This window comes from Pleurodeles waltl, chromosome 10 (assembly GCF_031143425.1).
Source record: "Pleurodeles waltl isolate 20211129_DDA chromosome 10, aPleWal1.hap1.20221129, whole genome shotgun sequence".
In the NCBI taxonomy this organism is placed as follows: Eukaryota; Metazoa; Chordata; class Amphibia; order Caudata; family Salamandridae; genus Pleurodeles; species Pleurodeles waltl.
In genome coordinates, this window is record NC_090449.1 from 1,049,018,426 (window position 1) to 1,049,090,514 (window position 72,089).

Here is a 72,089-nt window from a genome sequence, read left to right on the forward strand (position 1 = left end):
GTGCCATTCTTTCTTGGAGACCAGAACACAGGGATATTGTAGTAGGAATGTGCAGAGTGACTGGGGGGCAATAGAAATCAATACCATATTCTGTCTTATTGGATCACAAAAAGTGTAAAGTGGGTTTGATAAACTTGGATAATCCAAAGCTTTAAAAGGAGCCTGTGTGGTCCTTACTGCCTGTATTGTAACTCTGTCTCAGTGCCCAGAACATGAGAGCCTCAGAGGTGATGTTTTAGTCACCTCCCTGGTAACAAGGATGCTCTTATGCTGCCCAGTGTTTCCCCGGGGGCCTGATTTCGAGCACATGTGCTCAGTGCTTAATTTGTGTTTATTATTTCCAGTGCTGAGCACTGGGACTTATTTTTTAGGGCGGGGGCTTATTTTTCTGCCTCAAACATTTACTGCGAGCAAAAGACACAAATGGGACATACAGAGGAAGAGAAAAACGAAAAAGCGTCACAAAGGGAGAAAGCAGAAAGCTGCAAGAGTGAGCGAAAGGGACAGGGAGTGGCTCTTAATGGATTGAAGAGGCCCAAGATGGCTTCAGGTTTACGCTCTCTCAGTATTCTGTGCTCGCGCATATAAATACAGCAGCCGCGTGTTTAAGAGGAAGGCTTTGGGCATCGGCACCTTTTAATTGACAAATTAAGCACTGCCTGTGCTGTATGGAAGTGCCAGGAATCCTAGGCACAGATTTATGAGTTTTGTGGTGCAGGACAGCAAAGCAAGCCACCTTGCTAGCGTTACACAGCGTCACAGGGAAAGGGCAGGACTGCGCGGTGTTTATCCAATTTGGCGCATTCCTGTCCTTTCCCCTGCACTGGCACCCTTTCGACAGCCTACTGCCAACGCAGGCACCGTCTCACCATGTTGCAAGGGTGCCCGAGCTGATGCAGGATTGCTTCTGTGGAGAAAGGGACACCTTCCTGCACAAAAACAATCCCCTGAGGCTTTTCCTCTATCTGCAGAATGCAGCACACAAAGAAAGAGGAAAAAAAGAGACGAAATAAAGGTATTTCTCCTCGTTATACCTCACCTGGGGAGGGGAAGAATTTTGACGCGTTCCCAGGTCCACCTGGGTTGGTAAATCTGGGAACGTGTCAAAAACCCTGGGAGTTACATAGAAACACCTACGTGACGCTCATGGAACGCCTCCTAGCGCAGAGTAAGGCAACATAGCAGTTTGCGCTGCATTGCTTAATTCCATATTTTTGAAACCATTTAAAGCCACGCAAAGTGGCTCTGCATGCTTCAAAAATATGACTTAGAGATTTGTGCCACGCACGAACCACATTGCGCGGTGCGAACATGCGCAAACCCCTCATAAAGATGCCCCCTAGCCTTTAGGTAGAGTTGGGTCTATCAGCTTGGACTCCAATACCGCCTTCGGTCCTGAAAAGCATGTTTTCTACTTAAAAGTGGATGCAGCACAGCATTGATGTACCACACACAGAAACTCAGATATTTCAGTTTTTACAGCTTTATTGACAAAACAAGGTATACAAGATATGGATGAACAGTGATTGCAACAGATCCGGACAATAAAAAAATATATAAACAAACACACACGATCAACATGGTACTACCCTGCATAAAACAGCATGTGCACATAAATTAAATATTTCAGAACAGTATCCTTGAAAGTGATTTACTAGAAAAACATTTCCATGAAAACAATAAATAGTGTAAATTGTTAGACAATAAATTATTTGTCCCATTACAGTGCCATTGTCCCGTTGGCAGGCACACATTACATCTTCGAGTTTCTTTTATCATCTCTGTGTGCTCTTCACATTTATAATTCACAGTGCTTTGTTCGGTGCTCCTTAAGGGGGGGCCCTCCACTAATGGAGGGGCAGGGACTCTATGCACCCATACCCAACAGATGCCCTCTGCTCTCCCCAACCAATCGTGTTGAGAGATGGGGTACAAACCGCAGCCTTTTCTGATTAAAAAAGTCCGATCCCCTTATGTGAAGTGTCCCTATGTGAGTGAAATGTATGTCTTAAGACTGTGACCCACAGAAACATCACAGCAGCAGTGGCCTAACACAACTGGAGAGGTCCCCCCTGGAAAGAACATGGAGGGGCCCCCTCCGGACTCACTCAGGCCAGATGCTGTGCTGAGGAGGCCCCTGAAGCTCAACCCCCCCACCCCCAGGGATGCGGGGGGCTTTGTTTGCACTATATATGTGATTGCACACTCAAATACATTTCTTATATTCCTTTCCATTAGCAAAATTTACTTCAAGAGGCAAACATTTTAATAAATATTCATGAACTTTAAGATAACATATATATATATATAAATTAAGGTCACGCTCCCAAATGGATCTCCTTGGTAACCACTCCAATCAGTGGTGTAAATGCATAAGAGAAGCAACACATTCTGTGTAGCTGACTCTACAAATATTGCATCCTGTGAGTCCATTAAAAGTGTGATAGAATCACAGTCCTTCATATATCAAAAATAAATAAAATTCATTATCGATGCCTGCATCAAATTTGAACTACAATACATGATTATAAATAACATTATTGGAAAAAAACACATTATAGGATAAGACTCTATGAAATATTTCACATTCTATACAAAATGTCGGAATCTGGCACATCGCGTGGCCTGGGGAAGCCTTCTCCAGATCTCATGTTCAACCACGCTTACTGTGATCACTCGGAGAACCAGGAAGGTTGGAAGACATGATCCATCTCTATGGATGTGAGATATCCCCTTTGTTGACATGTAACAAATGGACATAGGAACGGATATCTCATGCCAGCATGCGAGGAGGCGTGTGCGTGCACCAGGCTCCAGCAGGGTTTGAAAGTTGTAGGAAGTGTTTACCACCAATCGCCACCTCTGGCGCAAGAATGATTGATCAGTGTGAGTTAAACCCAAGGTTGAACCAGTGTGTGGGTTGGGAAATATGTAACTCCAACAAGGCCAACAGATGTTGTACTGTTGGATCACTCTTAGCCTCTTGGAGGAAAAGAGTCAACTGCCTGTAATCTGAACCCGAAAGATAAGGAGGCTCCTGGTGTAAGGGCACCAGGCAGAAATGAGCATTATGAAATTTGCATCTCTAGATATGCCGCTGCCAAGTGATTGCACTAGTGGACGTACAGCGCATTGATCCATGCAAAGAAATGTGTTGTACCTGCTGAATCAAAATTGTAAGAAGGGTCTGTGTTGTGGGGTTTGTCACTTTATACGTCCTCAGCGATGACTCGCATGGAGGCATATCCTGAAATTACAATATTGAATGGGAAACTGAGAGTTGGACAGCCAATCAAATTACTCTGAACACTCTGTAACTACTGGTCCAGGCTCTCAGGTGCCGCTCCCACAACAGCCGAATGACATTTAAGTGAGACAGGAGAGGTGGGTGGTGTCTGGACTGAGCACACTGATGTGCAAATAGCTTTGCAGACCCTGAGGACTGAGATTCAGGGTAATAAATCTGATGAGTTATAATAACTACTGTTATTAACTAGTTCTGCATTATTGTCCTGGTGAAAGCTAAGTACAAGTAAATGTATTTACCAAAAATAGACTTTTTTCCAAATGTCTTCAGAAATTTCAAAAGCTGTTGCCTTTGGTAACATTGATACTGGAAATCCTTTTCCATGAGGCCATATTATATGGAGTCATACATCCCTTTAAAAGACAGCTGGTCAACATGGTTCTAATATGGGTATTTTAAAACTGGAAACTGCAAATGGAAATTGACTCAGGTTGCAAATTGATATTGCTGGTGGTGGCTATATGGAAACCACTGGCTTATCGAGTTTCAGTGCGTGTCCACTCATCCTCATGCAAGCGTGTTCTTCACCCGCTCAAATATCTGCATGATGCGGGCAGTGGGCACACAGCCCTCCCGAATGATGCCCAGGATGCCTGTGAAGAAAGAAGCACAATGTCAGCAGATAAAGGCCACTGAGCATCAAGCAAGGGAGACAAGTGAGCTGGTTCAGAAAGGGTTAAGAATCACTCTCTCAGGATGTGAAACGTCACTCAGTCCACAGCCCTGTCCTATTCCTTCCTGTGAAGATACTTTTTATGGTGTGAGGTGGGGTCATGACTGGATCTGTGTAAATTTGAAATTACACTTGCAAAATGTGTGAAATTTTGCATTCCTAGAGAGAGACTGGTTCACACACAAAATATCTTGTCAAGAGACAGTTTCTGCTACAACCAAGCTCCTGCCAATATCTCAAATTCATTTTTTATATGAGGTAAACCCTCACATGAACATTTTAGGAAATACTGGTAACTCCCATTTCACACAAGTCACATAATTTCGCATATTTTCCATCACATTTTGCAAAACAAATGCCATGATTTTGCACACACCTCTTCATAAGAAGGGTGTGGTAAATTCTCATGCTGCACGCACGCTCCAAGAATGCTGAGAAGCTCCATATGGAGCTAAAAACCACACATTTTAATAACCCATTCGTCCTAAAACCTTGAATCTTATAGCCGAAGAGAACATATCTCACTTGAGTCCCTCATTCTGTCATTCTTGTGTTTGATGTCCTATATCTCTCACACGCCCAAAAAGTAATTTCATTAGAACTCTCTTTGCAGAGTTGTCACAGCAGAGGAACAGAGGCATGTCATCACCTTAGAACTCCCCAGTCTGGTGTCTGGGTATCCTGAGCCAAAGTAGAGTCCAGGAGAAAACAAATGGATTAGAATTAAGCACCAGCACTAGGACTCACCTTCGTCTATCTTCAGGCAGTTCACCACGGTGGAGCCCACCAGCTCGTTGGAGTCCCCATCGCACAGCACTCCCTCCAACTTGTGACTCAAACGCCTGTCGCAAAGATGGAGAGAAACACAGACCTCTGTATGAGCTCTCGTAGTAGGAACTGACACAGGGCCAAAGAAGAACATCTACCTGTTCTGATCATCAACATGGTTCGGACGGACTACAATGAGCTCAACAAATGTAACCGCACCCAAATACATTAAAAGTGGATCACAATTAGGGTCATTTCGAGAATGAAAACCATATGTGAATAAATATTATTTAGTGGTCCTGGGTAGACACCAACCCACTGGCCTGTTTGTGAAATAGAGAAGTATAATAAATGTCCAGAGGATCATTAGGTGATGAGTATTGAAGAACTTTTTACAATTTAATTACCCAGTTACCTAGGAATGCATGCATTCTAGAATGCTGATGTGGTCCAACACTGCAGTGTATTACAAAATAGATCACAAACCGGTTTACATCAGATAAAGCTTACACTCTGATATTCACATGTCGGTCAGTAGACTAATCACTTATCATCAGATCCATTCCCTACCCAACTCCTCCACGGCTCTAACCTCATCTCTCAGCTAGCAACCAAACCCACTGCCCAGCCTACTCTCCGCCTCCAGCACCTCTGTCTTGAACTGGTACTTACGAGATAACCATATCATGGTGGGTGCTGTCGCTTTCCCCGCTCGGGTTGGCTGAGGTGATAGCCAGTGGGCCAGTCATGTCCGTGAGGTGTGCACAGATGGTGTGGTCAGGCACTCTGATCATGATGGAGTCCTTGGTGCCCACAATGTCATACGCCAGTCCAACCCCTGAAAGAAGGGAAACACAGGCATCTTTCAGCAGCACTTCAGACTCAAGTGAATGAGTGGTGATTGGTTGATTTACAGTACTCAGACACAGCACTGCGTGAGTCAGCTTGCCTCTAGGCTCTGAGAGTGGATGGTAGCGCTGTATTGGTTACGATCAAGACTTTCAGCAGCTAGCTGAGGTGTGGGCCTGAGCCATGTGGGTGTATGAGACTTGGTGTATGTATACAAGCTACACAAGTGCCTGGGGAACCATGGAACACATATCTAGGGACACAAGAGCGGGATGAGACGAGGGGCTGTCCAATATTCTTCATGGATACATTGGTCATGGTACATGGAAGCAGGACCCAGGTGAAATGAGGGTCTCCTGCCAAACAGCAGAGGGTGTATGGGCCGTGGTTTAAGGATGCAGGAATTAAGCGAGGCAAGAGCTTATCAATAACCTGAGCGTTTATGGACCGTGGCATAGAAATGCAAGTGCTCGGTGAACAGAAGTGCTGTAGAAAACTTAGGGGTGCACTAGACTATGAACCTGCGATGCATGGGCTAGGTTGAAATGAGGACCCTTAAGCACCATGGAGACCGTGGATGGAAGCGGGACTAAGATTTTTGAAGGTAGATGATAAGAAGTTCCCGCAGTATATTACCGTGCATCAACAATGACATAGGGAGGCAGGAGCTAAGAGAGAAGAACTTCTGTGGGCAATATGAGGATTTACAGAATATGGACTAGTTATTGATGTGCTATGTGAGATGAGGGTCTGGAGAATTCATGTGTTTGTAGGCACCATGTTTTTTGGATTCAGGAGCCAGTTGACATGAGGGTCTGTGCACAAGAACGGGTTCATTGAACTATGGTGTAGTGAATCAGGCAATGGGTGAGGAGCACCTCCAGTGATTGATGGAATGCCTATTAGGTAAGGAGTTCCCAAGAGCACTGTGCTCCAGGAAGCATGCGCTAGGTATGCTGCAGTCATGAGATGAGGGTTTATGTGGGAGCTTGAACCATGGTTCACAAATGGCGTTAGGTGATATGAGGGTCTGTAGACACCATGACGGTGTATGACACTGGTGAGCACATGACATAAATACATGCTATCAATAGCTGGGATAGTACAGGATGCTGTGTATGGAAGTCAAGCAGTAACCGGCACTGAAATATGCACCACCTCATTCTATTCCACCACTCCACCCCTAAGCTGGAGAAGGAAACTGATGCAGAGCTTCCTCTAAGAAGATGGCAGAGATGATACTCACCCAACTTCTTGAGCCACTCTCCTTTCTGAACGATGCAGCTGATCCCCCCGGGGTAGACATTCTCCATGAATTCCCACAGAAGAGGGCTAAAGGGGGGCTTCACGCTCCACAGCTGGCTGAGGTGGGAGATGCAGATACAGATGGGCTTCTCCGAGGGTCGGTCCTAAGCAGACAGGAGGGAAGCAGAGGGGGTGTTCAGTCAGATCAGAATGGGGAGAAGGATCGCTTTGCTGCTGAAGAATCATGGTTAGCGCATGACCTAGAAAGGGATCATGAGGTAACTGTGACACATCATCAATAGTGAAAACTTTTTCTGGACTGCTACAGTTCCTGGTCTGTAAATAGGGCACAGGATATTGTCTAACCAAGAAATAGCTCGTTCATATATACTAAACCCTATAAAAGTCAAACATTAGTGTTAAAGTGTGTTCACGGTACCCTTAGCTGATCCACTGAGAATTGGTGTGTGCTTTACATTGATGTAAGTGTCTCTACATGCTAATGACCATAATACTTTAGGAGATCACTGGAGGGAACATCATCTAGAACATGACAAGGACCAGTAAAGTTTCGGACCTCGTATGGAAAGTTAAAGGGCCTCTTTGTTCTTCAGTTTGAATCCTGGTTTTCACAAACATTGATGAGGGTTGTTCTTTCCTGATCTTTGAGTAGACACTTGTTTACATGTTTCTAACATCATAATTGGGACACATCAAGAAATACTTTGCCCACTTTTCCACAGGCAACCACAAGAGTGATTTTTAAATCGACAGCATAGGCTGTTTTGGGACCCGAAATGAACAGGTTATTTGCAATCTGATTTTTTTAAAAGTTTTTAGATCCTCTTTTGCTGTTCTCAACTTACCTGTAGAGCATGTAACTACTAGACCTATCCATCTGTAATTCAGCAGAAACCTCGCTGCTGCTCCCCCCATGGCTAGGGATGGCAGCCTTATTTTTAATTGCATCCTCATAGACACCTGGGAGAAAATGTACTCAGTAGTCATGCAACACAGCATAGCAACCAAAATTGTTGTGCTGCTCTGCATGAAAGGGAGGGAGCAGGGCAGTGTTGTAGCTATTGAGATATGGTGCTGTTGCTCTCGCCCCAGTGATGGCGCACTTTGGGTCCCCGTAAACACCCTTCCATCATAGTGCATGAGTGTCTGTGTGACGCCTAGCTTTGGTTTTGTACATTGTAGGTACCCTTTCATTACAAACATATTGCTTCGACGTAGTCAAAAACGTTTTCAACTTTGTATTTGTGGTGTACAATACACCACACTTGCTAAGTGTGAAAAGTTTGAAGAAAAAAACTTTTCTCCAGCTTTACTCTTGCCTCAGGAGGCATAAATGTTAGGTGCAAAGTCCTGCCTACAAATGGTAGTAGATGGCGTGTGTCAAAATCCGTGGGTGATTGCATAGAAGCACCCGTGTACCACCCATGTACCACCCGTGTACCACCAATAGGACGCTACCTTGACGCAAAGTAGTGCAAATCTGCGCATCATTCTACTTTGTTTTACTTATGCCAACTTGTCAGTGTAAATCTTGTTTTGTGCTGGAAATTAAAGACCGAGTCAACACTTTGCATCACCTTTGGTTACACAACAATGACACAAAATGTGCATAAATCTGGCCTGTGGTTCTAAGTGTCAAAAGGGCTGAAGGCAGTGAGTTCTAGATTAAAGCTGGCAATGGCATCAGTGCAGTGGTGTAACAAAACTTGAGGGCCCCTCCCTCCACAGCCCACAACCTACCACGTTTGCTGAGGGGCCTCCGCTGGAGCTCCCCCCCCCACCGACCCCGCGGCGGCTGCGGGGGCTTATGTTACGCCCCTCAGCAGTGCTCTTCTGCCCATTTTAGGTTTGAAAAAACGAGTAACACTGAATAGATTTTGAGGGCACTGATTGAGGCTATGAGAATGACTAGATAACCAGCTGACCCAGGAGACTTGTAACCCACCCATGGGAAAAGAACATTGACAAAGACTATATTAACAGGGGATACAAACATTCTGACTACGTTTAGGACTATTTTAATTTACTATAAGGCAATCTAAATGTATTTAAATTAATTTATTTTAATCCGGGGATACAGTTAGTATATAGTTTGTTTCGTGTAATTTATTTTGATTTAGTAATCATTTCATTGCATGCAATTTAATTTGATAACAATTTATTTAATTAAATTCAACAGTAATATTAACATTATTATTGCAATACAGACTAATTAAATTACAGTTCATTAAGATGAATTAGGATTAGTAGTAAATGAATTTAAGATAGAGGTAGTGTGAATGTACTTTAAAATGATAACATTGAATAAAATTTCTGTTTATTTAATTGAATTAAAGATAACAGTTAGAATTATAGTTCGAATAAGATTAGTTATTTTTATCTATTTAGTTTGTTGTAATGTAGAATACTTTTGAATCAGAATTAAGGACAATATTCATTACATTTTGTACAACGTGTTTCCATTTAAGGATAGGGTTGGCGGTAGGGCTGGGTTGGGTTATGGATGAGGGGTAAAGTGATTGTTGGTCTGGTTGAAGTAAAGGCCATTGCAGTATTAGGGAGAGTGAATCAAAGTAAAGGCACTTGGAAGTGATGGTGATGGAGTAATGGAGTAATGGAGAAGGTTGACATATTGAGCACAGCTCCCTGGCAGTGAGCACAAGCTCGTCAAACAAGATCTGGCTGATACTGATGATCTGTGCAAGAGGTTCAGGTATGGAAGAACATTGAGGAGGTGGTTCTGATATAGAAAGGAGAGATGGGGAAGAGACATTCATCATATAATATAGCAAGCAAGCTGAATGCAGAGAACCCCATAGCTGCCTTGTATTAGAAGATCAGCCAAAGTCCCAAAAATTACCTGATGAAACAATGAGAAAGGACTAAGAAGTCATGGTTTCAAGGATTTCTGCACTTATGACCTTGGTGACCCATGAAGTACTCTAAGACACCTTTATCAATGCCCTCAGTCTGGAAAGGCTCAAATTCTGGAATTCAGGAAAGGACTCAAGACATGGCTGTTCGAATGAACAGAGCACTGCGAAGCAGCTAGCAACCCAAGCAGCTTGAGACCCTAACGGGTGATTTGCTTCTCTTTATAAATCCTGAATTGATTGATTGATTGAAATTCATCACCAATTGATAATGTCCTGATACTAATCAGAGATTGAAAACTATTGAAGGAGGTCTCAATCACATGGAGGACATCCACAAATCAATATTGGTCATGGTGAACTCTGAACCTCTCATCAAAATATGTACCAGAACTAGGATTCTATGGGAAGGAATCAATCAATGCAAAAAGGAAGCTCAGCTGTAATATCTGGAAACTCTTTGGAAACATCATTCAAAGAAAAAAAGGAGGAAGCCGGACAGAGAACATGCCCCACACCCCCCAAACTCATGATTTCATGAGAAGTTCCACTGGAAAGATTGGGGCTTGATACTATCCTGACAATGCATACTGCCAGATGTCTCAAAGGGAGAAAAAAACAAGGAGAACAAAGAGATCACAAGCAAATCACTTGGTCTAACAAAGCGCGTTCATGAACCTATCACTGACAAAGTCAATAGGCTTTGGGTTTGCATAGTGTATGGGAACTTTACACTGTGTGCTGTAGCACGTGCCTACCTTGATGGTGTAAATCTTCTGGATGGCTTCCGGGTGCTTGCAGGAGGCTGCCAGGGCATACACTGTGTCAGTGGGGACCCCACACACACCACCATCATCCAGCAGGGCAGCAATGGTCCTGAGGCTGCTAGTGCGGCGGGAATCAGGACATACGCAGGTGCTGGACACGTCAACTCTCTCCTTGGGCTTCATTTTCTAAAAGGATGCAGAGCAGAGACAGACTGAAGCAGCATCTTACACAGCTCCCAATGCAAGATACCCACACATCCCCTGGAGCTCCACTCCTCATATGTGGCAGAGACGCACAGATACAGCGCCCCTTGCACGTCTTACTCAGTGGCACACCTACACAACCCAGATTGTGTTCCTTCTAATAAAGCTAAATGTCCGATTTGTTCTTGAATGATTGTGATTTCCAAAGGCACTCCTGGCACCTCCCATTTGGACCTGTGTAGATTCCTTTGAAGGGTTCTTGTGCTATCTGAGTAGATGCAGCACAATGAGTGGTCTCTGTCAGGCGTAGAGATTAGAGTTTGGCACCATTCCTGGGTAGGATCTCTCAAGTATACACAGTGGGGTCTGGCAGCATCCTTGGGTGGGCCCTGTCAGGTATACACAGTAAGGTAGGGCATTGTCTCTGGGTGGGCTCCGTCACATATACACAGTGGAGTAGGGCATCATCCCAGGGTAGGCTCTCTCAGGTATAGACAGTGGGGTAGGGCACTGCCCCTGGGTGACCTCTGTCAGGTATAGACAGTGGAGTATGGCACTGTCCCTGGGTGGGTTCTGTCAAGTATAGACAGTGGGGTGGAGCAGCATCCCTGGGTGGGTTCTCTCAGGTATAGAGATTCGAGTTTGCACCATTCCTGGGATGCTCTCTCAGGTATAGACAGTAGGGTAGGGCACTGTCCCTGGGTGGGCTCTGTCAGGTATAGACAGTAGGGTAGGGCACTGTCCGTGGGTGGGCTCTCTCAGGTACAGACAGTGGAGTATGGCACTGTCCCTGGGTGGGCTCTGTCAGGTATAGACTGTGGGGGAGGGCACTGTCCCTGGGTGGGCTCTGTCAGGTATAGACAGTAGGGTAGGACACTGTCCCTGGGTGGGCTCTGTCAGGTATAGGCAGTAGGATAGGGCACTGTCCCTGGGTGGGCTCTGTCAGGTATAGACTGTGGGGAGGGCACTTTCCCTGGGTGGGCTCTGTCAGGTATAGACAGTGGAGTATGGCACTGTTTCTGGGTGGGCTCTGTCAGGTATAGAGACTGGAGTATGGCACTGTCCCTGGGTGGGCTCTGTCAGGTATAGACTGTGGGGGAGGGCAGCATCCCCTGGTGGGCTCTGTCAGGTATAGACTGTGGGGGAGGGCACTGTCCCTGGGTGGGCTCTGTCAGGTATAGACAGTGGAGTATGGCACTGTCCCTGGGTGGGCTCTGTCAGGTATAGACACTGGAGGATGGCACTGTCCCTGGGTGGGCTCTGTCAGGTATAGACACTGGAGTATGGCACTGTCCCTGGGTGGACTCTGTCAGGTATAGACAGTGGAGTATGTCACCATCCCTGGGTACGTTTGTCAGGTATAGATATTGGGGTAAGGCCGCATGCCTCTGATGGGCTATGTCAGGTAGAATGCGGGGTCACGCAGTGCCTCTCAGGTGGGCTCCGTTAGGTACGGAGAGTAGAGTGGGGCACTGCCCTTCGGGTGGGTGTTCTCAGGAATACAGAGGAGGTGTGGTGCATCCTTGGGCAGAGAGGGACTCTACCGTGGCAGCTATTATATTCTTTCTCACTTTACCTTGATTAGAGGGGGTCCCATGGGAATAAGTTCCTTGTTAAAGAGGCAGTTTCCGAGAGATGCCGCTGCCCCGTAGACGCAGATGGAGCTGAAGATGGCCAACACTGTAACTGGAAGAACAAAGAGAGCCAAAGTCAGGCAAACTCAACCGAGACTCGCTTCAAAGCAAACTCCAAAACTCAAACACATGTACCATGAGCACATACACCAACCCTAGAGCTGCCTCTAACGAAGGCCTAAAAGAGCCACCCAAAGCCCAGGGCATGCGCATTCCTTTATTGACCACTTACTCTCAAGCGGGAGGGGCAGTCGTTCCAAAGTGAAGAGCAGGAAGCAGATAACGACGGCTTCCATCAGCAGGGCCATCAGGAAGAAGACCACGTTGGCGTAGGCGACTGAGGAATGAGAAGAAATAGAGGGCTTTAGGGACCAGATGCAACAGGCATCAGTGGCTGGCTGGTACTGCAGTGACTTCCCCCAGTCATTAAAGGGGGAGTGCACCACAAGTGGTGTGCATGGACCGCAGAGTGTTATAGGTGGCCTGCGTACAGATCAGTTCAAACTCACTAAGGTTGGGGACCATCCATCTCCAAGGGCCGCTGGTCCTTCAGCATGCACCGAGGAGATGGCCGATCAACAACCGTCTGAACAGACTTACCCAAAACCATGAGGAAGGCGTTGACGATGAGGAAGGTGACAGCACCAAGGGCAAATTCACCATGGCTGGCAATGTCGATTTCCAACAAGGGACCTGGGAGGGGGAAACAGACCGAGAAGAGGGTGTTATCTCACAGTCAACAGGACATGAATTGGAGCATGTCATCTTCTTCATGCAAAACCAGACAAGCAAGTTCAGAAGGCAACGATAAGTATCTCACAGCTCACTACTCCTAACACCGATCCTAACGCTAGGACCTGATGCTTAGACCTAGCCCAGCCGTTCTCTCGTCCAAAATTACTATTGGAGGTAGGACTGAAGTGAGTGGAGATTAGAATATGTTTGCAGTAGGGGTGTTAGAAGCTATGTAATAACTATGGGCCTGATTTACAACTTGGCGTGACCGATATTTTGTCTGCCGTATTATGATATCATGTGAGGATCATAGTACGGAGGACGGGATATCCGTTACTATTGTGACGGGGTATTCAACTGCTGAGATCTAAATCAAGCCCTAGGTCTCCTTTGGAAATTTCAGAAACTTGGCAAAGTTTAAAAATTAAGTAGGTGAAAAATCCATGAAAAAGTATGTTTTGAATGACAAAAAACTGCAAATTCTTACTTTTGCAGGAGAATTATCGTAAAATAAGAATAAGCAGCAATAAAATTGTGCGGAAGACGTTGGTGAGCTTCTGCAAAGTTCACAATATTCACAGCTTCACGCGGTTAGGAAGAGGTAAGCCTCACCAGTCTCCCTGGCAGACCTTTGGTTCCAGGGGTTTCTCAAGTCACCAAGGTTTCAGTTTCCTATGGAGTGTCCTGGTGTCACCCATATTTCAGATCTGTATGTCATGTGGCTCGTGGGCCGATCTGGCTCAGGGTTCACCCAAAATACACCCAAGAAACAGCAACCATGTATATAAATGACATTTTTTCCATAAAAAATGCATGCTTCGTCTGCCCATCAGAACCAAAAAAAATTGGTCAAGGATACTACAATGTGATGTCCTCGTAAAATGCAGCCTATTGGTGTCTAATGGTCGCTCAACTAAGGTTTGTAATAATGTGTTTCCTTTTACCCAAATGCACCAGTTTTCCAACCACAGCGCCAAGAAATATTTACCATTCTAATTTACATTTCCTATTTAAATCCCCCCTTTGACAGTTCTGAAACGTATCTATCACTTCGACCAACATGAGGAAATTCATGGGACTTATGCATTTTAGCTTCTTATATTTCATATCACGGTTTTAGAACTTATAGCTATTTCTCTTCTTACAGTTGAGTACTTTCTGCCACATACATGCATTTACCTCTGCACTGGAGTAATACTTCTCAGTACCTTGGAGGGCCTTGAATTATTTGATGGTTTAATAAACATACTCCCATTAATATGTCTAGTTCCAACCACCTGTTAGTAAACATATATTGAGCATTATACGTTTGATGAAGTCTGAGGTACTGCTGGCTCTCTTGGTCTGCTCACAAGGTTTGTGACTCTGGGGCCTGCCTACATCTCCGAGTTTAATAAAATGACAGCAGTGTCCTCAAGGACCCTAAATCATGCAAGGTCAGCAGGTTTGTTGGTAAATACATTTTCATACGTGCATTAGAACAACAAAGAGATATTTACCCGCGAACCGTAGCCACGTCCAGGTGGACCACACTACGGCGTAACAGAAGGGCAGGACCGACCCAAATCTTCGACCTTTCTGGACCACAATCCTGGAGACGTACAACTGGAAGAGACCACCTGGGATCAGCACCCAGGGGATGGAGAGGTGGGCTCTGGTGGGGTCACTCAGACTCCCCTGGATGGCAGAGAACGAGGCCAGTCCGTTGCAGATGAAGAACAGAGCGTCAGGGAGTTGACTGCTGGTGATGCGATTCTCCTGGTCATCTTCTTTAGATCTGCTGGTCACATGCTTCAGACTCAGAAGAACTTTTTGAAATGTTGCTGATGAGATCACTTGGTTGCCAAGGGGGATCAGAGCTTTATCTGCTATGGAGTTAATGAGGCTGGCGAATGTGGCGTAGAGGGAGATAGCGGTGTAGAGGCTGCAGGCCACCGCGAAGAAGATACGGGATCCGAGGAGAGGGATCTGCTGGATGGTGGAAACAGTAAGTAGGATGAAGCCGGCATTCTGAAGAACCTCCAGAAGGTCCCTGTTGAAGGACATGACAAAGATGATGCAAGCGGTGACCAAAAAGAACCAGCTCCCTACCATGCCCGCTCGGCTCCCGTCCACATTGTCCGTCGAGAGGAAAACGGTCAGGGTGAACTCTTCCCAGGATGTCACCAGCCAGAACAGGCTGTGGAGGCCAAACTTGGTGGTGTTGTAGACGTCATCCCGCAGATAACTGTAGTAGCTCGCGCAGAGCTGGGAGATGGCATTGATGCTGACCCATATGGCACCAATGTAGAAGGTCTTCATGTATCCAGAGCCGTAAAAGGCAAAGATGAAAGCGGCCACTGTGTCCGCGATGTGTCCCAGGGCCATGGGTTCTGCGTACTTGGAGTTCTTCTTCTTCTCGTCCCCGATGCTGCTGGAAGTCTTGCTGTTGGCGGTGCCCAGAAGTAAGACGCTGAACAGCGAATTGCCGAAGCCAGGGAGGACATACCTCTGTGTTAGTCCCTTCAGGAGCAGAGCGGTTGCTCCGTAGAACCCTAGCAGCACAATGAGTAGCTCAAAGACCCCGGACACGACTAGCGCCCACTGTCCGAAGAGCCCAACGGCCTCAAAGACCAACGTGATGGTGATGGCACCGAAGACGAAGGGCATGATGTAGTTGACAGTGGCTGAGCAGAAGGAGAGAATGAAGGCGATGACCGTATACGCCACCAGCCCAGCCACTGCACTGTCGGTGACTGGGAGAGGAGAGGCGGCCATGATGGATTGGTCAATGGAGCTGTTTCCATTCTCTGAGCTGTTGGCGACAGTAGGGTAGGCTCCCAGAACGATGCGGGTGGCCCCGTAGCTGCTCCAGAGGGCGGCGAAGGACACAAAGGCGGTGCTTCCCAGGTGATCATACTTCCGGAAGCAGAGAAAGCCTGCAACGAGTTGTGTCAGTCCTCCAATCAGGATCAGATGAACTCCTGGAAAAGAAATCAAAAGTCAATAAGCACAGTTTATAATTACGGTACTAATGGGACCTACTGACATGCAAAGAAAGTGTGTCTCTGTGTGTGTGTGTGTGTGTTTCTCTGATTATGTGCTCATCTGTCTGTGTGTACTGTGTTTGTTTCTACCAGACGTTTTGCATTTCTGTCTGTCTCTGTATTATTTTTTCTAAGTGAGTGTGCACACACGTGTGTGTATGGATGTTTCTGTCCTCATGGGTGAAGATGTTTGTTTGCTCACAAATGCTTTAAACCTCATAACCATTAATAAGATACACAGTTCCCTTTTTTAATTATTTGACTACCTAGTTACAGTTTTTGTTAAGAGTGAACAAATCACACATGTGCGTAAGAAGGCTTTACAGAGTAAATACCCACACGAAACATTTAACAGAGAACTTACACTAGAGGACAGGATACAATATATCACGTCCTGATTTTAAAAGAATGCATCCAACATTAATCACACCTGTGCGAAACCCACTGAAAGAGAATCCGATCCAGGCTTTTAGTTGTGTCTTTGAAAGACAGAATTCTGCGCTGGCCCTCACGACTGGAGGAAGAGGGCTCCCACCTGAGACAACAGATCTTGAAAAACGTGCACCTGAAGGTTTAACGATGACAAACCTAGGGACCTCCAATCCAAGCTGCTCTCTGGCCCTCAGCCCTGTGCTACCACCAGAGATCCTGATCATTGCAGCCTAAGAGGGTGAAGTCCCAGCATGCACTGCTAAGGGGACCTGACAAATGCTCGTGACCGCTAGAGGAGCTTGAATATGTGCCAATGTAGGTCTTTCAAACTCTCCTCGGACTCCGACAGCCGCAAGAAGTAGAGTCGTGGAAGGAAGCTGTGGATTTAGACAACCAAGACTGAGCTTCCAGAATAAACCCAGGAAACAACCTTAACTTGAACCAAAGTAAGAAGATCAGAGGGGGCGCCCAGGGTCTTGGAGACATTCACCCGGTGCTGCTTCTTTCCACCCCGTACGCTCCTCTTCCTGGATGCTCCTTCCCCATAGGTGCTCACTCTGACCTCCATGATCTTGCAGTTATTACCCAGCCCTCCCTGTTACTACATCCATCCCGTGCTCACCTGCGAGGATGTTCTCCACCCCTTCAGCGTTCACCTTGGTGTGGAACGAGGAGAAGTTCTGCAGGGCAACCAGGAAAGCGCTGATGACGTTGGCGAGGAAGCCCATGACGGCGGGTTCACTGTAGTACACAGAGGCGAAGCCTTCCATGGTGAGGGCAAACCTAGGGAAAAAGAAGCCAAGGTACGATGAGATATGGTGAGACATGATGAGACGGTGGAGAATGAGACGCGGCAGGAAGTGAGACGATGGAAGATGAGGCTGGAGGTGGGATGGCCACAGAAAGAAGGTGAGGGTAGAAATGCGCAGGGATTGAGATCACTACCATGCAAGATGTGGGATGCGGAGGAAAGTTAGGGTAGGACCTGGAGGAGGGGGGTCAGGAGCTGAGATGGGGAGAGGGAAGAAGTTAGACCTGTAGAGGGGCCTGCTTTAGATTGGGAGCAGGGGTAGACGGCAGGATGTGATTAGAAAAGGATGTGAGAACATCTGGATAATGCTGAGTGGTGAGATGGGGTAAAGACAGGAGATGTGTGAAGGAAGAGGCAGGGTGAGATGGATGAAGGTCTTGATGTCAGATGAGGAAGAGGACCAGGGTCCAATGGGCCTGTGCTGAGCCTTGTGTTTGCTGTAGGACGAGATGCTCACCGTGGGGAAGGAATACAGTGATGCTGAGGACTTTGAAGCTCTGTGTCTGGTGCAATGTTTAGAGCCAAGTGACAGGAGCAGCACCCACATACTGGAAGCCCTTATAGGTAAGTATAGCACATATTTATTTTTGTAAAATCAATAGGTCTTGGCTAACACCAGACTTAAAATGCCAAGAGATAAGACAATACTGTTGTAAAATAGACAATGTAATTAGTAATCATAGCTTTTGTTCTTTTCCTGTTGCAGGTTTGGGAAGGAATCGATGGATTAATCGACTGCTTGTCACCTATAGTGCACATTTTTAAACCCACTCGGTCTTTCATCCTTCTGAAGTGGATAAAATGACAGCCATAGGGTATAATGGGGCATCAACTGTACATTATCAGAAAAGTATAAGTCCCCGAGCAGGTCTGTGCTATAAAAAAGACAAGAGCACAGAAAGAGGGCTTTTGATTAGTTGTAGTTAATTGGAGCATGTTATTCTAAAATGTACATGCATGACAAGAAGCAAGTTTTAGCACCGTCCTTTGCACCGCCTCTTTTGCAGGGTCAAATGTGTGTGTCTATTGGCATTTCTCTGCACATTTAATGTGCGAGCTAGCTAAAAGGACTCCTGAGCTGTTTATTTCAAGCACTGATGAGGTCTAGAGAAGGAACGAGAAGTCAATGTGAAGTCACAACTGTAACTGGCAGAAAGCCCTCTTACCCAGCAGGTTATGTTATGTTATGTTTCGTAAAGCGCTCGAGTGCCCGGAGGTGTCTTGGCGCTGAGCTTGGCTGGCACTGGACAGCAGAGCACCTCATGGCCAAAGGATCCTGCCATTTGGTACCCACAGGGATCAAGGCACTTCCAGACACGGAGGGACTGATGAGTGTTCACCTTTGATAAACTGAGAACCACACATTGTGTAACAGTCACTATGTAAAGCTATGTAAAGCGCTTAGAAATGCCAGACATAAGGCATGAAGAGCTATATAACAAACACGCTATTATGGAAGGATTTTTAAAGTTTGCCTCGTTGTGTGGTGTGCAGCAAAGCTCCAAAACGGAGTGCAACGGCTGTGACCCAGATTTAGGAGAATTACCTCCCTAAAGATGACGACATTTGTGAGCGGTATCAGCCTCACTCCTTGATTAAATGTATAACCTGGGTTTGCTAAATCTGTAATCTATATCTATGCACATCTGGTTTTGCAATTTTAATGCACTTATTGGTGATTTACACAGCCATGAAACTCTGCATATTGTGAAAAAATAAAGCTTAGCTTCCAGTACCTGCAGAGAGACACAGCAGAGGAACAAGTATGTAGCGCCTTGTGGAAGGTCCAGGGTCATGTAGCTTCCAACTTAATATAGTCATCCAACGTTCGGCCATAACAACAAGGAAAAATCCATCTAATTAGACCAGACCTACTAGTTTTGCCAATGCTTGTTTGCCTGTTTTTTGAGGAGACGATCTTGTACCGCACCACTAGCAAGCATTGGCAAAACCAAATGGTCAGCAGCCCCTTTCAATGGCGAAACTGTTGGCTTTGCCAATGCTTGTCTAAACCTGCGTGAACAAACTGAAGTTTCTGAATGTTGCATTACAGAGCAGGACATGTAAAATATCCCGATAGCCACATCTGCTGAAGGATGTGAGTCCTGTGTGCAGAAAAGAGACATCCTTCGCCTCCGTGCAGAGACAGACTTCAGCAGTCATTTCAAATGAGAATCAGACATCACTGTAGACCCACAGCTCCCCTCGCGAGGGATTTTAAACGTGAGTTTATGATTTCTTAATATTTTGTTTCTGAAAAACCCTGTGCACACATTAGATTTGGACTCTTAACTTGGAACCTTTTAAATAGCAGGTCGTAAAGTCACCCATCTTAATAGCGCCTAATTAACTGACCCCGAAAGGATTGAATGCTGAGTCGGCCACAGCGGGAAGCGAAGCTTTGGTGCCCACATCTGAGATACAACATTATTACTCATGAGACATCTTCCTTCATCGAGCATCATCGAACCGGCTAGTGCAGACACCTGGGCCCATATTTATACTTTTTTAGTGCCGTATTTGCGCCGCTTTTTGACCATGGCATTTTGTAAGTTTGCGCCGATTTTGCGTCAAAAAGCGGCGCAAATGCCGCGCTAAAAAAGTATAAATATGGGCCCTGGTATTTACAACACATAGAAACGGCAGAAGTGTGCCGCGTGGCGCTACATAAGTACAAGTTATTTAAGTTATTAAGTATGATTCACTCACGCCCCCTCCCAATCATTTCACCTGGGGTTTAGACATAATTAATACCACCCTAACGAGTGTAATTTACATAACCCCACACCGCTTCCTATCCATTTAATTCAAAAGTGCTAACAGCAGCCAATTTACCGGGGCTTAGTTTGCCGACTTCGGAAGGAGTAAGGCCCCGAGACAGTCCCGCTTGGGTCGATCTCCAGTCTAGATCACATGGACGCGGGCTTAGGTGAGCCGCCCCGTGGACATGATGATCCATAACCCCCTCCCCCCTCCCAGATAAAGTTTAGAAATTCGTAGATACAGAAATCGTGGTTTATCACCGATGCGCAATGAATATTGTAAAATCAAAGCAACTTCCCCAAGGTCAACTTTGTAACCGTAGAGAACATATACCAGGAAAATGTGCTAAGAGGCGTCCCTAGGAGAGCATCGGGGTGCACATACCTCCTGGGTGGGTGAAGCAGGGACTCTGGTGGGCACCCCAAAACTGGAGCACCAGCTGTCTGTGCTGTCTCTGATGAAGGCGGGCTCAGGGTGTCGAGTCCTGCGGCTCTCAGGCCTCCAGTGGCTGCTCGGATGTCGGGCCGGGTCTCCTCTGTCCCCCGTGTCTCTTCTGGGTTAAGGACTCTTATTTGGAGACTGAAGACGGTGCACTCTCTCTCTCTCTGCTGTGCCTCTGTCGTCTCTTGTGGATGCTCGGATGTCGGGTCGCGTCTCCTCTGTCTCCTCTGTCCCCGCTGTGTCTCTTCTGGGTTAAGGACTCTTATTTGGGGACTGAGGACGGTGCACTCTCTTTCTGCTGTGCCTCTGACGTCTCTTGTGGATGCTCGGATGTCGGGGCTCTGTCCCTGCTGTCTCTGACGGGAGCTTACCTGACGTCTGTACCAGCAGACAGCAGGAGTCCCTCTTCCTCAGCCTGTGATCTTGGGCAGCTTTTATACACAGTCTAAAGAAGGTGAGCTGGGAATTACCCGGTCTCCTCACTCCCCCTGCAGGCCTTCCTGCCCTCCTGCTCGCAAGCGACAGGCACCTGACCTTCAGCCTATTTTTAGCATTTCCTCATCACAGAATAAAGAGCTCTTCCTCCTCAGGTAGGAGAGCTTCAGAGAGTGGCACCTGCCGCCCATCACACCACTTCCGCCGTCTGCAGTGACGTCAGCACAGGCAGTGCAGACCTTTATTGGTTTCTAGTGTCACAAATGAGCACAAACACTTGGGAAACGGAGGTCAGAGGTCAGCTCAACAAAGAGGGGTTTCATGTACAAGTACACACACTGATGTCTCCTGGGATGTTTACTCCCTGGCTCAAGGCGAGGATAAAGCAAGGTTCACATTCTCTAGCAACTTCCCACCGAATAAACAAACATTGGCAATGGCAATACTGTCAACTTTTGTGTCGTGATTTGTTGTTCAACCTTTCAAACTGTCCATATCTATGAGGGGGTCAGTGGGTGAGATAGTGGGGAATGCATGGGTGGTACGTGTAGCTGAATGAGTGCGTGGAGGTGAGTGGGCATCTATGGATGAAGGGGTGGATGGATGTGGAAGAGGCAGATACATTCGCGAGTAGAAGGTGGAGAAGTAAAGCAAGGAAAGCTGGTTTGGTGGATGGATGTGGAAGAGGCAGATAAATGCACGAGTAAATGGTGGAGAAGTAAAGCAAGTAAAGCTGCTTTGGTGGATGGATAGGTAAAGCTGCACCTGGATGTGTAAAGTGGTAATTGCAAGTTAGTGCCAGGGCCCTTCTCTGGAGGCCGCTGCGGCCTGCACCACCCATTGCCCTTGCCAGTTCTGCCAGTGACAGTACCAACACAGCTATTAACCATCGCACTCCTGCCAGTGTGACAATTCAGGCTATTCCAGTACCCCCAAAGTTATACTAATGGTGCAAGCGGCAGGTATTATTAATTTTTAATGTATTATGACTTGCTTACTGTTGGTGTGCTCATCTCCAAATTAGACAGACAGCGCCACCATGTGGTGGAATGCCACTTAGCCAGTGCTCAAAATTAAGTGCTGGTGCCGAGTACCGGAAATCACTGGCTCAAATTAAGCACTGATTGCGTGGTGAGTGAACAGTGGATGAGGAATGGAGATGGAATGGTAGATGTTAAGTGTTTACTGAGGATGCCATAATGTATCACTGTTTGAGATCTGAGAATATTAGTGTGGCAATCATACTGTTGTTGCACGAGTGTCTCCTGCCTTGTCTGAACTCTGCAGTTTTCTTCTTCTCTGGCTGTCAGCTTCCTTCTGACAGCGGTGTGTTTTGGATACCGAGGCGGCGGTAACCTCATTACTCCATATACATTTTGAACTTGTTAAATCGCTGTTTTGTTTGCTGATTGATCTGTGACTATTTGGGGTATTTATTCCTGACCCGAAACTCGCTCCCGCTGCCTCGGCTCTGAACACACGCAAGAGCACTGAGTGATGCTTTCACCATCAAACAAACATCACAGATGTGCCACCATTTTGGTTTGGGGACGATAAGCTAAAAGAAAGTACTATAGCAGCACTGCAACGCATACCACAGTCTTCGTTGTCCGCAGTGTGGAAAATGTACCATTTTACTGAGTAATGGTATGAGTATACATTAATTTCACATGTGCGTAGTACATAAAATATTGGATTAAATTTCAACTTGGTGTTTTGTTGTTCTTTCCAAGCCAAAGGCATCCATGTTTAACAGTTCAGGATATTACCACAACTTATTGACAATAGACTACTTTATTTTTTCTTCTCCACAATAGTGTATCCATGAATTAATGGTGTCTACTTTTCTTATGTTAGATTCTTATTTTACATATACACATATTGTAATTTGTTTAGCCTGTGATAATTTAATGCCAACTACCCTCTCCCAGTGAACCACCAATCAACTGAGAACTATGCATGCATTGTTTCTGGCTTATGCAGAGGTATTAGAAGATGGTTCACGTTCAGCCGATGGAAAGTTGTCTCTTCTATTACATTGAGGGAGGAACTGGATTAAAAGAATATAAGAATCTGCCTCGTTGGAAAGACCAGGTGACATTGATGAATATTAATATTCATCAAAACAAATGTTCATACATTATGGGGAAAAAAAATGTGGTTATGGAAGGCTACAAAGTTCATTGAGGTAAGCAAGGAAATGATGAGTCGATTGAAGCATATGTCTCAACATTAAGATCTCTTGCATCCCCCTGTGATTTTGAACATATAAATTATGGACAAGGGATAGAAGATCCAATTTGGATGAAAACCAGCAGAAAAAAGTTCACAAAAGGTTATGGGCATCTGCTGACATAACACTAAATACTGCCATAGAAATTACAAAATGGGTAGAGCATTTTGAATCATTTCTTCAGGAAATTAGAAGTGATTAGAAATGGCAAGTCAATATCATACAGAAAAAACAGTGATGCCAAAACGAATAAATATCAGAGTATATGAGTACTTGAGTAGGAAGAAAAAAAAAATCGACCTGTTACAGATATTGGAGTCAATCACATTTAGATCATTTTAAAAATTGTCTTTTTTAAATAAGATTTGGTCCAATGGGTCACAAAATTAAGATAATTGATTATCTATGGTATGATATGGAATTTTGTTTCAGATAGATTTACTAGAGGGAAAGGATACTTCTTGGAGAAAGGGCAGTCATTAATAGATTTGCCTCATCAGGAATAAATGAGAATTAAGCATGAGCACATAGCTGGTCCCCCTGAATTCATAGTTAGTTCTGTAAAGACTGATAAACTCAACCAAAAATTAACATTTATCAAGCAATCTGATGAATTTAAGACCAGCTTAAAAGACAATTTTAGGTCTCTTTTTGTTGACAGGTTGGGTGAATACAAAGCATACAAACACAAAATAATTTTAAGGGAAAATGCTGTGCAGTCAGATATAGAGTTAGAAATGTTCTCATAACACCTAGAGGTAAACTGAGGGACATATTGACTGATCTCATGAGCAGAGAAATAATAGAGCCAGCCAGTTCGATCATCCCTATGTGTTTCATGAGTAGTAATCTTTGTCAGAAGTGCTTGTGAACTAAGGTTGCGCATAGACCTCCGCAGGTTAAATGAGGAAATATAGATAGATGCATTCCCTCCTTTCTTATTTGTACAAAATAGTATCCACTTTTTACGAGGCATCAGTTTTTTCCACAATAGATTTGTTGAGCGTGTATCATCAGATTGTATTATATGATGAATCTAATTACTTGAAGACATGTTACCCTACAGGGTATTTTCCTTTATTGCAAAATGAATTTTGATCTTGTCAGTAGAGCATCCTTTTTTCAAAGGCGAACCCTTGTATCAGTCCCATTCCAGAATTATGTCTTAGCCTTTGGGGGACATGTAAGGGAACATGACCAGTACTTATACAGGGTGTTGGCTGCAGTAGAGGAGAAAGCCCTGACCCTAAAATTGTCAAAATGCAAATTCAGAAAACAGGAGGTAGAGTACATTGGGCACACTAAGTATATAAATGTGTTATGTTGAAGCCATAGTGAAAGCTTCTTCGCCCACAACCAAAAATCAATTAGCAGCATTCCTTGAATTGACTAAATTCTATTACAAAAGTATAAAAGTTTGTGCAACCTAAGTAGAGTCATTGAGATGTCTTTAAAAAAAAAGAACTAAATTTGTCTGGGGAAAAAAACGAAAGGGTGGTTTTGAAATGTAAAAAAATGAAATCATCAATTCTCTGTGTTTAAAGCCTTTTGTTGAGGGGAAGCAAAACATCATTGATGTGGAAAGCAGCAATTGTGGTTTGGGGGTCAGTATTCTTACACAGTGATGGCAGCAATGAATTGCGACATATGGGTCTAGAGCCCTGTTTGACTCAGAGAGACTCTACTCTGTCATAGAGAAAGAACGTGTAACTTATGTATGGGGAGCAGAACATTATAGAATATTTGTCATAAGGACAGATCACAAACCTCTAGTCACTATGTTGTCACCAAGGGATGAGAGAGTATTGACAGCAATACTAGCTAGACGAGCTTCAAGCTTTCCTATATCACATTGAACATGTGCCTGGAAAAAAAACTTTCAACGTAGAAACCTTGTCTCGATTCCCAAGTTAAAGAGAAGAGTTTGATGATGATGAGGAATCAGAACGTGATGTTAGTGAAATGGAAAGCACCATTGATGGGTTGAAGAGAAGAAATGTGTTGAACTAAGGTAACAATGGATGGCCTGCTGAATGTTTTGTTTCAAATTAACCTACGAGATTCTATATACTATGGGATGGACTGAGTGTAGAGAATGCAGTAATCCTGAGAGGAAATAAAGAGGAAATATAGTGATTCCCCTCTTTAGCTTAAGAAATAGACTTATTGAATGTGTTCATGAAGCCCGTATTGGAATATCGGGCACAAGGAGACAGCTACAGGAACATTATCGGTGGCCTGGCGTGAATGACATGGTTGTACAGTGGATAAAGGCACGCAAGTTACGTCCCTAAATCAGCCAGGGCGCTAGTGACTGAGTGAGTTCATATTGAGCAGCTGGAGAACGATGGAGGAAACTAAAGATGGACATTCAGGGACATTTTTCAGTTCTTCAAGAAGCTTATGGCATAGAGGTTGTTTGTTAACTTTCAAACTGGCCAGAAGTAAGAATGATTGGTAAGGTCACTTCAAACCCCATTGTTATATTTTTGGATGAGAAGTTTTGTAGGGAAGGCCTTCCTGAGTTGGTGTCAGATAATTGTCCTCAATTTAGTCAAATGTGGAATATTACATAAGCGTATGCTAGTGTTACATCCTGCAGCTAATGGGCAGGTAGAAAGGTTTAACCTAGTGACAAAAAGTATCATTTCAGTTAGAGGTTAAAGAAGGAATAGATTGAAGGAAGGCCTAGCAAGCTACTTTACTTAGTTTCAGAATTATACCTAATCCTGTCAGATATTTATCTACTTTTGAGCTATTGAGAGGGTGCAAGGCTGGGTCAAAATTAGTTTTCTGGTGGTTGAAGAATAAATGTTGCTAAGATTTTGAAATTGTTTACCATGATATCAGAAGTGCTGTTGGCATATAAAAGTTGAATGTAAATTTTCAAGAACAACAAGAAAGTGAAGAATCCTGTACATCATTGCGTAAAACAGGTGATGGGTAAGACTGCAGTTATGACTGGTAAAGGTATTGTAATATGGTCCAACCCTGCCTAAGTTGTTGAGGTCTGTAAGACTCTGGTTAAGTAAGGGGTGGGTCTTTATGGAATTTCACTAGAGCCCTCTGTGCCATGATGGAGTGAGAGGACAGACTGAGTCATCTAACAGTAGCTTTGATGGTGGCAATGTATTTTTAGACTTATCAGGGACAAGGCAAGTGAGTAGGCAAGTGGAATCAGCGCAGGAACTCAATGGTACCCAATGGAACAAAGGTGGATACTGGTACATGAGATGCTGCACTAACTCAAAGTGAAGGAGTGTGTCTCTTCTATGGAGTATTGGAAACATGAAGGTGCATGAGATACCTCAAAACTCATTCTAAAATGCAAGACTATATTATGTGTCACTTGAATACACATCCTTCCATCACTTATTCAACTTATGGAAGGATATGTTATGTTTAACGCATTATTATTCATCTGTTATTTCTTCACATCCTTTTTACTTTTATTTTCGTTTTTTAAATGTTTTTTTTTGTGTAGAGGAAATGTGTGTAGCAATTGTACTTTTGTTGCAGGTGGATCCTCTGCCTTTTCTAAACAGTGTAGTGTTAACTTCAGAATATTCTGTGTGTTCAGTTTATGTCCTGCTGCTGATCATGACAGACGCCTCTATTTATGTACTCTCTGAATTGCACTAATAAAGATGCATATTGGGGCCTGATGTGAGTGGATCTTTTCTTCAATTGCAATAAACGGCATGGCTATAAGTATAAATGATGTAATAATGACTGATAGGACTACTAACAGGCTTGTCGCAATCAGACCAGGTGTCTCGGCAAGGTGATGTTAACGATATGGACTATTTCAATGTAGGGACTTTTCCAATTGCATTGAATGGGGAATTACTACGACATATATACAAAGAGGTCAAAAGACTACTCCCAGGTAGGTTCTACCTACTGACCATGCTCATTTCCATGGAATACTCCTCAGTGCTCTTCACAACCCAGCCTCTGTGTCTGAAGGTCTATCTTTTACCTGAATTGGATTTCATGGGCGCACACCCACAAGGCGTGATTCAATAGGGTTAACCAGGAACAGCCTTACTCCCAAGACGACCACTCAGTGCTGTTCATCCCAGTCTCAAGTAATTAGACAATTGGTGGAAACACACATTACAGCATCTTACTGTGTCTTTTCTGCATCAGGACGTATCATCATGATACTTCCAATTTTACATTCTCCAAAGTCTCAGAGTAGTATGTTTTTCACAATGGCTTCTACTTAGACCTGGGTGGGATTCCAATTAAGCTGGAGCAATTGGAGTAATTTCGGTAATTTTTCACTGCTCTGATGCCGAATTGCTGATAATTACGCAATCACTCCTTATGTATTTAAGAGGGGGGAAGCTCTAACGCAAGAGCACATTTTGTTAGTGCAAGCGGGCGCTCGCTATTTTTGTTCTGCTGCATTTAGCGCTGTTTGTTAGCGCAAAAGTACATCCTTGCATCCATGTTGAACGCAAGGGTGCACTTTGGGCTAAGAAAATACAGCTAATTGTCTGTAGTATGTGGGGGAAAATCTTACTTGAAGAGCACATATTTCGCAAGCAGAAGCTGCTGCTCGTGCTCGCTATTTGTGGTCTGTTGCATTTAGAGATATTTCTTATATAAAATGCATCCTCGCATTCACTTTAAATGTAAGGGGACATTTTTGTGCTAAAAATAGCTCTAAATGCAGAATTACTCTTCTCATGTAATTCAAGCAAAATCTCCTTGAACTTTTAAATAATTCTGTGTGATCACGCTACACTAGATTATGCGAGTTACACTCACCACTACTTCTATTACAGTTTTGGTAAGCTCTTTCAACAGGTGAGATCATAGGAGTTCCCAAAAGTCTTTCAGAAGGGCCTTAGGGTGCCTATCTATGGCATTCAGATCCATTTGGTTACTACAGTATACCATTTCGAGGAGCCACATTGAATTCTTAGGTGATTTCCTGCTCATCCAAAACATTAGTATGGTCCTTTGGCCAACACCAATGCGGTAGATGCAAATTTATGCATTTTCCTTGGTTTCTCACAGTAGCTCCCAAGACGGTAAGTTTAGGTGACTGGGCCATGATCGATGCCAAAATAAGATTCAAAGAAGCAAAGATCTACACCCAGAACTTAGGTTTCATGGGGCATAACCATGCAATGCAAAGATATGAAGAAATTCCACATTTGACTCCTTGCATTTTTTATATTCAACTATCCTACCTAGAGAGAACATAGCTCTGCGCACTGGGGTGCAAACGGCGATAGCGGTACCTAAGCTGGATTATTGTAGGTCTATAATTAAATGGGATGCCCTTTACTTGAGTGCTACACTATAGCCAACATTTATCAGCATTAACCTGATAGCCTAATTTCTCAGGCATGTTTGGGTGAATATTCCTGCCCATCCCTTCTAGCCATCAATTCTGCATGCAAGAAGATCGCTTTAGCTGCATCATTTCTTTGAATGATTTCAGCGACTAGTGTAAACTCCCTAGGAGAGAGAGGGAAACCTACAGCAAAAGCCTTCATTGTAAACCGTATCAAGTATTAGAACATTAGAACAATGGATTTGGAAGCTCCATTGAAAACAATGGAGTGCTCTGGGCTTCTAATGGCTGGTAGAAGCCCAGAGCTCCAACATTCCAATGTTGTCCTTCATAGCTGTTGCTGTGACCAAAGGACTCCCGTCCTGTGAAGATTTGTCAAGCAGCACCAAAGTTATTCGCAGAACAAAAAATAACTATAACTACCTACTGGCGACCCGCCAGTAGGCTATATACATATACATATATATTTATATATATAGTGTAGAACTAACAGCCGACCCTCCTTCATTGCCCATTTAATATATGGCTGCCCACCCCCCACAAATATGCAAAGAGGGATGTTATAAAACAGTCACCAATACTTTGGCCGTAGTATCATTTTCATAAGCAAAATCTGCCCCATCATTACTTGTGAGAGCTACAATCCTCATACAATGTGTACTTTTAAGGCCTCCACAGGTGGTATCGAAATCACACCCAGTGAATTCCATTATGGTGAAGAAATGCATTCTAAGAGTAACTGGTTCTGCAGCTTCAGAGGACACAAAGAGTTGGATGGAGTAAGTCTTTCACTCTGACGAAGTATTAAGGAGTCACCTATAATTAGGTGCCGCCCCAGTGTCTTCAGAAGATATTGGGCGCCCTCAGGCATATTGTGATGAGAAGAGGACTCTGCTGCGATGGAGCAACAAGGACACTTCCAGTGTGTGAGGCAGTGGACACTTCACTGGTTGGATTTGCACGTTCCACTGAAGGAGGGAAGTAAGATAACTTGTCTCCAACCAGGAAAAGGACGGGGATGACAAATAGTGTTTACTCAGTGCCCAGGAGGCATATCTCAAAATGGATTATTGGAAAAAAGCTCCTGGAGAGAAGCTTCATATAGAAGTAGCAGCTGTATAGAGCACATTGAGGAACACGCGGCTGGGCTCCTGATTGGTAAAGAGGTTATAAATTCCAGCAAGAGGAGGGTGATATTTACTCAGGTGGACATTTAAAGCACCTAGGGGAAGATCTACAAGAAAGTGACTCATCGGTTCTGATGCGCCACTCTTCTTGCGTCGCCCATGCCCAACCTAACGACACCATGGTTGCGCAGTATTTACAGTACGGTGCACCATGCCACTCGATAGAAAAATAGCGTCAAAAGTTTCGATGCTATTGTGGCGCTTTGCTGCACTAGCGTCAAAAATGTTGACGCTAGTGCAGCAAAGCACAGGGAGGCCCATTGATTAAAATGGGTGCGTCATTTTAACGCCTGCTGTTAGCAGGCAATAAAAATGAAGGAAAAAATGGCGCAATGGAATGTTGTAAATTTCACTGCACTATTTTTTCAGGCCTCCCTGAGTCAGAACGCCCACCTTGCATACATTATGCCTGGTGCAGGCATAATGTGGCGCAAGGGGTTGGAAAGTGGCGCAATGCAAGCTTTGCTCCACTTTGTAAATATGGCACGGGGAAAAGCCACCTTAGCGTGAAATGTAATATGCCCCTTAATTTGAGTCACAAAGCCCTCAGGCCTCCTCCTGCCGGAGTTGTCAGGAGTCTGTAACTATCACAATGTCACAAGGACATATATTTTTTTCCTTCACTTGGAAAACATATTTGCATGTGACGACATCACCCTTGACGCACTTACAGAAAATGAATGGCGCTGTTTTGTACTCCCACAAACTAGTCCCCGCTCCTAAATTTATATCTGTACAGTTCTGCATAAACGGTGTAGTATCCGTGGTCTGCATTTCCCATAAAAAGGGGACACTGGAGCAGGGCCCCACTAATGGCTAACGTCCCCCTTCTATGTTGGTTGTCCTGACAGTACTGACCCACCTTTGCCTTCCTGCCATGGGTCAGGTGGATGTGGTTAGGGCTGGGTGACATTTCTGTTACACCAGCGTAATCTGCTATAATTTTCATAATTTTACGTTATGTTTGTTACTAGAAAATTCCCCAAATTAGGCTAATATGCCACAACATATAGTGGAGAAGTGTGGCACAATGGTTAGAGCAGCAGGCCCTGATCCAAAGACCTGACCAGGGTTCAATTCCTGCCTTGGTGTGTCTTGGGCTCTATTCCCTTGGACCAGATAATTCTCGCCGTGCCTTATTTAATTAATGGGTCCCACTCTGGGCAATAGTTTGCTTAATCTCCACAATGACCCTGACAGTGCTTAGATTCCTGTGGATTGCCCAGGAGTGGGTACCTCACAGGGAAAAACCAGGAGGGGTTTCACAGTGGTATGCATACAGCGCCTTGAGACCCTAACGGGTGAGTAGTGTGAAGTTTACATTTACAGCATGTAATTGCATGTCACTTGCAACTAAAACTTTCAACAAGTGCCTGGGAAAACGCAAGCAAACAGAAAACCAAGGGGGTAAAATTTTATAGCACTCGTGTTTTGTTTTGTGTTTACACTCTTTTAGTGTGAAATGTGTCCAACACGTCACACTGTTATAAAGTGCAAAGGCTGGTTTTGCATTCTATTTGGTTATGCGTAATTTCACATAATGTTATTAACATTTCACGTAATTATGTAAAACCAAATTAAATGAATTTCACACAGCTGTAGCCCCCTCAGCTGCCCTCCCCGACCGTCAGCATTTACGATAAGTGTAGAGATGGCCGGGGACTCAGGAGTCCCAAAGAATCTTCTCACCTGTGGCTCAAAACAAAATTTGCCTCCTTTAGGGCCAGATTTACAAGGCCCTGGCGCCTCTTAGTGCCACACTGGCGTCATTTTTTTTACGCTAATCTGGCGTTAAGGAGGCCATTCTCCTTCGCCATATTTGCAAAGTGCCGCACTGTTTGCGCCTCCTTGCGCCAAATTATGCCTGCGCCAGGCATAATGTATTCAAGTGGGCATTCCCCCGCAGGGAGGCCTGTAAAAATTACACAATTTTTAGAGGCTCTTCAGCTTGAATCTCTCTCGTGTGACATTTGACACCCTTTTCCATAAACGGAGACTGCATTTATGTGGCAACCCCAAGTAACCTCAATTAAGTTGGAGCTGGAATCATATGTTAATAAGGAACAAACAGTCCCAGGGCCAGTACTCCCCCTGCTTCTGCATCGCTCTTGCTCCTGTCTTCTTTTTGCTTTTACCCCGTTTTTTGTGTGCCTTCTTGTTTTTCCCTCATTTTCACTGCTTTCAACCTCGCTTTTTCACCTGTTTTTTGCAGCCTCCCCAGGCAACTCTGGACCCTCACCTCACTTCCGGAATTTAGAAGGGCCCTCAAGACCTGGCTGTTCGAATGACCCTCCAGGACCTGCAAGTACCTGGATACCCTGTCGGGTGCTTGGTAGCGCATTACAAATCCTGATTGATTGATTGATAGTGCCTCGCGATGGAATGACACCTTGGGCATTAGTCCTCAGAGTCTGGTGGCCTACTGCACTACTGCACTTACTACAGGCATCTAGGTTTGATACAAGTGACGGGTATGAAGCCCAACAGCAAACCTCAGCCTTTCATTCTCCTGAGATGCATCAATCAGTACCACTGAGCTAGATAAGAACAGGCGTTTGGTACGTAGTGCCAAGAATCCACCAGGGGTAACGTGAGCTCTACAGATACATGGTATGTAAAAATATTGTGTGCAAATTAGAGGTAAATGATATCCAAAATATTGCCCAACTTTTATTGGGTGGATTTATACAGTGCAGATATAGCCCCGGGTGCAGCAGGTGCATTACAGAGGACAGGAAGTGACATGCAGATATTTGCAGAATCAGGGTAAATGTATGTGAGCTCTTTGACTAGTAACATTGAGGTGTTCACTTCAATGTTATTTATACTCTCACATAAGTACATGGCCACTTCTAGGTGCTGCAAAGGTCAGGAGGAAACGAGGCACATGCTGATGAGAGTCTATCACCCCTCCAGTGGCCAAGAAGGAAGCACATCATACCATCTCTTGTCAGGAAGGAAGATTGAGGCTGTTGGGTATACCCGAGGTGAGTCCCGTGGAGGTGACAGTGTCTGCAGGAATGCCATTCTTCTGTCCAGGCAGGAAAATGGCTCACAAATGAGTGCATTAGTGACCCAAAGGTCTCCAGCTAGAGAGCAGAGAGCTTGGCAGCCCTGGGGTGGAGGGGAGGGTCTTGAACCCACCCAGTCCATCATGGTGGGTAGGAGTAAATGATAGCACCATTCAGAAGGCCCCCTGTCTGGATAGAGGCCCCTCCTGGAGAGTGAACCAGAATATCAGGGACCCCAGGACTGAACTGTATGGGAGTTGGCCAGTTCCAAGGCATTGGAGGGTAGATTCTCAGGGCCATCTATGTCAGGCTCATCTTCACCGGACATTAGGTGCAGAGGATGGGGGAAAGGCAATGGAATGGGGCTTCACTGATCACCCTATAGGCAGCAAGTGGGCAGTGCTCTTCAGATGACCACTGATAGGGCAAACAGCCACAGTGCATGTTTTTTTAGGGAAGATGGCGGGATCCTGCATCTCTTCCCAAGGCCTCAGACTTTTTCCATACATTGACTCACAGCTAGGCCAGATGACTCTTGTTTCCCAGAACAGAAATGTAAGTTGTGAGAAAATGGGTTGTTAGTTGAAGAGGGGCTTCCCATATTCACACAGCTACACATCCCTGTCAGGGTGAACCACAAAATTCACTAAATTAATCTGTGCTTCACACACTGATAGCTTCGTACAAAAAAGTCAAGCGTAACTTAGAGGCAATGTGTAAAGTATTTATGAGTCACACAAACAGTAATAAAGTGAAAACAAAACACACGAAAAATCATGCACCAATTTAGGAAAATAGAGTAAATGTTGATCAATTATTTTACCCCAAAAGCACAAAAATCTAATCAGGAGAATCAGATATATGCAATTTTAAGGATTTTTAGAAGTAAAGCACCCAAAAGCACAAAGTGCCACTCCTGGTTATGTAGTTGTACGAGACCGTGTGAAAGTAAAAAATTCAGGCCGACCACAATGGAGAGCTGGCCAGATAAAGGGACCATTGGCTGTCGATGCTGTAACACAAAGTATAGATCTCGTGCTACCGGTAGTTGTTGGCGGTCTCTGTGACGCAGAGGCCTGCTTTGGTGGATAGCAAGACCTTGGCACGAATGAGTCAGTTCGTATTCACGTTTATGAAGAGCTCAACACTTCAGGACTTCTCTTTTTCTGTGGAGAGCAGTTCAACTGATGTGACAAGAAATGTCCAGGAGCTGAGGGGCACCTCCTGGGCGTTAGAATCTCACTCCAGCCGAGGCCAGCTGGGCTCAGGCATTTCCAGTAGCACATCCAGGCAGCGGGTCAGCTGGTCAGTGTCAGGGAGCCTCCGGAGCTTATTTTGTCCCTGTATCTCAAAACAGGAGGTCAGTCTGCTAACACTTGTAGTCACTTTGGCCTGGGATGATGGGTGCCGGTCCAGTCTTCCTTCTCAGCAAGCAGGACAACAAGCCATAGAGCAACAGAGTAGCAAGGCAATAAGTGGCACAGCAGTCCTTCTTCTGCAGCATTCACAGATCCTGGAGTGTACTGAAGAGTGGGTCTGAGGGTCCAATATTTACCTCTTCTTGCGAGCTTTGAAGTAGGAGAAGTTTCTAAAAATTTCCTTTGAAATTCTTTAACTTTCCTGACTCCCCTACTTTGGCTCCAAGTTGGCTGCATAAACAATGCACGGGTAACAATTATTTGTGTGAAGGCAGAGCACAGCCTATCAGTTGCAAGTGGAGCTGTGCCCAGTTCCGCCCTCCCATCCTGCCAGTTGAAGGCTCATTGAGGCACACCAAATCCCTCTACTGGGTGGCTGGCTATGAGGAATAAACAGAGTCAAACTGTCAAGTACATCTAATCATGTGACTCAGGTACAGCCACCAAATAGTTTAGGGCAGGAAAATGCCAACTTTCAAAGAGTGGAATGTTGAAAACCGTAACTTAAAATCCAACTTTATCATTAAAGAGGATTTTTAATTACAATTACTCAGACACCAAACCTGAAATGCTCACCTGTTCTCAATTAAAAGTTAGCACTTATTAAATGTAATAGCTCAACCCAATGTTATCCTGTGGGAGAGGTAGGCCTCACAGTGGTGAAAGCAAACTTAGGCGTTTTTCACTACCAGGACATGTAAAACTTAAAAGTACATAACCAACCTTTTAATTACAATGCACCCTGCCGTACTGAGTACCTAGGGTCTACCCTAGGCGTTATTTATATATGCAATAAAAGGGGAGTTTATGGCTTGGCAAGGAGTTATGTGGCCAAGTTGAATTGGCAGTTTAAAACTGTATTGAGGCTGCAATGGCAGACCTGCAACATGTTTTAAGGGGCAACTTTAGTGGATGGCACAATAAGTGCTGCAGCCCCTAGTAACTTTGTTTACAGGCCCTGGGTATATGGTATGCCAATGTAAAAGGGACTTAAAAGGGAATATGCCAATCAGGTGTAAGACAATTTTACCATGTTTAAAGGAGAGAGCACAAGACCTTCAGCACTGGTTAGCAGCAGTAAGGTGCACAGAGTCCTAACACCAACAAAACAAATTCAGCAAAAATAGGGGAGAGGGGACTGCAAAACGTATGGGGGAAGACCACCCTAAGGTTGACAGGTCTAACCCGGTAGGAAGCAAGTTAATTACATGAAACATTAGATGGCTCCATGGGAAGGGATCTCACATCTCCCCACGTATCCTATGTTATGGAGAGTATATGGCATAGCAAAAGAATTATAGGTGCACTGTGTCCAAGATAACCCCAACGAGTTGCAACAAGGAGATACAGGACTGAAAACTCCATCCTCCTTTGTACCCCCTCTAATGTCTATGCCCAGTGAAGTACTTGCTTTTGAGAAAAGCTATCATGGCAGAGGTTCAACGACTATGTCCTAAACATGTCTTTTCTAACATTACTACACGAGAAGGAGTAGCCTTGCAAACATTGCGACAAGATCAGGGCATTGTTATTAAACCAGCTGATAAAGGAGGGGATATTGTTATTTCAGACTCTCAAGTCTACAGAGCCGAATGTATCCATCTTCTGAGTGATCTTACATATTACAAACCTATCTCACGTGACCCTACAAATGGGTAAGAAGAACAGATTTGTTCTTTGATCCAAGAAGCGGTATCCAATGCTTGGATATCTCAGAAGGAGGCAGAATTTTTAGACACCATCAATCCACGTGTCCCGTATTTTTACTGCTTTCCCAAAGTTCATAAGGGCACTACCCCCCTCCAGGATGACCCATAGTCTCAGGTATAGGATCAGTGCTAGAACCTCTTTCCACTTTTTGTGATCATTTCTTGCAACCTATCATCAGAGAATCTTCCACCTTCCTGAAGGACACTAAGGATGTCCTGAACCTGGTAGAGTCTATCAATGATACAGACATAGTACTGCTCTGATTACCCTTGTCGTTGATTCTCTATGTACGAACATCCCCCAGGAAGCGACACTCAGAGTGATTGAGACTGCTCTATTGAACAAACCACCAAGTACATCCACTCCTGTTCATTTTATCATGCAATGTGCCTCATTGGCTTTAGCTGAAAAAAATAATAATTCAAAGATCAGCTATATCACCAGATTCGAGGAACATCAATGGGGAGCACTTTTGTCTGACTTGTTTGTATGTGTACCATTTTGAACAATGTTTTAATTCTTAACATCACCAATCCCTTTTCTGATAACATCAAATTATGGCGACTATACATTGATGACATACTTGTCATCTGGCAGGGGGAGGTTCAGTTAGTTGATTCCTTTACAAGTTGGATTAATGCTCTCGATCCCTTTTTAAAGTTCACCTCGACAGTGTCCACAACGAGTGTCACCTTTCTGGACCTTATTCTTACCATTGATAAAGGTAAACTGCATACCTGTACTCACCACAAAACGACCGATCGCAATAGCCTTTTACTATATGACAGTTATCATCCTAAAGCCCTCAGAGACAATTTACCGTACGGGCAGTTCTTGCGACTACGTCGGAATTGCAGTAATGTTTCTTCCTTTGAAATTCAAGCTAATGAATTAGGCCCTCATTACAACCTCAGTGGTCTTCCTAGAAGACCGCCGAGGCAGCGGGCGCCAGAATACCACCAGTGCTGGTGGTATTCCTGGCTCCCTATTTTGACTTTTCCGCTGGGCCAGTGGACAGTAATAGTGTTACCGTCTGCTGGCCCAGCGGAAAAATCACATCAACATTGCTGCCGGCACGTGATAGAGCCGGCGGCAATGCTGATGTGCAGCGGGTGCATTAGCACCCATTGCACATTTCACTGCCTGAAATTCGGGCTGTGAAATGCGGGATGGGGCTATGCCGGGGGGCCCCTGCACTGCCCATGCCAGATGCATGGGCAGTGCAGGGGCCCCTAGGGGCACTCCAAGTCCCCCTTACCGCCAGCCTTTCCATGGTGGTGTTTACCGCCGTGGCCAGGCTGGCGGTTGGGGACTCATAATCCCCAGGGCAGCAATGCTTGCACCGCTGCCCTGGGGATTATGACCGCCAAATGAAAGCCTGGCAGTATAGTGGAGTGGCCGGCGATATGGCCGTGGCTATAGCGCCACTGTTGTAATAGCTGGCGGAACACCGCCAGCCTGTTGGCGGTGTTACCGCCAGCTAACCGCCAGTCGCCAGGGTCGGAATGAGGCCCTTAGTGAGGAAACTCTACAAAAGACATTACCCACCGTAGATCATCAACTCCACTCGCAAACGAGCTCCGAATAATAATAGGGATGCCCTATTGACCTGTATACCTAAGGAAGCCACACCTCGACTGACTTGTGTTACCACCTTCACTCCAGTATCAAACACTCTTAAGAAACTTATTAACAAACGTTGGTCAGTTCTCACAAGTGGAGGTGTGACCATCCCTAAGCCTCTATTTGCTTTTAAAAGATCTTCCAACATCAAAGATGTAGTTGGTAACACCAGACCTTTGAAGTTTACTAAGGAATCTCACCAAAAAACACTTTGGGGACTCCCTCCTGTGACGGGCCGTTTTCCTTGTGGCAATTGCAACGTTTGTCCTTTCACTAAACCCATGACCACCATCTTTCTCGAACCGATTGGCATTTGGCGTTGATCAAGTCATACCAACTGCAACTCCCGTAACTTTATTTATATGATCTGTTGTCCCTGTGACTTATGGTATATATGTATGACATAAAGACCGGTGAAGATTAGAATTAACGAACATCGGAGTAACATTAGATGTGGACGAATGATGACAAAATTGTGTATTCATTACCGTGAGGTACAACATACCCCTGATGATAGGTGGTGGATTGTCCTAGAAATTTTGAAATCCCCGAACAGGTCTCTACTAGAAGCCGAACAGCGTTGGGAACTCACATCCAAGGACTGAATGATGACATACCATGGATGAGTGTTGCATCCTGCATGAGATAAGCTTGTATTACACCTTCACGCACACTGGGGAGCGCTAGGTATCTATCCTCAGAGAGTGGCTTTACCATTTATTCTGTGACTCCATGAGAAGGATGATTTTTTTTTGCCTGTATTATATAATAGGCACCTGAGTGAAGGTTTATTAGGCTGGGTCTTCATTCCATTTTCTCTCTATTTCTTCTGTCCAAGGACTTTACTACTTTGTATTTTCCCTGACTGTTATTATAATTCATAAATACTGGGATTTTAGGTTTTTTGTTGTCTTTTTTTGTTTGTAGTCAGACTTGCGGTGAGTTAAACCACAGACCTATTTTTATTTTTAATGTTATTTTTGACCAGGTGGACAAATATTTTGCTGTTGTTGTCCTCTTTTTGTGCTTATTAACATTAGAAGACTGGACCAGGAAGCCCTGGTCCGTTACTATGTTTGTTTGCACTAGTTAGTAATTGTGCGACTTCCGGGAGGACACGTGGGCTTTTCGTCTGTGTTTTACCATGGAAGACGACCACGCATTGTCGTGTCCGTCTTTGTTTTCTGACATTGGCTGTTGGAGGGCATGTCCGGGAAGTGCCTGTTAGCCTTCTTGATTGGCTGCCCATCCCAACAGCCTTCCCCTCTTATTCTCCTGGGTCCGCGTGTATTTTCTGAAGTTCGGGAACGCAGCCCAGATGAAGATTATGCTGACAATTTTTACGACGCTGATGTAAGTTTGCTGCCATTTTTCCCTTTCTTTAACCCTGGCTCAAATGTTTTTCCTCCTTTACGGGAACACGACTTAAACGAAGATTTCACTCATAATGTTGGCGGCGTTCATGTAAGTTTCAGGCCGCTCACTTAGTTTGATTGGTGTTGTGTTTTGCTTAGTCTTTTCGAGACACAGCTGCCCAATTTTCTAGCCACATTACCACTACGTAGTCCTGATGTTTCACAGTTTTTGATTGATTTGATATTGTTTGGTAGAGGGCAACAACAATATGCGTCCTGCTTCTTCCTTTTTTCTCGCAACAATAAGTATTAATGAAATGATAGAATCGGTATGTATATCTATATAGTCCTTGCTACATGATATTGATAGCACTCTCCATTTTCATTTTTCTTTTTAAGAGTACATTGTTATGACATACTCTCATAGGTTCATTTTTTACGAATAATTTACCTGGACAAGTTTTTCCTTCAATACACCATTATAGATCCTCCGAATGATTCTTGACATATGTCTCCTTTGGAAGCTCTTCCTAGGATTATGGCCGGTAAGCATTATTTCTATTGTGCATTAACACCGAGCACAGTGTTGCTACAGTATTGCACTTCCAGTCACGTACATCCCATCACTTATTTTATATTGTGTTTGCAAAGTAATCAGTAATTATTTTGTACACATGTTTTTTTGTCTCCACAGGTTCCCTATAGGTTTGTGCTAGTATACACAGAACTTTTGTGAGTAAAGTTTTACTCCTTTTTTTTGTACATCCTCATCACTGAATGAATAGAGTGTATTTACACTTGAAGTTCTGGAGAAAGTTTTTGTTTGAGTCCTGATGAAGAGCTAGTGGATCCTATTGGACGATTTTAGGCGCAAAACATGTTGACTTTTTGTAGTGGTCAAAGTCATTGTGCTTTTGCCTGTGATTATGTAAAGTGTGGGACCCTTACTTCCCTTTCACTATACATGTGTTTTTAATCTTGACCAGGTCCTCGCTCGTCTATTAAAAATGTTCTCCACAGAGGAGGGCCCGGGCCAATTTTATTATGCATCTCTCCAGCTGTTCCTCAGTAACCCAAGACTTTCGGTACTGAGATTCACACGAATTTTACAGCTAGGTGGCCCTCTGGAGGGCCCAGTCGGACACTGCAGTGCCGGTCTGACGTGGAGCATAGCCAAATGATGACACATGAGGGCCCCTGCTTCAGTACTATTGTATACCTGTGAGAGGTGTTTGTGTGCCCTCTAGCTTGGAACAGTGCATCTATAATTCTTTTGCTAAATTGTGTTTTGGGATAACGTGCACTGGACCAGTCAATCTCCCCGCCCCCCTTCTTTTTGATGAGTACTGTATATGGCATAGCCTTAGGAAGAGGCTATGTTCACTTGGCTATTCAGGATGCCAAAGTCTGTGAAGGAGTACAGATTGCTGATGTTTTGAGGTGAAAGGGGATGTGTAAATCAACACAAAGGTACAGCGCCCAACCTAATGCGCACATGTTCTTTTGGGGGGCAATCACAGAGTGTACATGGTGTTTCCTGGATCTCATTAACCAAAGGCATTAAGTAGATACTGTGGTCTATTTTTCCACTCTAGAATTGGCACACTGGATCAGTAATTTGTGCCCACCCTTATACAGCTTAGCAACAAATAAATGTGTGTCGCCTCAGGTGGGGGAGATATTGTCAAAATCAGGGCAACACTGAAAATATGGGTGTCAGCTGTTTCCTGGTGGATAGAAAAGTAGGGTTCTACGCAAGGTGGAGAAATGGAGTGGAGTTTACTTGAAATATCTTTGACTCTTAATAGCAAGAGCTCTGTTTTCAGGAGAGGGCCTGACACACATCGTGGTGAAGAAAGATAATCTGGAAGTAACAGGTTCTGCAGGTAAATGTATACAAACAGTTGCACGTAAACGCTTCACTGAGAAGAGTAGGTAATGAGTCACACATAACAAGACTCACCTGCAGTATTTTGCCCAGGAGGCACATCATTCTCATAGGAAGGCTCTGTCTTGCAATGGAGTAAGAAGGAAAATTACAGGAAATTTCCACTGCCCGTCACCAGTTGAGTCAAGGGGAAATAGAATAACAGGCTACAACTAGAGGAGGGAGAAGGGTTAGAAACAGGGATTACGTCAATAATAGCTCACTAATAATAACTCATTGAAAAAGTGCCTTGAAATAAGGTTAATGTCCAAATAGTCTACTGCGAATAGAATATTGAGGGACCGCACCCTGAGTGGCCGGGTCATAAAGGCATTGTGAGGTTCACATGTAAAGGCTGTCGCCTACTAATGGTGAGGCATGAGGAGATTTAAATATCCTCATGATAAGGCTTGAAGAGACAGTACTGATGGTAAGGCATGATGGGACTTACTCATACTTACAGGAAGGCATAAGGAGTCTTATACATGTTCATATGAACTCATGATACGTCCTTCAAATATTAATTGGAAAGCATGTGGAGAGATATGTACTCATGATAAGGCATGAAGAGACGTTACTGATGGTAAGACATGATGGGACTTACTCATACTTACAGGAAGGCATAAGGAGTCTTATACATGTTCACATAAAGGCATGATACAACATTCAAATACCTAAAAAGCAAGAGGAGGTTTACATATAGTCATGATAAGACATGAAGAAACTTCACTCATGGTAAGGCGTGAGAAGACTTACATGTATTCACACGTAGGCACAAGAGGCTAGATGTATGGTGCCTTTTTGAGGTTGCAAGCAGCCCAATTTGCAGAATCGGCCATATGCGAAAGTAAAAAGGCATTTTGGTATGTAGTAAACCCAAATTGTGATTTCTGTAACATGTTATCGAATTGCAATTTGAAATTGTAATTACATACCAATTCAGTATTTGGAAGGGGCATGTTTGGGGTGCTCCTTCCAAATACCGAATCAGAATGGGATGTATGAATGTTTTGTGTCGAAATGTGGTTGCAAAACATTTGCACTTTACCACCAACTCAAAGTTGGTGGTAGCCCATTCCCAAATGGGAAGAGGTCCCTTTGGGGCCCCTTGCACTTTGAGAATGTTTAAAAATATATTTTTAAGAGCAGGCAGTGGTCCTATGGACCAATGCCCACTCTTAAAAAATAAAAATGAAACGTTTCATTTTTATTTTGAAAGGCATCCCGTTTTCCCATAAGGAAAATGGGCTGCATTTAAAAAAAAAGATTGCTTACGGACATGTTGGTCTGCTGAACCCAAAAGACCACCATCCCTCTAATGGCAGCAAATCATAGTGGGTCACAAATTCCAACATACTTCATTAATATTCATGAGGTAGGTCTATTTGTGTCCCACTACAAATCGCTATTTAGGGAACAGGGGTTAAATAACTCCTTTGTTCATTAGTAATAGTGATTACCAAATAGCAATTCACAAAAAATCGCAATTTGGTAATCGCTATTCCTATTCTTCATACATCTAGTCCAAGCAGTCTTACGCATACCCATAGGAAGGCATGAGTAGTCTTACATTTTCTCATAGTAAGGCATGAGGAGACTTACACATACTCAGTTTAAGACATCAGGAGTCTTACGCATACTCATAGGAAGGCAGGAGTAGTCTTACATTTTTCCATAGTAAGGCATGAGGAGACTTTCACATACTCAGTTTAAGACATCAAGAGTCTGACACACACTCATAGGAAGACATGAGAAGCTTTACACATATTGGCATTGAGCTTTACAGCGAGTAGCTTGATTCACAAAGCCTCCGGCATACTACAAGCAAAGCAGTCATTTTCTGAACTATTTTGGCGGACAGATGAGTCACGTCCACAAGATTAGAATATGTCACAAAGATACATATATTTTCCTGCACCTGAATACATATTCCGATGTGAAGGCATCTCTTCTCCCACACCTTCATGAAATATGGGGTTTGCTATTTTGTATTTCCACAAAAAATCCCCCCCTTCTAAATTTAAATCTGAACAACTCTGCGTAAATGATGCAGTAAGTGTGAGAAAAGTACAGTAAAAATGCCCTCCCGAAGGGAAAGTGCAGATATTTTCTTTTTTTTACGAAAAGAGGACTGTGGAGTTGGGACCCTACTATCCTTAATCCCACCCTCCTGGGTGGGTGGCTGGACCGGGGTGGCTTTAGTTCATCTTCAGTAGTTTGTGGTTCCCAACACTTTCTCTTCACCGCCTGCATTCTCCATATTCATGTACATGGCAGGACACAAGAGGCTCCCAGGGAACTTTTACCCAGTGCTCCTTGGAAAGAATTGTGCCACTGATCAGTGGAGGTTAGTTCTAGTTAATTTGTATTGTGTGCTGCTGTTTTCATTCCACCATGGAATATGAGTGGGTGGACTCTGGCAGAAGGCCATAACATGCTTGGACTTTCTTAGGAGGACATAAGCAAGGATGATTAGCTTTTTGAGTTCAAGTTGACATTTACTATTGCTAGAGTAGACAAAGATTAAAGTGCTCTTTTGTGGGGGTTTTTGGCCACATTGCTTGGTTAAAATGGAAGTAAGATCCTTGCATTTGGCTTTCTGGATGGGTTTTATTTGTTGGATCAATCATTCCACAGTTTAAAAAAAATCTATAACTATTTTTTATGGTGAGTACTTGTTTTGTGATGTTTAACTGTAAATAAATCATTGTATATGGAAAGTTCTTTGTTGGGTCGAAGGTTGCCTTGAGACCCTCATGGGTGATTTGCTGTGCTTTATAAATCCTGATTGATTGATTGCTAGATGAGTGGTATAGTATTGTCCAGATATTGGACATGTACTGTGGATATGTGAGCAAAGGGGCGGAAACTATTGGAGAGTGATGTTCATTGATCATGTTGATGATTGCTTTAGAGTTTGCATATTTGTATCTACTGAAAAGAGCAATTCTTTTATTGTTGTTATAAATGTCTTATAACAGGAAGGTTTCTTTACTGTGTGTCAGTGTTACAGGTAAAGGGTTGTCCTTCTAGTCACATGTCTTGGTGCTGCTGTTGGCTGTCGCTGTTCTTTTGTTTTTCTGATCATTTCTATTTTTGATTTGTTGAAAGGGCAGCTGTCCAGAGAGGTGCTCAGGCATCTGTGGGACATGACCTTTAAATATAGGGTCTGTGTGTGCAGGGGAGGTGGATAAATAAGCCCCTTTACCTCTCTTTACATTTTTGCTATCTGAGGTGAATTGTCGTGCTTCCTTATATTCTTAATAATGATTAACTGCAGTGAATCTTCAATAGCACTGGTTGGATTACTGTTTGGTGTCGTCCTATTGTGGTCTTTCATTTATGCGGATTTCTTTGGCATACAAGGAGCCGATTTAAGACAGAAGTTCTTTTTTTTGTGAGGTGCTGCATCTAGGTTCAGTTGTTGATATTTTTAATCCGTTAGTGATACAATAAGAAATAATAATTCTTAGAAAGGTTACATCTTTTTTTTACTTTTCAAAAAGTCGTTTGTGTAAGAAATTTAGCGGGATCCATGCAAGCAACACCAACCTGTATTCCCCACGGTCTCTACTTTTGAGAAATGCCCAAGGTTGATAGAGTTCTCTGGGTGACAGCCAGCCACAGGTCCAAATGACACAGCCATCCTTCATTGAACGAAGAGGAAATTGTAAGCCTGATTTATGAAGATGGGACGCAGTGCAACGCAGAAAGACAACGTGCTGTGCTGCTTCACATGGAGATGGCGGGAAAGAACCATCTTAAAAGATACAGCACATTCCTGCTCTCTCTGAGCTGGCGCACTCAGTGCAGCTTAGCGCCAACACAGTTACTCTAGGAGCATGGTGCAAGTGTGCATGCGTTGCAGGGAGGATTGTTTTTTGTGAGGAAGAGACATGTTCCTGTGCAGAAACAATCCTTAGAGGCTTTTACCTCTTTCTATGTGTGCTGCAGAATGCAGCACACAGAAATAGGAAAAACCAAGGAGAAATAAAAAATGTTCTCCTCTTTGAGCCTCTCCTGGGAAGGCGTACATTTCTGATGCACTAACAGGTTTACTGCTGGTAGAAACCCTGGCAATGGGCCAAAATCCATGGTGGATGCATGGGAACACCCCCGCTCCACACATGGAATACCAACACAAAGCGCTGACTTGCGCTGCCTTGCGATACTCCAGATTTACTATGCACAGCCACGCCTGATGGCTCTGCATAGCTTAGTAAATCCCACTTAAGAGCTTGTGTTGCCCTTTCGTCACATTGCATGACACAAGGGCAATGTAAGCCCATAGTAAATCTGGGCCTGGGTGTTTTTTGTCATAGTTTGTGCACCCACGGCTCATTCTGGGCAGGAAAACATGCACAGATGTACACAAGCTACACCACCCTGGATTCTGCTCAGTCTATAGTTTTCAGAAATGCCCGAGTTAGCAGGGTACCATGTGTGATGATGCTTCACCATCCTCTGTGACATTCAGAGGAAATTGGGAGTTCTTTGGGCATAGATTTGACCAGTCATTTGGCAGAGAGGCAGTAAACCAACCACTATGCCATCCATGGAATCAGAAAAACAATCTCGTGCCCAGGGTTCGGGCCGGATGCCACGCTGTTCGGCACCCGACACCATTCCTTTTCTTTTTCTTCAACCAGAAAAACGTTCTAGGACCAAGTGTGTTCGAGTCACCTGGTTCCAGATGGGTGAGCCCCCACGCTTTCATTTTCTTTTTTACAATATTTCTCTGGTTTTTAATGTGCTTTCGACACCACACCGCAGTGCAGACTGGTTGTGAATAAAAACCACATTTGTTTATTTTTCCCCTGGACGGCCGAGGGCATGAGGTGGTTTTGGGGGTACCCCAATGCCAGCCACTGTTCTTCTTTATTTAAATCAAAATATTTTCCTAGTGTCTACTGGAATATCTATCAGGGGCAGAAACAGTGCCTGGGGCTCCGTGTGTGCAAAGCCAGCCCTACACCTTTCTATTTTCTAACTATTTACCTAGTGTCTATAGGACTTTGTGCCCCCTCTGAGTGTGCCCATGGGTTATCAGATAACACGTCTAAGACTGAGAGTGTGGGACACCTCAATGTCATTCTGCCCAGCCCTCACCTTTTCTTTTAAACAATTCCCTGGCATCTGGTCATCTTTCTGCCTCCCGGGTGCAAGCGGGTTATGTATAAGCCCCTTGAGGTATCTCCTCAGGGGTCAGAAGTGAAGTGTGAGGGCAACCAATGAGAGCAGAAGGGCGCAGTCCCCTCCCATTTCTTTGTTTTATGCCATATGTCCTAGTGTTTAGTGGGCTTTATGCCCCCTAGGACAGCCAGAGTGTATGGTGGCACCAAAGTAACTGATGGCCTGACCCCGACACAAAAATAATTTCCCTCCTGGGTGGTTGTTTCTGCCTCCCTGGAAAAGCAGATTGTTGGAGACCTTGCAATATTCCCCCCAGAGGGGGGCAGAGTAAGTATCTAGGGTTCGGGGCGGGGTGTGCATCCCCGTGCCAGACAGGCAAACCCCACCCATATTCCTTATGTTTTTTTCAAAACATTTCCCTGGGTCCAGCTAACTTTCTGCCACCTGAGACAGGCAAGTTAGGGAAAGGCCAGTATCTGCACCCAGGTCAGCAGAAAGCCTGAGATGGTCTTGGATGGTCAGTGGAACATTAGCCCATGCTGGGTGGGGGGGAGGGCTCGCTCCTGCGGCGGTCCCTGATCAAGAATCCACTAGAGTAAGGTGACATTGGAAAGGAGAGAATCTCCCATCTCAAATGGTCCCTCTCTGATCAGTGCTGATGGGGCTCAGCAGTGTCCCTGAGCACCAGTCAAACTGCAATGAAACTCCTGCAGCATCTAATTTCAGATAGAGTGTTCCTGCACAACACTGAATCTTCAAAGTATACTGTGGGACAAGGGATGCTCTTCTCTTGCAGCCCATGGGGGGAACCTCAAAAGGAAATCCCTGTAGCTCGAGGACCAGAGGGATTCTCTGCTCTTGGTGTAAGAAGGTGATGTTCAACTTCTCCAAACCACAAAGGTAAAGGAGAGAACATGAATATCGCAACACCCGCACTAAAAGGCTATGATTGCCTAATATCTTTAATTATTACACGTTGTTATTTTGTAAATGTATTTTATAGGTTCTTAATCTTATTTGAATGTTTGTTCAGCATTTTTAATGATATATTTTTTATTGTGGTTATATGTATATATTTTTAATACATTGTTTATATTTATTGTATTTTCTGGATTATTCATGTTTGTGGTCTCTTTTAATAAGACGTTGTTTTAAAATAATTTTTACGTTGATATGTGTGTTGTCGATATTATATTTTTTCCGAGGTATGTATTAAATGTTGATTTTTTGTACAGTATTTTTACGATGATTTTGTTCTAGTACAATTTTGTTGTCATCGATACTGCGACTACTAAGTGGATGACATCTCAGGGGAAGAGGGTTGCTTTAAAAAAGTGTTTGCACCCAGTGAACGCAAATGCGGCGTCGTAAGTCCTTCTGAGCCATTGTCACGGTTAGATAAGGCGAGAAAAGGGAAGAGAGAAAAGATGATTTTAAAGTGGTTTCCTGAAAGACAGGAAAGAAATGGCCAACTTTAGGTGCAGTCCAAAGGGCGTAGCTTGAAAACATCTTTGACTTCCAAAACCAAATATATTTATTTTCAAGAGATGGAGTGAGACGCATTGTTATTAAGAAATGCACCCTGTGAGTAATTAACAGGTTCTGCTGAACGTGCAGAATTCAAACGTTAGTGTTTCACTGTGAGGAAACACTAAGGGCCAAATATAATTAAATACATTCCCAGTTTCTGTGTAGGTTGTTGAATCCCCTCGGGGATGCATTCCTGAAAAGCTGACTCAGTTGCATCACAGCAACAAGGACATTTCCACTGGGAGGAGGCTGGATGCGTCACAGGTCAGGAGGGGCAGGTTCCAAGATGGAGGCAGGTCAGCTTCTTGCAACCGGAAGTGCAACAAGGTGACGTATAGGGTTACCCCAATAATATGTCCTACAAAACAACTTACTGAAAAATACCGCTTGAGAAATACACTTCACCTCAAAATAGCCTGTTGAAAATACAATATTGAGAAACTGGGAGAATGATTCATGCATGAAGAGTTTGCACCAGCTCACGCTGATATTTACAATACCCAACTTGAGGGACAAGTCTGCCAGGTGCACTCTTGTTGAAGTTATCATTTACAGAGCTTTCCTGGCGAATGCGTGTCCTGCAAGAATATTGGCTTCAAGATGTTGAATCGTACAATATCATCATGGATCGCCTACATAGAGTGTCAATTTACTATTCTAACTTCATATCTGTTTTCGTATCAAAATTGTCCAGCATACATGCCAATAGACACAATTCGGGTGGGAGACTCCCAGTTTTATAAGCCAGAGTGGCATTAATTTGGCTAACACCTAAATTAAATTCCCTCTCCTTCTATAGAAGTCAACTGGAGAAATACATTCTCCATATTAAGGGTCAGATTTAAGAAAAGTGGCCCTGCATCCAATGCAGCACTAATTTTCTTGCGCCCCCCCCAACGCCACCATGTGTGCTCTGTGTTTAAGATATGGTGCACCATGGCGGTAGTTAGGGAACTAGCGTCAACTTTTGATGGTAGTTTGGTTCTTTGAAGGATTAGCGTAAAAAAATTGACGCTAATCCTGCAAGGCACATTGAGGCCCATTATTATATATAATGATGTGCCTCCTTTTAACGCCTGCTCTGTGAAGGCATTAAAAATGCAGCAAGAAATGGTACAAAGAGATTTCTTTGCACCATTTATTCTGCCCCCCCTAACGGGGGACCCCTCCCTTGCATATATAATGCCTGACACAGGCATAATGTGGTGCAAGGGGTTACAAAGTGGCATAATGCATGCATTGCACCATTTAGTAAATCTGGGGAGGCAATTTTGGCCTCGTTGGACCACATAAGCGTAAAAAAAATTACATTTATGTGGCTCAAGGAGGCGCTAGGGCCTCTTAAATCTGGGCCTATGTTTTTTAAATCTCTCACTTTCCTCTTCTAAAATGGTGGCATGTGTGGTGTAAATGGCTTGCAGTTATACCCATGCAGGTCGATCCCTAAAATTGACTGTTTTAGCACCACCCCCAAACGGCTTTAAGTATTGTTCACACAGCATTTGTAGGGTAGCACTACTCCGTGTTAAAATGTCAACCCTTCTCTTGGAGAACATTGTCCAACTTAAAGGATTTTTTCCACCGCACCCATGTGGAATATGAGGGAGCTATTTTGTACTTTTACAGTTAGGCTTGCACTGCTAACCTTATGTGGGTTCATCACTGCAGAAAACATGTGGTAAGCGCGGGCAAAGTGCACCAAAAATGTTCCTTCCGGAGGGGGGTAAGTGCCAGTTGTATCAAAACATTTTGCATTCGCAAACGGTGAGCTTTGCAAGACTCCACTGTTTGTGAATGCAAAATAGCCTTTCACGATGTATGAAAGGCATCACAGTCCAATTTTAGGGAATCACAATTTTTAGAGATTCCCTATTGCAAGCCCAAATAGGAAATCACAATTTGTGATTCCCTAAATAGGAAATCTCAAATAGGGAATTCCTATTTGCAATTTCCTATGCACATGTATCAAACATTTTCTAAATGCGAACTGGGAATTTAGGAAATGCAATGACTATTACCTCCAAGCTGGTGGTAAGCATGTGCCCTTTTAAATAATGCATTACAAATGTTTGCATGTGCACACTTTTTTGGGGGAGATGCATCAAAGGGGGCCTTAGGCCTTCTGCACCCTTGTCTTTGCATTTTAGAATTTGCGAATTCCTAATAGTGTTGTAGTTTTGGACTCTTGCTCTGGGCAAGACTGCTGGTTAAAGGATGACAGTACTTTTGTTTGTGGGCAACTATGCCTATCCTACAACAAATCGCAACTGTTGTCCCAACCTTACCGGCTCACAAGCAGCACCTCACCAGAAACACAATAGTAAAAGGTGATTTGTGGCAGCCTTTACGCATGGACTCGAGAATAAGACATCTCAGGGAGTGTCGTGGTTAAACGGAGATTACCCCTTTCTCGCAGATATATCATGTCTCACACAAACACAGGCAATAACAAAGATGCAGTAGAGTTTCATTAGTTTTTATTTAACATAACTGCAATTTGCGATAAGTTGCATGGGATACAATTATTAGGATAATGAATAATGCATGGAACAGAATTGTGAAGACAAGAGTCATTATTACAAAGACCCCCACCATCTTGCAATGCATAGAAAAGACATAAGGTGTGTAATATGTCCTAATACCCTATCATGATAGTCCTAACCTCCTACCTAAAGGAGAGCTGGGTTTGCTAAACCTAATCTGCCAATGCCATGTCCATGAGAGGAGCCCCCAACCCTCGTTACCTTGGAATGAGGTCTCTATCTCAGACTCCGCAGGGACACGAAGACTGGGTCAGCGTCAAGACGACTGCAGCATCGATATCAGCGATGGTGGCGATGCCCCCTGGTCAGAATCCCTCTGATTATCTGTCTAAAGTGTGATGTATTTATACAGCTCTACAAGGACCCCTGACGTAGGTGTGTTCCCAAACAATAGATAACAGGCATGCTTGGGACGGCAATTAATAAAAACAATCCCTCGAAAGTATAGAGAAGGAAAATCCCTAAGTGTGAACACCTACTGTTTGTTTGTCTTTGGTGCTTGATCTTGACGCCTTAGCGCAATGACACCTATAATGTAACTCATAACAAGTGGCCTAACTATAAACAAGGCAGCCATCTTAGAAGAATTAAATAATTAAATGGGCTAAGACAGAGCAAGCTAAGTAGGTTAAAAGCCACTAGGTGATGGGGGCACGAGTCTGCAAGCCAGAGGCTAAGCTAACTCCTGTTATCCCATTAAAACGAACTAGGATTCGCTACAATAGAAATTCGCAAATTAGAAAATGCAAAAACATTCGCACCTATGGGACTTTAGGCCCATTTGAACGAATGGAGTCTCATTCCCTAATAGCGATTCCGTAATAGTGGTTGCGAATTTTTAGAAATCGCTTTTAGTGAATCGCTATTTTGTTGCATTCCATTTTGCATTCCCTAGATAGTGATTTCTTAAAATTCACTATTTAGGTAATACAAAATAAACTTTGATTCATCTGGCCCTAAATATTTTAATTTGTGCAGGTATTCCACAAACTGGGACAATGGAGCTGGGTCCCACTGATGCCTTGCCTCAGCCTCATGAGTTTGTAGCCGTAACATTGAGAAGCCCCCCTATCTCCAATGGACAACAACATTGAATGAACTTTCCTTCAATGCCAGTAGTTGCTGTTTGCATAGACAGGGCACAGCACAACTGTGAGTGGGTATATAGAATGTAGAATAATGAAGGGTCACTATATCGTGACCTGAATATTGAGGGACAAAATATCAAAGAGGTAAGCGCCAGTGCTTTAAATGGACAGGTACTGTCTGGTACTGAATGCCTGCACTTCTTTAAATTGAAAGGAAGAGTATCTGCACTCCCAGCACAACTGCAATACATTTAATGGGAGAGTACCCGCTCTTCTCAGAACGGCTGCAGTATATTGAGTGCTAGAAATACAAAAAAAATTGCGTTCGCAAACAGCTCCATATGCGGAATCGGCCATTTATGAATGCAAAAATGCTTTTTCTGATGTATTGAACCTAAATTGCGATTCGGTAACCTGTTTGGGATTGTGAATCGGAATTTGGAAGGGGCGTGTTTGGGGCGTGTCTTCTAATTCGTGATTCCCATTGATATGTCCAAATGCTTTGTGACTGAAATACGGTCGCAAAACTTTCTCACTTTACCCCCAACTCTAAGTTGGTGGCAACCCATTTGCAAATGGGAAAGGGGCCCCTTTTGATCCTTCCCCGTCGAGAATGGTTGAATAAATATTTTTTAAGAGTAAGCAATGATACTACGGACCACTGCCTACTCTTACAAAATGTAAATGAAACTTTCATTTTTTATTATTAAATGCTTCCGGTTTTCCTTTATGGAAAATGGGCTGTATTTTAAAAACAATGATTTCTTTATTTAAAAGCAATTACAGACCTGGTGGTCTGCTGACCCCAGCAGGCCACCATACCTTCGATGGCAGATAATCCTAGTGGGTCACAAATTGTGACCTTCCTCAATAATATTCATGATGTAGAGGATAAATAACCCTTTTGTACATTAGTAATAGCAATTACAAAATAGCGATTTGCACAAAATCGCTATTACTATTGTTCGTACATCAGGCCCAGAAATAGAGACCACCGGCACTTCTCAAAAGCAAGGAGGTCCTCTAAAGATTGAGTACCTGAACGTCTGTATTTTCAATTAAAGCATTGGGACGTGCTCAGAAGGAGGTATTGATTTACTATTCTTAACTCCATATCTAAGTGCTTTGAAGATATATATATATCCTCAAGGTACATATTTGTGCAGTTACATATAGAAACACTTTACAATCTTACCTGTCAATAATTTCTCCCTCAACATTCTGGTCCCAGCATTGTGACCATTCAATATGATGCCTTCGGTATTCCCGACCCACACTGCACAGCACCAGGGAGACCCTGTGGAATACTTCTCCCTCTTGTCAGGAAGAAAGGATGAGACTAAGGGGTGTACCTTCTGCACACTCCAGAGGAAGTGTCGGTGTCTGCAGGGATGTCATTCTTCTGTTCAGGCAGGATAGTGCTGTTGAGTCAATGAATCAATGACAGTCTTGAGCTGACAGTGAGGTGCTTGCAGGTACACTGCTCTCTAGGCACCATGACGGGCCATGAACTTACCCAGTGCAACATAGTGGGTAGGACTAAATGAATATGGCCCTACAGGAGAACTCCAGTCAGGATATATTCCCCGTTCCGGAGAGCGGACAAGAATATCAGTGACCTGATACCTGAACAGTATGAGGCTATGCCGGATCCAAGGCATTGAAGGTAGATTCACAGGACCTTCTGTGTCAGGCACATCCTCTCCAGACCCAAGGCACTGAAGATGGAGAACAGTCATTGGTACCTATGGCCACATATTGCTGCATAGATCAGGTGTCTCTAACCAGTTGATCATGAGTTACCAGTAGCTCATAGACACCTTCAGAGTAGCTCACAGCCTTGAGTTCATCTTTAAATAAGCACATGGTCACAATTTCCTTTTAAAGTTAGGGGAATGTTGTGTGTATGTTTATTTTACATTGTTACCATCAGACAGCAGACAGCAGGGCCTGAGAAAGAGCAGTGCTCAGTCAGATTTACCACCCAGGCTGGGGCACAGAGGTGAAGAACTGAAGCACTGGGGTGTTTAGCTCTTAAATACAAATCTTTATCAACTCAGTATTGGAGGTGAAAACAAAATGATGCTTCTGGTTGCTTTTAAATGGAAACAAAATGGAAATGCAAAGGTGCTTTAATGATTATGTTAACTCTTCATTTGCATTTTCTCCCGTATTATGTTTACAAACAACAGGGTGCTTGCTCCCAGTGATCTCTAGACACTGAGACATATTTATAACTGAAAAATAGTCTATTGTTTAGATGGGAGTAATGTACAATGAAGAGAAGTATTTCTACGAAACATTGCCAACGTTTTTCACCACTTTTAATTAAGCCGATTACATCTTACCTTTTTCTGAAGCATGTTTCTTCACGTCAAATTCCTCCTATTTAAACAAATAGCTGTATTTTTCTGCTGTAAATATGAAACCATGTCTACAGGCCACTGGGAGCAAAATGCCTGCTATTTGTAAATAAGATACTTGGAAGTGGAAGACAATTTTAGTGATGAGTTTACTTGAACCCATAGAAACATAAAATTAACTCTTCAGTTTAATATTCTCCCATTTCAAAGTGTCACCTTTAGACACATTACTCATTTTGCTCCTAGAGGCTGGTACACACTGTGCCACATTTTAAGTGAAAAATACAACCAATATAATTAGTGGGAGAATTTTAGCATGCAAAACAATGTTTCATATTATGAACATTTTTGCAGAATATTTGTCTGCACTTTTAAGTTCTCCCATTTAAAAAAATGGTTGTGTGTTTATCTTATACATATATTGGTGCCATGCATGGTGAAAGGTATGTCCTGTGCCACAAGTACATATGACACAGGTCCTCGGTCACCCATACATATATATATATCCTATTCATGCGCGCACATTTTCATGAATGCTGGAAAGATCATGCTCTCAGTGATACACATGGCAGACCAGTAACGGTGCCCCTAGTCAAAGTATTTTGTTCAAGCCATAGCACCTGGCTCCATGGACATTAGGCTTAAAGTCAAGGAAGCTGGGCGTGGGAGTGTCTGGTAACAATGCACAAGTTGTTTAGCCTTCAGTAGCTCATGATACTTTTCACTGATCAGAAGTAGTTCTCACGACAGAAGAGGCTGGCGACCCCGATATACATTTTAAGTGAGTAATAGGTGCAAGTGTTACTGATAGGGCAGCCAGCACCAGCGATGAGTTCTACAGTACATGACGCTACCCAGGGGTTCAGAAGTGCTCCAAAGAGGGGCCCACAGCGAGGCCAGAAAGGATGAGTCTCAGAGTGTAACACTGTTATTCTTAGGTGTGTAAAACAGTTAGTGACACGTCAAGAGTAACAAAAAGAATTGCATCCAAAAATGCGTCTAGTCAGGTTGTGTGTTGGGCCCTCCATTATTTAAAGTGTAATGTACTCTGCCAGTATGGACAAAAGCAGTGGGAAAGCAAGAAACTTTCCCCCTAAATTAGTGGTCTATTGTCATACCCTGCTTCAGTACACAGATGATTCTGTGACCTTGGACTCCATCCGTCTAGTGCAACACTGGGGTTTGCCGTCCATATTGAAATATTATCGCAATAGCAAGTTACTACTTAGTGTTAACAAAACTATCATCATTGTATATTAAAAATCACAAAAACACTTCAAATAGTCATTAGGAAGCACAAACATTGAGCAGGCCAATCCGTGTAATTATCCAGAAGATTGGCACGATGACTGTACTACTCAGTACTGACCCCAGAATTGCGTAGTACAACAGTATCGAGGAGAGAACCTTGAGGGACAAAAATTTGAAAAGTAAGTGCATAAAGGGAAACCTAGATTTACTGTTCCTTACTCCACATCTATGTACCTTGAAGATTAATGTAACACATTTGTACCTATATGTGGAGTTAGGTATAGAAGATCTAGACTTAGCTGTCGATGTTTTTTTTTCAACATTTTGTCCTCGATACCAGAAAGATAAATGTGTCAGATCAAAGCTTACTCGAAAGACTTAAAATAACAAAAAGTGTCTCAAAAAGAAAATGCATTCTGAATGTCAATAGCCCTACTGCAGCCTTGATGTTGTAGGTGTTTACAGCAAGGTTACTTATATAATTGACAAAAGAAGCTAAGATGTTTTTAGACAAATGAACTTATTCTAGGCACCAGCACTTAGTTTGGGAAAAACAGGGGAAGAGAAGGACAGAAAAGTGCACAAAGGGAGTAAGCAGGAAGCTGCAACAGTGAACTGAAGGGGCATGGAGTGGCTGTAAATGTATTAAAGAGGCCCGAGATGGCTTTGGCATTACACTGCTTCAGTCGTCTGTGCTTGCACTTTTAGTTACAGCAGCCGTGTTTTTCAGACGAGAGTTTTGGGCACGGCACGTTTTTATTTACATATTTTTCACTGGTCTCAGAGCCCTGTATTTCATGTCTGTCTTGGTTTTTCTCGTCATGCACCAAGAATATAAGGCAAAAATGTGACCTTTGATGTAAAACAGATGAGAGCGAGTGAGACAGCAAAATAAATCCAAGCTCAAATTTATCAATGGATTGTGTTGCCCTTGATCACACATGGTGACGCAAGGGCAATGCAATCCTCAAGTCATGACTTCGTAAATCCCGAGTAACAGAAAGCAGCACAAGTCACCAGATAACTTGAAATCAGTACCAGCTTCCCTACTTGTCAAAATTATGTGGCTCTAGACAAACATTTTATTTCACAGTGGTGAGTGTGGTTAGCTCCTCCTTCTTCCACGTGCTATGCATCCTTAAGAAAATCTTCAGATGGATTCCCATGAGCACCAGACTTACCGTCACTCAAGCCCTAATCACCTGCAGACGTGACTACAACAATGCACTCCATGCTAGAATTCCCAACCACCTCCTCCACACCTTCAGACCATCTAGAACGCCACTGTCAGACTCATCCTGGACTTTCCCCAGCGCACCCACATCACACCTGACCTCAGAGATCTCTAGTGGCTGCCGATACACAAACGGTGCCCAGTCAAACTCCTCATACACACATGTAAGGCACTGCACAACATACAACCAATATACCTCAGCTCCCACCTCCACTTCCACCAGCCCACCAGACACCTGGCTCTTCCTCTCTCTCTCATGCACACACACACGCAGCATACACAGATGCATAAGAGAAGGTCTAGCCTTCATATACCCCACACCTGTGCACCAAAGGGCCTCCTCCATCTTCCTGAACTCTGTAAGAAGCTGAAGGCCTGGCTCCACAGCTAAGACCCTGCAGATGACTTTCAAACCTGATCCAGCTCGTGGATACCCCTCAGGTGATTAGTCCGCTTTACAAATCCCTGTAACATAACATAACAGAGCCTACCTTTTTTTACTATCACATATGAGAGCACTTTTAGATCTATAAGTTCAGGATGTGCGCTGCACAAGCACATGTTTTGTGAGATTTAATGGACTATATTGTTGCTCTATCTGTAACAGGAATCTAGGCCGGGTTTAGGGTTTATATGACTACTGACCTGCTTCTCAGTTCATTAATGGCATTGTCATTACAGGGCAAGTCATTAATGATTCTAAGTTTGTGTTTGAAAACAGTCACCTTTTATAAATGTCTGTCTATGCAGTGATGTATTCTAAAGCGAAACACTCTCACATGTTAAAAAATACACCTTTTGATTCTTTGAATTTTGAAATGATTGTAACATATTTGTACATTATGCTTGTTACACAATATACATGCCAAAATGTTCATGATTATTTTTGTGAAAGGAATCTGAGAGCCAAGCCAGATACTTGCCTCGAGCAATTAATTTGCTGGCACGCCCACCTCTACTTGGAACTTGGGCTTAGTACACCGGCCTGTCAATTGCTTTATTAAATAATTTGTAAACAGTGAGGATTGGAAACTTGGAACCCTGCCTACATGCACCAGTTCAGCAACTCCACCATCAGCTTCTCCTAGCAGAGGCAAAGTAGAGTGTGTGCAGTGAAAATACATTCAAAATAAGTGTTCCCAGGGCAGGGAGGGCAGTCCGCTGTGTTGTACATGATCATAGTCATGAGTTCCCAGGGAGAACTACCATTCCTAGGTGCGATGGGTAGTGCTGTTACTAAGGTGGGAGAGTGGAGGGAAAAGTTTGGGGCGTGGCACCCCTAAAATGCATTCTTTGCTCGATAGTTGGGTCTAGGGGCCCGCATCGGGTTCGTTATGTCTTTGTCGGTTTTTATTGTCATTCTCATTTTGCTAACAGCTTTTAACTTGTTCAGCTTTTGTAGCAGGAACTTAAATGTATATAGTGACTGGTTTACGGACAAAATAGTAAAAAGTAAAAACAGTAAATGTGTGCAAACTTACTACTTTTTGGAATAGACAAACATAGGCATTAGTATGCTTGGAAAGCTGTGCCAGCCTCAGGTTTCCATACATAGTACTGCCAATCAAACACCCAAAGGGCGATGGGATGAATGCTTGGAAATCATCTAACCTGCGGCGGTTGCTCGGGGCAGCATTCCAAGCCATCGTATTCACCCACCAAGCCACTAGAGAGAGGCCCCCTCAATGCAACTCACTACTGACCAAATCACTACTGGAAAAAGTCCATCCCAAACCTAGGTCATCTCACCCCTCCACCCTGCAGCCCACTGCTTTTTCAGTTGGAAAAGTTAAGCTTGACATCCCCCCCCCCCAATTCTCACCATCTAAGCTATGCCCCTGAGTGGGAAGGTGTCTGATATTTGTGTTTAATTTGCCTTACAGGAGTCCCCTGGCCCATTTGCAACTGGAGTTTGCGCTAGCAACTATAGCACCTATAACAAACACACACTTAATCAAATATTGTTACTGATCACAGTTGGCTGGGATGGGCTCCTTAAACTCTTCCTCTGGTTTGAAATAGTGAGAGTCCAGCAAGGACCGTGAGGTATATGTTTGAATAAGATAATTGAGAGGTTAGAGATAAAAGTCTTGTGTGAGGAGGCTGCCTCTCTTGATTCCTGCTAATCTTTCTACACAAATCAAGAATCCACCCTCTTTCCCTTGAATCTCAGTTATACCATAAGCACCAGAGTACTTGACAGTCTCACCATCCTCAACTCCTACTTTCCTCATCAAATTATCTTTCTTACCAACACTGTTTCTATACATACGTGTACCACCCATGTACATACTAATCTAAGATGTCCCAACTTCACATGTCTCCTACATTCACGTCCAACAGCCGGACATTTTTTTTTAATTTAATAAATAAAACGTTGTACCACATTTAAAACAATCACCTCTGACATACCACAACCTTTTTTAACACGCCTCCCCCAGCCATTGCTGAAATATTTTTGTACCCATTACAGAGTCTTTACCAAAAGCACCCTTAGCTGAGCACTAACACATTTCTACACACTTCAAAGCACTAGGCCAAATCTACTGCTCTGAACAGTCATGGATTCTTAAATGATGACAGCTTTTGTAAACGTGCAGAGGAGAGCATTGTGCCACCAATTAGGTCATGATAAACAGCTGTGTGGATCTATAATTCCTCTGTGGATTTCCACATCCAGTTTTTCCAGGTGTGGAACACCAGAATTTCCTGCCAGTAAAATCCCTTGCAAGAGCAGTCAGGCCTGGGGTGCTGCCTGACTTTTTTCTACGGCAAGAGGAGAGCACTCAATGGCCCGCCCACCAAACAATTCTTCCCCTACCCTGCCCTCCTAAACCTGCCTCCACCCCTGCTCAGCACAGGCGCCCATGCTTCCATTTACTACCTGCTGAGACTAGGGCCCAGATTTATGAAAAAGTGGGGCCTCAGCTCTGATGCGCCACTTTTTCAGCACGCCCCTAACAACACCTTGGCTGCGCCACGTTTAACATACGGCGCACCATGGCGGTAGTTAGGACGATAGCGTCAATATTTTTGCCGCTATTGTGGTGTTTTTCTACACTAGCATCAAAAATGTTGACCCCAGTGTAGCAAAGTGCAACGAGGCCCATTGATTACAATAGGTGTGTCATGTTAACGCCTGCCCTTGAGCAGTCGTTAAAAATTATGCCAAAAATGGCACAGTGAAATTTTGTAAATTTCACTGTGCCATTTTTGCAGGCCTCCTAATGCCGGAACGCCACCACTGATGCAGACATAATGTGGTAGAGTCATCTATACCATTCCTAAATAAATCCATAGTAAAATTGAATATCTTTCTATAGAGCCAGACACCATCTTGGGTATGTCAGACTGTTAGGAGAAAACACACAGAATTAAAAAGAGGGACACTGAAAGGTGAAGAGTCCAGGCTGGAGTAAGACCTGCTTGCAGATCCTGCGTTCTTTGTCCACTCACTGTGATGGGCAGATGCCGGGTCGAGAGCAGATCAGAGTAAGGATTTCAAGAAGGATTGAAGATAATTCAATCCTAATCAGAGCTGTGGGTAAGGAGTGTGCAACAGTCTCTGTGAACGTCCAAAGATTGGCCTCAATATTTGAGTGATATTTGAAAATGGAATCCCTTTACAGCCACTGTGCTCAATGTGCCACTGGGCTCAAGCTATACCTCACTGACGAGAACTAAGTTGGGCGAAAGCAGTCAGGAGTTGCTTGTGTTCCTGTCTGGAGAGGACCTGGTCTGGGAGTTTGGGGCGGGCTGTTCCTACTGGAGCAGGACCAAGACTGATTTCCAAACAGCAGGTCTCTGTCTAGCGTAGCATAGTAGGTAAAAAAAAAAAAAGAACTAGGATAGGGCTCAAGCAATCACCAGTGGTGAGAGGAAATCATCTATTCCTTCCATCACCTTGTTTGTTTCACAACACTCTGGCACCTGACAATGTTAGCCATTGTCTCTGTGTTTTCAGGTGTGATTCTGGGTGCCTTCAGGACAGTGGTATAAGGAAACTTGAGGGAGCCCCCTGCAAAGTCCCTTCCCCGTTGACCCAGTCGGTAGCCTGCTGAGCGTGCACTGTGTACTGAGCTGAGGGGGTCCTTGGAGCTGCAGGCCCCCCCACCGCACTGCCGGGGCTGCAGTGGCCTTTGTTACACTGCTGCTTTAGGATACATTTAAAAGAGCACCTCATGCTGCTCAGTTATTTGTGGCAAAGGCCGATAGATGAGTACCATGATGACAGAGCTGCTTGGATGGATGAGCAGGTTGGATTCATAACCTAAGGTGTGACCACACACTCCAAAGAACAGAAAAAACAAGCTCCAAGTGAGGGCTTAAGTCAGAGTAAGGCATGTTACATAGAAACAATTGACTCCAAGCTGTGGTGGAAGTGGACAGGATCTAATGGGAATGGTGCTACCAGTCATTTTTAATTTAACAAAATCAGGTCCCCTAGGGTTAATGCCGGCCTTCGGATGACTGGAAGGGAGGGAGCATGCTGTACTGTGAAGCAGAGGGGGGAGACAGCCAAGGATGAAACTAGCCCTCTCACCAGGTTGCTCTTAAACTCAAATAAATGTAAATATGTGTTTTAGGTTAAACAGCAAATATAAAAGCTCCTTGGCAGCCACTACTTTGCTCTAATTGGTGGGGGTTACTTAAAGCTTCATTCTATCAACAATGCTATTTTGAATGGTAATATAATGGTGATAGCATAGGAGTTCTGAAGTGTGTATTTCCAGTGGAAACTTACAAAAATAAATTTCCTTAGCTGTTAGAAATGGGGTCGTTGGATGGCAGTCAGGTTACCCTCTGTCCAAGCAAGGACCCTCACTCTAGTCAGGGTAAGTCACACACAATCCAAACTAACCTGTGCCCACCCCCTGGTAGCTTGGCACTGAGCAGTCAGGCTTAACTTAGAAGGCAATGTGTAAAGTATGTGTGCAATAAATCATACAATAAAACCATATAGCACCACAAAAATACCCCACACAGTGTTTAGAAAAATACATAATATTTATCTGGATAAGTGCTTGTCAAAACAACTAAAATGCAATAACTATATGTTGAGATATCACTGTAAAAGTGATATAAAGTGTTGTAAGTCTTTTAAAAGCAAAGTCTCTTTCAAGCACAAAGTACCTGGTTCGCTTGCAAAATCTCCGCAAAGAACCGCAGAGGAGGAGATGCGTGGAAACACAGGGGGTGTGCGATGATTTTTCGGGCCACACACAGCGATGCATTGTTTTGTTTTTACGCAGGGACGGCTGTGCGTCGATTTCAAGCACTCCGTCGTGGATCCTCTTTGGGTTGCGGGGTTTTTGGACACCCCAGGGATGATGCATGGAGCTGCGTCGATTCGGTGGGCTTTGCATCAAATTTTCTACCTCACAGCAGGCGATGCGTCGATTCCTCTCTGGAAGTCGGCCTGCGTCGTTCCGGCTCGGCTGTGCGTCGATCCAGTGGGCCGTGCGTCAAATTTCCGGTCGCTATTCTGGCGCTGCGCCGATCTTCTTGATGAGAAGTCGGGCTACATTGTTCCGGTTCAGCGTGCGGTGAATTTTTTACCGCAGTGCAGGCTGTGCGTCGTTTCTGGCAGGCTGTGCATCACATTTCGCTGCACAAGGAGTCCTTCTTGTAGAGATGAAGTCTTTTTGGTCCTGAGACTTCAGGGAACAGGAGGCAAGCTCTATCCAAGCCCTTGGAGAGCACTTCTTCACCTCAGCCAGAGAGCAGCAAGGCAGCAGGGCAACAGCAAGGCAGCGGTCCTTCACAGAAAGCAGACAGGTGAGTCCTTTGGGCAGCCATGCAGTTCCTCTTGGCAGGATGCAGGTTCTGGTTCAAGTTTCTTCTCCAGGAAGTGTCTGAGTAGGTAGGGGCAGAGGCCCTGTTTAAATACGCAAATGTGCATTTGAAGTGGGGGAGACTTCAAAGAGTGGCTTAGAAGTGTGCAAGGTCCCCTCTCAGTTCAATCCTATCTGCTAGGGTCCAAGTAGGGGGTGTGGCATTCCTTTGTGTGAGGGCAGGCTATTGTCCTTTGACATGCAAGTGTCAGGCCCTCCACGCTCCCAGACCAGGAAGACCCATTCAAAATGTAGATGTGTGCAAGTGAGGCTGAGTATCCTGTGTTTGGGGTGTGTCTGAGTGAATGCACAAGGAGCTGTCAACTAAACCCAGCCAGACGTGGATTGTAAGGCACAGAAAGATTTAAGTGCAGAGAAATGCTCACTTTCTAAAAGTGGCATTTCTAAAAATATTAAATTCAACTTCACCAGTCAGCAGGATTTTGTATCACCATTCCGGCATTAATAAATATGACCTTCCTACTCCTTTGAGAGCAGCAGCTAACACTCAAACAATGTATGAGGGCAGCCCCAATGTTAGCCTATGAAGGGAGCAGGCCTCACAGCAGTATAAATACAAATGTAGGAGTTTTACACTCCCAGGACATGTAAACGACACAGGTATATGTACTGCCTTTTGCCTACACAGCACCCTGCCCTATGGGTTACCTAGGGCATACCTTAGGGGTGTCTTATATGTAGAAAAGGGGCAGTTTTAGGCTTGGCAAGTACTTTTAAATGCCAAGTCGAACTGGCAGTGAAACTGCACACACAGGCCTTGCAATGGCAGGCCTGAGACAAGGTTAAGGAGCTACGTAAGTGGGTGGCACAATCAGTGCTGCAGGCCCATTAGTAGCATTTAATCTACAGGCCCTGGACACATATAGTGCACTCTACTAGGGACTTATAAGTAAATTAAATAGTGCAATTGGGTATGATCCAATGTTACCATGTTTAAAGGGAGAGAGCATATGCACTTTAGCACTGGTTAGCAGTGGTAAAGTGCGCAGAGTCTTAAAACCAGCAAAAACAGTATCTAAAAAGTGGAGGGGGCAGACAAAAAGTTAGGGTGACCACTCTAAGGCTGTCAGGTCTAACACTAACTTACACTGGTTGCATATTATTTAAATATATATATTTGAAGTCACTTGTTTTATCCTAAAAAAAAGTCTCTTTGAACATTTTAAACATCCCGTGGCACCCTGTACATAATACAATTTTAAAATAATGACTTGCATATTCACAGTGCTTAATGTCGCAGCTGGCGCTCTTGTACTACTACAAATACACTTCACTATTGCACACTGTGTAAACCATGATTCAGTTCTGCGACTATCTGGTTGCACATGCAGACATCTGCAGTGGTGACATTAACCAACTGAGCTTTCACAAGGAAGAATGGCCACGCCCCATTGCAGTAAGGATCTCTGTTCCCATACATTTTAATCACTGACTACAAGAAGAATTCTACAGCAGAACACGTCACAGACAAGACAGAGGATATCATCTTTGGAAAACATCACCTACCCCTGGGAAGACTCCTGATGGCCCTCCAAACCTGGACAATCCTCCCACCCCAAACGACCACGCCCGCAACCTCAGCCTCATCATCCCCAGCAAAGTCACCTATAAAACTACAAATAAACTCAGAGGCCTTCACAAGTTTCCACAACCTCCACTTACTACGTAAGCTCTTCAAATGGATCCCCATCAAAACCAGAAAGATGGTGACACAAGCCATCATCACCAGCAGACTAGACTATGGAAACAACCTCTACGTCGGACTCCCCACCCAGCTCCTTCATCATCTTCAGACCATCCAGAAGGCAGCAGCAAGACTCATCCCGGACCTTCCAGGCCGACCCGCATCACCCCCCACCTCAGAAGACTCCACTGGCTGTGGGTGCACAAGAGGAGCAAATTCAAGGTTTTCACCATCGCATACAGATCCCTCCATAACACCGGGCCCAATCTCATCAACCACAGACTCTCCTTCCACCAGCCCACCAGGGAGCTCCACTCCTCCTCCACCCTTGCGCAAGTCCCCAGAGTCCATCGCAGCCGCTACTGTGGACACTCCTTCTCCTGCCTCGCTGCCTAGATCTGGAACGAGTAGCTACCAGTTCACAGCAACCATCCACAGTGCCTAGATACCCTTCGGGGTGATAAGCCGCGCTTTACAAATCCCATGACTCATGATTGATTGAAAGGGTTTACACTAGAAACCCAACACAACTTCTCCATAACAGAAGGGGCACTGCACAATATGTGTACCGTGTCTTTCAGTCACAGTGCTAGCACGTCTGAGAAGGACTGACATAGGTTCAAAACGGGAGTAGTGCTTCTTAGCATAAGTGAGTAGTAATGGGTAAGGGAGGGGCATGGGCTGGAGGAAGTAGTAACATGTAAGGGAAGGGGCGTGGGCTAGAGTGAGTAGTAACAGATAAGGGAGGAGGTGTGGGCTAGAGTGAGTAGTAACAGATAAGGGAGGAGGTGTGGGCTAGAGTGAGCAACAACAGGTAAGGGAGGGGGCGCAGGCTTGAGTGAGTAGTAACAGGTAAGAGTAGGGGCTTGGGCTATAGGGAGTAGCAACAGGTAAGGGAGGGGCGTGTGCTAGAGTGAGTAGTATCAGGTAAGGGAGGGGGCATGGGCTAGAGTGAGTAGTATTAGGTAAGGGAGGGGGTGTGGGCTAGAGTGAGTAGTAACAGGTAAGAGAAGGGGCTTGGGCTAGAGGGAGTAGTATCAGGTAAGGGAGGGGGCTCGAGTTAGAGTGAGTAGTAACAGGTCAGGGAGGGGGCTTGGGCTAGAGTGAGTAGTAACAGGTAGGCGAGTGGGTGTGGGCTAGAGGGAGTAGTAACAAGGAGGGGCGTGGGCTAGAGTGAGTAGTAACAGGTAGGGGAGTGGGCATGGGCTAGAGGGAGTAGTAACAGGTAAGGGAGGGTGCGTGGGCTAGAGGGAGTAGTAACAGGTAGGGGAGGGGGCGTGGGCTAGAGGGAGTAGTAACAGGTATGGGATGGGGCGTGGGCTACAGTGGCACTGCTAAGAGAGTTGCCAAAAAGCAATGTGGAACCAGTCGGACTGAGCAGACATTAATTGCATTATAATGATTTTGCACAGAGACTTTTTGGCTCTAGCCTCGGGCACTTGTAGAAACTGAGTGCAAAGTTGTGTATTTCAAGGCAGAGAGGCCACTAACATCGGCCAAAGCACGATGACTTAAACTCCCCCTGCCTTTTCACCACCTGCATTTCCCTCTTTCTCATGGGGCTCTGTTGTAGCCCCTTGTTCTATCTAATCTCCCTTCACCGCTTACAGTCTGTCCTTTGTGCCTCTCTTGGGGTTTGTCTTTCTTACTCACTCTGTTTCTCCCTTCCTGGGTCTCCTCCTCATTTTGCTATAAAATAACACTGTGGAATAACCATTTCCTTGTAGTTCAAGCACTGCCCTTTGCCTAAATATTGTATGCAGCGTGTGTGTTATGAGAATGTAATTTCCTGGGGGGCAGTGGACTAACACATAATATTTCTGAGTTTTAAGAGTAGTGAAAACATGATACCCAATGGGAGACCAGCTTGAGTCATTTTGTCACTAAAGCACTAGATCTGTGTATTTATCAGTTTGTTGAGCAGGTGTACAAAAACACAAAGATGCTGCTGGTGAGACGAGTCCTTCTATGCAGCCTCTGTTTATCCAAAAGAGTTGATTGTAGTGGACAGATTCAATGATATAGCAACTTAATATCCAAGAAAAGGATGCAAAGCACAATCAGGGACAGACATGGCATTCTTTTTAACCGGGGGAGTAGATCAGGCAGGCACAGGGCCATCTCTGCAGAATCTCTTCTTGTAAATGGGAGACTCAGCACAGACAGTCATCCAGCAATGGAACAGGTTCAGACACCATCTCAGTCTATTATAAAAACTTGCAGAAGGTATTTCTGAAAACTACAGCAGATGCTCGTGACATAAAGCTTGAAACACACACGTCTAGAAATGTGGTTGAGTATGAGAGTAAAGGCAGAAGACACAAGGGATTCTAGTGAGCAGTAGACAGCTGGAGGTTTGGCACATGGCCAAGAAAAGCACCCCAAAATGAGCTCTTGAGTATAGCTTTGCACTCACTTCAAAGGATATTCAGGAGGCATGATTGACTTTTGTTTTGAAGTTCTGTGGACTTCCAAGCCACTGTTCGAGATCTGAGAATATTAGTGTGTCAATCACACTGTTGTTGCACGAGTGTCTCCTGCCTTGTCTGAATTTCTACTTGGCGGGGATATTTGTTCCTGACCCCGGGTCTCACTGATTCTGCCTCGGCTCTGAAAACACGTGAGAGCACTGAGTGAGCCACCATTTTGCTTTGGGAGTGATAAGCTGAAAGAAAGTACTATCAGCAGCTCTGCAACACGTACCACTGTCTTTGTTGTCCTCCACATGGAAAATGTACCATTTTATAAGACAATACATTCATTTCACCAGCCACGGTCTGTCCTTTGGGGCTGAGGGGCCACGCCCCACCACCTTTTGCCCATCAAGAAGTCTCTGTCAGGCTGAGCAAAGGTCAGCCTGACAGACACTCTTCACTTTCTGGTCAGGCAGCCAGGAGCTAGACATGCACTATTTGCACAGGCTCCAGACTGCCAGAGCTGAATTTTGCTGAGCTGAAGAAGTCACAGCCCTCTGGGCGTGACATCTTTAGCCTAACAAAGGTGCGTCTAGGCCCTCCACCTCATGACGAGCACCCTGGGCTGAGTGTTAATCAGGGACACCTCATCACAGAGTGGGGTGGGGTCAGCAGTCTCACTGACTCCATCCCACTGTTTGACGAGTTGGGACTGCTGCCTTCCCTCATTGGCTGGCTGACCTTAGATTAGCCAGTGAGGGAAGGCAGCAGTCTCAACCCTCCTGGGACCTCCAAGGCAGAGCTGAAGGTAAGTGTGTGTGTTTTTTTTTTAATGAATTTTTGGTGTATGTGTGTATGTTTGCATATTTGATAATGAGTGTTGTGAATGGATGTGTGTGTGTGCATGCGTGCATGCATGCATGTGGGTGAATGAATGAGTGTGAGTGTGCATGTGTGCCTTTGTGTCCCGCTCACCCCCCACCCCACTGAATTACACATTTGCGTAGTACATAAAATATTGGATTAAGTTTCAGCGTGGTGGTTAGTTGTTCTTTCCAAGCCAATTGAATCCATGTTTAACAGTTCAGGGTATTGCCACAGCTTATTGACAACAGACTACTTTATTTATTTTTTCTTCTCCACCATAGTTTAGCCATAAATGAATGGTGTCATGGTAATTTCCTATCTTACACATGCACATCTTGTAATTCGTTTAGACTGTGATAATTTAATGTCAAGTATTGTACTTCCGCTATTGTTTTTTACCCTCACCCAGCGAACCACCAATCAACTGAGAAATATGCATGCACCATTTCTGGCTTTTGCGGAGGTATTAGAAGGTGATTCACATTCAGCCGAAACAAAGTTATCTCTTCAATTGCATTGTTGGAGGAATTGAATTAAAACAATTGAAGAATCTGACTCCATTGGAAAGACCAGGTGACCTTGATGTATCTGAATATCTATCAAAACAAATGCTCATACAATATTGGACAAAAATATGGGGTTATGGAAGGCTACAAAGTTCATTCAAGTGAGGGGGGCAATGAAGAGTATATTGAAGAATATGTCTCAGCATTAAGGACTCTTACATCTTCGTGTACATGTGCCTGGAAACAAAACTGTTCACGTAGAAAGCTTGTCTAGATTCCCAACAAAAAGAGAAGATTTGATGATAAGAAGGAATCAAAATGTTAAATGGCTTTATATTTTCTGATCTTAGTGAAATGGAAAGCAACATTGATGGGTTGAAGAGGAGAAATGTGTTGAAAAAGGTAATAATGATGAGTCCTTGAAGAAAGGGCAACACCATATACTTAAAGGACGGCCTGCTTAATGTTTTGTTTCAAATGAACCTATGAGTTTCTATAAAGAGGATGGAGTAATTCTGAGAGGAAATAAAGAGGAAATATAGTGATTCCCCTCTTTAGCTTAAGAAATAGACTTATTGAATGTGTTCATGAAAGCCACATTGGAATATCGTGCACAAGGAGACAGCTACGTGATCAGGATGGGTGGCCCGGCTTGGATGACCTGGTTGTACAGTGGATAAAGGCACACAAGTTATGTGTCTAAATCAGCCAGGGTGCTAGTGACTGAGTCAGTTCATTTTGAGCTACCTGGAGTATGATGGACAAAACTAGAGATCGACATTCAGGATCATTTTTCAGTTCTTCAAGAAGCTTATGGTATAGCGGGTGTTGATTTATTTTCAAACTGCCCAGAAGTAAGAATGATTGGTAAGGTCACTTCGAAACCCATTGTTAGATTTTTGGATGAACTGTTTTGTAGTGAAGGCCTTCCTGAGTTCATTGTGTCAGATAAGTGTCCTCAATTTTGTCAAATGTGGTATATTACATAAAAGTATGTCAGTGTTACATGCTGCAGCTCATGGGCAGGTATAAAGGTTTAACCGAGTGATAAAAAGTATCATTTCAGTTAACGGTTAAAGGAGAAATAGGTTGAAGGAAGGCCTAGCAAGCTACTTTACTTAGTTTCAGAATTATACCTAATCCTGTCACTTATTTGTCTAGTTTTGAGCTATTAAGAGAGCACAAAGCTGGTTAAATTTTGTTTCCTGGTGGTTGAAGAATAAATGTTGCAAAGATTTTGAAACTGATTGCCATGAAATCAGAAGTGCTGTTGGCATGCAAAAGTAGAATGGAAATTTTCAAGAACAAGAAAGGGAAGAGTGATGTACACCATTGCGTAAAAAAGGTGATGGGTAAGATTGCAGCAGAATTCTGACTCTGGTAAAGGTATTGTAACATGGTCCAACCCTGCCTAAGTTGTTGAGGCCTGTAAGGCTGTGGTTAAGTAAGGGGTGGGTCTTTATGGAATTTCACTAGAGTTCTCTGTGTCATGATGGAGTGAGAGGACAGACTGAGTCATCTAATATTAGCTTTGATGATGGCAATGTATTTTTAGACTTATCAGGGACAAGGCAAGTGAGTAGGCAAGTGGAATCAGTGCAGGAACTCAGTGGTACCCAATGGAACAAAGGTGGATGCTGGTACATGAGATGCTGCACTAACTCAAAGTGAAGGAGTGGGTCTCGTCTATGGGGTATTGGAAACAAGAATGTGCAAGAGATCCCTCAAGACTCGTTCTAACACGAAAGTCTATATTATGTGTCACCTGGATACACATCCTTCCATCACTTATTCTACTTATGGAAGGATGTGTTATGTTTAACACATTATTATTCATCTGTTATTTATTTGTATCCTTTTTATTTTTATTTTTGCTTTTAAAATGTGTTTTTGTGCGGGGGGAAATGTGTGTAGCAATTGTACTTTTGTTGCAGGCGCACCTCCTGCCTTTTCTAAACAGTGTAGTGTTAACTTCAGAATACTCTGTGAGTTCAGTTTATGCCCTGCTGCTGATCATGACAGGTGTCTCTATTTATGTACTCACTGAATTGCACTAATAAAGATCCATTTTGGGGCCAAACGTGGAGTGGATCTTTTCTTCAATTGCAATAATTAGCATGGCTATAAGTATAAATGATGTAATAATGACTGATAGGAGTACTAACAGGCTTGTCACAATCAGACCAGGTGGCTCGGCCAGGTGATGTTAACGATATGGACTATTTCAATGTAGGGACTATTCCAATTGCATTGAATGGGCAATTACTATGACAAAGAGGTCAAAAGACTACTCCCAAGTAGGTTCCACCTACTGACCATGCTCATTGCCATGGAATACTCCTCAGTTCTCTACACAATACAGCCTCTGTGTCTGAAGGCCTATCTTTTACCTGAATTGGATTTGATGGGCGCACACCCACAAGGCACGGTTCAATAGGGTTAGCTGGGTTAGCTAGGAACAGCGTCGCTCCCAAGAAAACAACTCTGTGTTGTTCATTTCTGAACAGCGCTTAGCTTTTACACTGTTCTTTTTTTTTTTTTTTTTTTTATTTTAATTGAAAATTTGCAAAATAACAAAGCTACTATTGTGACAGTCGTAGACATATTCCAGTCTCAAGGAGTTAGACAATTGGTGGAAACACACATTACAGCATCTTACTGTCTCTTTTCTGCATCAGGACTTATCATTATGATTGTACCAATTTTACATTCTCCAAAGTCTCAGAGTAGTATGTCTTTCACAATTGAATTTATTTAGGTCTGGGGAGAATTTTAATTAAGCTGGAGTAACTGGTGTAATTTCGGTAATTTTTCACTGCTCTGATGCTGAATTACTGATAATTACGCAATTACTCGTTAAATAATTTAAAGTAATTTTGGGGGGGATCCTAACGCAAGAGCACATTTAGTTAGCGTGAGCAGGCTCTCGCAATTTGTGTTCTGCTGCATTTAGCGCTGTTTTTAGCGCAAAAATAGATCATTGCATCCGTGTTGAACGCAAGGGTGCATTTTGCGCTAAGAAAATACAGCTCAATGTCTGTAGTATATGGGGGAACAAATCTTACCTCAAGAGCACATTTAGCAGGCACGAACAACTGCTCGTCCTCGCTATCTGTGGTCTGTTACATTTAGAGATATTTCTTAGCGTAAAATGCATCCTCGCATCCATTTTGGATGTAAGGGGATATTTGGAAAACACATTTTCATGAGAGGACAGCTCCTCGACGCACTAATAGAAAATGAATGGTGCTGTTTTCTTCTTCCACAAACTAGTCCCCGCTTCTAAACTTATATCTGTGCAGCTCTGCACAAGCGGTCTGAATTTTCAATAAAAGGGGACACTGGAGCAGGGTCCCCACTAATGGCTGACGTCCCCCTTCAACGTTGGTTGTCCTGACAGTACTGACCCACCTTTGCCTTCCTGCCATGGGTCAGGTGGATGTGGTTAGGGCTGGGTGACATTTCTGTTACACCAGCGTAATCTCTTATAATTTTCATAATTTCACGTTATGTTTGTTACTAGAAAATTCCCCAAATTAAGCTAATATGCCACAGCATGTAATTACATGCCATTTGCAGCAAACACTTTCAATGAGTGCCCGGGAAAACGCGAACAAACAGAAAACAAGGGGGTTATGTTTATAGCGCTCGTGTTTCGTTTTGTGTTTACACTTTTTTTAGCGTGAAATGCATGCAACATGTCACGCTGTTAGAAAGTGCAAAGGCTGGTTTTGCATTCTACTTGGTTATGCGTAATTTCACATAATGTTATTAACATTTCACGTAATTATGTAAAACCACATTAAATTAATTTCACACCGCTGTAGCCCCCACAACAGCCCTCCCCAACCATCAGAATTTACTATACGTGTAGAGATGGCCGGGGACTCAGGAGTCCCAGAGAATCTTCTCACCTGTGGCTCAAAACAAAATTTGCCTCCTTTAGGGCCAGATTTACAAGGCCCTGGCGCCTCTTAGTGCCACACTGGCGTCATTTTTTTTTTTACGCTAATGTGGCGTTAAGGAGGCCATTCTCCTTCGGCATATTTACAAAGTGCCGCACTGCTTGCGCCTCCTTGCGCCACATTATGCCTGCGCCAGGCATAATGTATTCAAGGGGGCATTCCCCCGCTGGGAGGCCTGTAAAAATGGCACCATTTTTAGAGGCTCTTCAGCTTGAATTTTTCTGGTGGGACATTTTACACCCTTTTCCATAAACGGAGACTGCATTTATGTGGCAACCCCAAGTGACCTCAATTAAATTGGAAATATATGTTAATAAGGAACAAACAGTCCCAGGCCCAGCTCTCCCCGTGCTGCAGCATCGCTCTTGCTCCTGCCTTCTTTTTGCTTTTATCCCGTTTTTTGTGTGCCTTCTTGTTTTTCCCTCGTTTTCACTGCTTTCAACCTTGCTGTTTCAACTGTTTTTTGCAGCCTCCCCAGGCAACTCTGGACCCTCACCTCACTTCCGGAATTTAGAAGGGCCCTCAAGACCTGGCTGTTTGAATGAGCCTCCAGGACGTGCAAGTACCTGGAGACCCTGTCGGGTGCTTAGCCGCGCATTACAAATCCTGATTGATTGATTGATAGTGCCTCGCGATGGAATGACACCTTGGGCGTTAGTCCTCAGAGTCTGGTGGCCTAGTGCACTACTGCACTTACTACAGGCATCTAGGTTTGATACAAGTGACGGGTATGAAGCCCAACAGCAAACCTCAGCCTTTCATTCTCCTGAGATGCATCAATCAGTACCACTGAGCTAGATAAGAACAGGCGTTTGGTACGTAGTGCCAAGAATCCACCAGGGGTAACGTGAGCTTTACAGATACATGGTATGTAAAAATATTGTGTGCAAAGTA

General features: G+C 44.0%; 1 protein-coding gene across 1 annotated transcript; it reads right to left on the reverse strand.

Annotated features, from left to right (window-relative positions):
- Positions 1-1,467: 1,467 nt before the first annotated feature.
- LOC138262209 (uncharacterized) lies at positions 1,468-20,948 on the reverse strand. The gene is made up of 11 exons (XM_069212053.1): positions 20,493-20,948; positions 17,157-17,317; positions 14,576-16,039; positions 12,942-13,034; positions 12,574-12,678; positions 12,284-12,393; positions 10,495-10,689; positions 6,844-7,006; positions 5,421-5,586; positions 4,728-4,822; positions 1,468-3,900 (listed from the first exon to the last, which is right to left on the reverse strand). The coding sequence occupies exons 2-11, from the start codon at positions 17,302-17,304 to the stop codon at positions 3,815-3,817; spliced, it is 2,625 nt and encodes an 874-aa protein (XP_069068154.1). The 5' UTR covers positions 17,305-17,317; positions 20,493-20,948; the 3' UTR covers positions 1,468-3,814.
- Between the last annotated feature and the right edge of the window lie 51,141 nt (positions 20,949-72,089).

Bases quoted from the DNA above. Each gene is read 5' to 3' on its own strand.
- LOC138262209 (XM_069212053.1), bottom strand. From the start codon at position 17,304: ATGGAAGGCTTCGCCTCTGTGTACTACAGTGAACCCGCCGTCATGGGC. The intron at 10,690-12,283 runs GTAAAGTGAGAA...GCATCCTTTTAG, and splicing joins TGGGACCCCCTCTAATCAAG to AAAATGAAGCCCAAGGAGAG. The intron at 3,901-4,727 runs GTGAGTCCTAGT...CTTTCTTCACAG, and splicing joins CTGCCTGAAGATAGACGAAG to GCATCCTGGGCATCATTCGG.